The sequence below is a fragment of the Zingiber officinale genome, chromosome 4A (genome assembly GCF_018446385.1).
Source record: "Zingiber officinale cultivar Zhangliang chromosome 4A, Zo_v1.1, whole genome shotgun sequence".
Lineage (NCBI taxonomy): Eukaryota > Viridiplantae > Streptophyta > Magnoliopsida > Zingiberales > Zingiberaceae > Zingiber > Zingiber officinale.
In genome coordinates, this window is record NC_055992.1 from 381,670 (window position 1) to 452,554 (window position 70,885).

The 70,885-nt window shown below is 36.6% G+C and overlaps 6 protein-coding genes across 18 annotated transcripts in view; 3 read left to right on the plus strand and 3 right to left on the minus strand.

Moving 5' to 3' along the window:
• Positions 1-2,312: 2,312 nt before the first annotated feature.
• LOC121969149 lies at positions 2,313-15,858 on the minus strand. Of its 10 annotated transcripts, none has more exons than XR_006108509.1 (17): positions 15,526-15,857; positions 15,033-15,160; positions 14,884-14,955; positions 14,696-14,809; positions 9,218-9,286; positions 9,070-9,126; positions 7,982-8,035; positions 7,830-7,892; positions 7,613-7,675; positions 7,219-7,383; positions 6,935-7,090; positions 4,825-4,905; positions 4,665-4,726; positions 4,454-4,515; positions 4,070-4,155; positions 2,725-2,793; positions 2,313-2,634 (listed from the first exon to the last, which is right to left on the minus strand). XR_006108509.1 is itself a non-coding variant. In XM_042519086.1 (15 exons), exons 1-14 carry the CDS (start codon positions 15,689-15,691, stop codon positions 4,488-4,490), a joined length of 1,278 nt encoding a protein of 425 aa, XP_042375020.1. In that variant the 5' UTR covers positions 15,692-15,857; the 3' UTR covers positions 2,313-2,634; positions 4,454-4,487. The 10 variants fall into 10 exon arrangements, 3 of the variants coding, with proteins under 3 accessions (XP_042375020.1, XP_042375019.1, XP_042375021.1); XR_006108507.1 differs by having other exon boundaries at positions 4,454-4,557; XR_006108510.1 differs by lacking the exon at positions 4,070-4,155.
• A 2,108-nt stretch (positions 15,859-17,966) lies between these two features.
• On the plus strand, positions 17,967-35,451 carry LOC121969150 (biotin carboxylase 2, chloroplastic-like). The gene is made up of 17 exons (XM_042519088.1): positions 17,967-18,164; positions 18,257-18,313; positions 19,222-19,556; positions 19,730-19,871; positions 20,511-20,609; positions 20,742-20,798; positions 24,726-24,797; positions 29,846-29,935; positions 30,741-30,800; positions 32,023-32,208; positions 32,303-32,395; positions 32,464-32,545; positions 33,207-33,313; positions 33,458-33,533; positions 34,627-34,673; positions 34,809-34,871; positions 35,094-35,451. The coding sequence occupies exons 2-17, from the start codon at positions 18,272-18,274 to the stop codon at positions 35,130-35,132; spliced, it is 1,590 nt and encodes a 529-aa protein (XP_042375022.1). The 5' UTR covers positions 17,967-18,164; positions 18,257-18,271; the 3' UTR covers positions 35,133-35,451.
• A 1,048-nt stretch (positions 35,452-36,499) lies between these two features.
• LOC121969151 (60S ribosomal protein L12-1-like) lies at positions 36,500-37,225 on the plus strand. Its single transcript, XM_042519089.1, has one exon. It carries the CDS (start codon positions 36,569-36,571, stop codon positions 37,067-37,069), a length of 501 nt encoding a protein of 166 aa, XP_042375023.1. The 5' UTR covers positions 36,500-36,568; the 3' UTR covers positions 37,070-37,225.
• Positions 37,226-38,751: 1,526 nt separating this feature from the next.
• LOC121969152 (histone acetyltransferase HAC1-like) lies at positions 38,752-54,095 on the minus strand. Of its 4 annotated transcripts, XM_042519091.1 has the most exons (18): positions 53,671-54,095; positions 52,769-53,138; positions 51,374-51,482; positions 50,177-50,486; positions 49,613-50,104; positions 47,679-49,435; positions 45,696-45,992; positions 45,320-45,595; positions 43,304-43,432; positions 42,952-43,152; positions 42,666-42,808; positions 42,260-42,572; positions 41,919-42,058; positions 40,700-40,778; positions 40,158-40,547; positions 39,478-39,695; positions 39,257-39,377; positions 38,752-39,185 (listed from the first exon to the last, which is right to left on the minus strand). In XM_042519091.1, the coding sequence occupies exons 2-17, from the start codon at positions 52,948-52,950 to the stop codon at positions 39,263-39,265; spliced, it is 5,151 nt and encodes a 1,716-aa protein (XP_042375025.1). In that variant the 5' UTR covers positions 52,951-53,138; positions 53,671-54,095; the 3' UTR covers positions 38,752-39,185; positions 39,257-39,262. The 4 variants fall into 4 exon arrangements, with proteins under 4 accessions (XP_042375025.1, XP_042375026.1, XP_042375024.1 ...); XM_042519092.1 differs by having other exon boundaries at positions 38,752-39,377; positions 49,622-50,104; XM_042519090.1 differs by having other exon boundaries at positions 38,752-39,377.
• Positions 54,096-64,640: 10,545 nt separating this feature from the next.
• On the plus strand, positions 64,641-65,351 carry LOC121973034 (FCS-Like Zinc finger 15-like). The gene is made up of 2 exons (XM_042524631.1): positions 64,641-65,071; positions 65,159-65,351. Exons 1-2 carry the CDS (start codon positions 64,764-64,766, stop codon positions 65,232-65,234), a joined length of 384 nt encoding a protein of 127 aa, XP_042380565.1. The 5' UTR covers positions 64,641-64,763; the 3' UTR covers positions 65,235-65,351.
• A 1,744-nt stretch (positions 65,352-67,095) lies between these two features.
• LOC121969154 (sucrose synthase 1-like) overlaps positions 67,096-70,885 on the minus strand; it is a 4,454-nt gene continuing 664 nt past the window's right edge. The window contains exons 2-15 of the mRNA XM_042519094.1: positions 70,777-70,885; positions 70,551-70,680; positions 70,312-70,463; positions 69,929-70,240; positions 69,648-69,864; positions 69,467-69,562; positions 69,216-69,389; positions 69,010-69,126; positions 68,761-68,927; positions 68,461-68,685; positions 68,061-68,379; positions 67,732-67,976; positions 67,513-67,651; positions 67,096-67,425 (exon numbers count right to left, since the gene is read on the minus strand). The exon at positions 70,777-70,885 is cut by the window's right edge and continues 22 nt beyond it. Coding sequence (XP_042375028.1) covers positions 67,360-67,425; positions 67,513-67,651; positions 67,732-67,976; positions 68,061-68,379; positions 68,461-68,685; positions 68,761-68,927; positions 69,010-69,126; positions 69,216-69,389; positions 69,467-69,562; positions 69,648-69,864; positions 69,929-70,240; positions 70,312-70,463; positions 70,551-70,680; positions 70,777-70,874 — 2,457 coding nt within the window. The 5' untranslated portion in view covers positions 70,875-70,885 and the 3' untranslated portion in view covers positions 67,096-67,359. The remainder of the gene's footprint in view (positions 67,426-67,512; positions 67,652-67,731; positions 67,977-68,060; positions 68,380-68,460; positions 68,686-68,760; positions 68,928-69,009; positions 69,127-69,215; positions 69,390-69,466; positions 69,563-69,647; positions 69,865-69,928; positions 70,241-70,311; positions 70,464-70,550; positions 70,681-70,776) is intronic.

Genomic DNA, 70,885 nt, shown 5'->3' on the forward strand with positions numbered 1-70,885 from the left:
GCTCTCTTTTTTTAGAGGTTTCTCGTTGAAGATCTTTATTAATTGCTTCATTTTTATGTAATCTCATTTTTAATTCCTTCTAAGAGTTCATATTACTTATATGTTCAATATAATTTTCATGTTCTTTAAGTTGTTCATTGATATGTTTTCAATCTCTAAACTCATCATTTGCTAAAGAACTTCTATTGTTTTTATATTTAAATGACTTACAACAAAAACAATAAACTTTATCTACATATTTACTGTATACCAACCACTTTCGATCTCTTACCTCTCCATTACTTAACTTTTTAAAATAATGAGCACTTGAAAAATGTCTAGAGTAATGATCAAAAGGAAATGTGAGATTCATTTTCTCTTATATATCCCTTTTCAACTAAAATATCACATGCATTGTTATCAAAATTATCTCAATTCCTTGGATCATATATATATCAAGTGGAGGAATAAATTGTTTATCAATATTAGTAATTTCATTATCTACTACATTAGTAACATTTTCATGCTTTATTAAATTATCTCTATCCTCATTAGCATTATGAATTTTATTAGACTCATTGTTAATATCATAAATTTCATTAGACTCATGAATTTCATTAGATTCATCATTAACATCATGAATTTCATTAGATTCATCATTAACATCATGAATTTCATTAGACTCATCATTAACATCATAAATTTCATTAGACTCCTCGTTAACATCGTGTATTTCTTTAGATTCATCTATATTATCCCTGTTTAAAATTTCTATATTTTCATTAGAACTTTTACTTTTAATAAATAATTTTTAAGAGCACCTCTTTGTGATTCAGTTAATTGTTCTAGTCTTTTTTTTTTTTACATCTAGAAATATATTTTTTAGGCAACATATTATAATTCATAAAATCACAATAATTACAAAACTATAATTTAAATCAACTCAATTTTAGTATAAAAGGAAATAAGGATTAATAGCTGAGTTTCAGTATAAAAGGAAATAAGAATTAATAGCATCTGGATTGAAATTATTAGGAGGCTTAGTAGCACCTCGACCTCGGGCGGGAGGAGTAGCCGTGTAGAGCAAAGGCGAAGGACTAAAGGAGCACTGACATAGCCACGCAACGCCGCAACGTCACGGAGCGACGGAGACGTGAAGTCACAGGTAGAGTAGACAAAATTGAAAAAAATGATTAATTAAATTTGTTGGGATTCTTGGGAAAGAGAGACTCAAAAGAGAGAACAGAGATTCAGAGAAACCAAGAGAGAATCAGAGAAGAGAATGAAGGAGATGAGGTTAAAAATTGACAGAGGAGCGCTGGAGCAACAGTCGGTGGATGAAAATTTGACAGAGATTGAAAGGAATTACAAGCTATAAAAAGTTAAAACTTAACCTAATTGCTCGAGAATCGATATATATATATATATATAATTTTATTTTTTTAAGCAATCCGTTATGCCAATGAGATTTTATCTTTAGGCTTTATGTATTGGATTATAATATTAAGTATAAAAAAATTCAAATCAAAACTTTTTTTTTGAATGTGCACGAAGTGTGCGCCGTAAGGTTTTAGGATAACAAAACTACAAATTTTTATTATAACATTTTTATTAACCTAATCCATTGCTTAAAAAAATTAAAAAAAACAAAAAATTAACGTTAGTCGTGGAGGAGGTACTCGTCCGCAGGCTAACGTTTTTATTATATATATACTTTTACATATATAAAAAGTTTAGGCCCCCAAAACTTTGGACCCTGGGCAATCACCCATGATCGCCCGACCCTTGGGCCAGGCCTACTCGGTGTGAGCTTGTTGGCAATCTAAATTAGATCATTCTTGTCAAACAAAATATATATATATATATATATATATGTATATATATATATATATATATATATATATAAAAGAATTCAAAATTTCATTAGTATATTTTTAGAAATATTTATTTATAAAATGATAATGAGTTATAAAAAAAATAAATATTATTTTTTTATTTATTTCTTAACTCTAAATCAGCACTCCATCTGATTGAGCTGGATGGGTAGTCTCATCCTATCCTATCAGATGATAGATTTTTAACAGACCAATCCACTCCACTACAAGTTAGTCCGTGCGACAACTCTAGTCATGAACTCACAGCCAGGCCGACGACCTTATGGCCGTGAGCAAATTCGCAGCACGGCCGTGAGGTTGCAGTAGCCGCAGCCACACGTCCCCTAAATAAATAGGCCATAAGGGGTTTTGCACCGTGGCTGAGTGTAAGGAAGAAAAAACAAAACAAAGCACCAGATGAGTCTTACAGGAGAATGCAGGGGAAAACGTCCGAAAATGTACCACAGCAAAATTGAATCATATTACAAAAATTATTTTCTTCTAAATATACTCATCTGAATAAACACCTAAATAATAAAGAAATGGACTAAATCCAAAATATGAATAGAACAAGTCTTTACATTGTAAGTTCCAAGAGCAAGAATAAATTTGTAAATATCCAATAACCGAATATTCCATGCACTCTGTTATCTTTGTGACAAAAATCTTTATGTATTATCCTAATTCATTAGCAAAAGAGGCCTTCCAAACTCCAAATACTTTTCGATGGGTATCTAAGTAGAAGCAGGGTACATAGCCAATTACTAGTCCAATCCTCCATCTGCATAAAGATAGAGAAATTTTTAGGCACATAGAGAATAAAAATAAGAAGATAATTCACAGTCTGAATGGAAATCCAGAACAAATTTACTTGGATATTCAATCGTGCAAAAATAGATAGATTTTATTCACAAATTTAGAAGCATCTGATCCAACTAACCTGAAACAACAACAAAAAGAAAAAGCTAAAATTGTGAGCAAATGAACCACACCCAAAAAAATATTCCAAAGTAATAGTTAACTCATCAGAAGGTCCACCATTAAAATGTGCATGCATGTCTAAAATACGTGGAACTCACACATGAAAGGAAAAATGACGAGGTAGCTGTTGAAACTGTGTGGATTCTGGAAGAAAAATTGAACTTTAAAGATCTCTATCTACTATCTCTGCACCACAAAAACATGCCTCGCCTATTGTTTTGTCACATACCAATCAAACAACACGACAAGTAGGAATACAGAAGATCTATCATTCATCAATTCTACGCCATTAACTATATCGGCATTGCCAAAGACCTTAGTATGAAAACTTTGAACAAAGACCTGGAACGATAACAGATTTGTGATCTATTCAAAAGTTTCAAAATTAATTTTCTATAAGTGCTTATGCAAGAGCTTTTCCCATTTTTTCCCCTTCTGATTTCTCTACTAAAAGTAAACATCTTAGTTGCATAGATTAGTATTACATAAAGCATGCAAAGCATGTTTGATGACCAAAGTTCAATCAGGACTAAAGACAATTTTTTTCAATGTTACAATGTAACCTTTACAGCTGACCCACTAATCTCTCATAGAACCAGATAAAACCAAGATCTAAATATGATTATGGAAGATAAGACTCTCGAAGGAGCTATGCAGAACAAGACCTGAGTTTCAGAGAGCAAAATTGTCAGGTTTGGGTACTGTGGCAGAAGGAGCAGACTGCAGAGGAAGGATGGGTCTCATTGATAAGGGCAGACAGCAGGAGGCTTGCAGGTGAGGATGGAGGGACAATGAGGCTCACAAATGAGGGCAAAGTGCTCGTGCATGAAGGCAGAAGGTCGCAGATGAGAGGAGAGAGTGAAGGACGTAGGTTTGGCCCACTAATATAGGCCAAGGGCTCATTGATAAAGGCAGATGGCTTGTGGATGGGTGGGGGAAAATGGCTTCCACTCGTTTTCTCCAAAAATACCCATAATTTTCATTGCCAACAACATTGGAAAATACAAAAAAAAACTTTTGGAAGAATATTTTACGTGAACAAATGGACCTAAATAAATGACTTTTTAACCAAATTGATCATATCAAAGTCAATTCTAATAGCCTAACTTCACTCTCTATTACTTGATATATGCATTGATTATATCCTCTGAAATTTAAAATTGAATTAGAAAGGATACAACCTATGAAATAAACATGATACAAAACAATAAGGCCAAAATCCAAAGAGTATTTACCAAATGTTTCTCTGTTTCTCACACTTCTGTACTCTCGTTTCATACTTCCTTTGTTTCTCAAACATCTCAATCCTCATTTCATACTTCTACAATTTCATAAGCTTTCAGATATTTGTTACATAATTCCAAAGCTCCAAATAAAAAACATGTTGGGAGTGACAGTAGAAAAGTTAAGAGTACTATATAAAACAAATAAAAAAAAATTTACATGGAATTATTTGATGAAAGTGAACTTCAAAAATTCAACCTAGTAAATATATTCGTGATCACTTCTTACATAATGAAAGACTAGTGGGATAAATGTTACTCATAAAAATGAGCCATGGGAAATTTTATTTATAAAGATATGTTACAAACAAGTGATACTAATACCAGGAGATTTACCTTGGCGTATGAGAAGAACAACCCAGAACAAACTTTACTTGTCAGCATGCCTATGCTTAGGCCTGCGATGTGAACTCTTTGTTATTTCTGTTTTCTTCCGAGGGCTGATTATGAAAAAAGAATATATAATATAACAAAATTGTTGGGCATTTAAACTATGTGATAGATGGATGCAATGGACTTGACACGGATGGAAAAGAATCAAACTGACCCCAAAATATATGACAGAAGTCGATATACAAGGAAAATCGGTAATGCCAAAAAGGCAGAAGCCTGCACATCCAAATCATCATTACATTGCTACCAACAAATTCTTTTGATTACAACAAATTCAATAGAAGTGGAAAGCGGGAGTGAAATAAATGATGTACCATAAACCACACCAGCTCTTTGGTAGCAAGAGGTTTTATTATTTCATGGTTCTTGAAGAATTCCTGAATGCCAACTTGGACCTATAACAAAATTGAATAAATCATCTAGGCAATGAAACATAATAAAAAAAAAGTGTGCATAACTGCTCGAAATTAAACCCATTGTCGTAAATTCTAGAAAAGCAAAAAACCTTAAGCAGTATATGAGATCTAATGCTTTTGAAGGCTTTAGCAATATTCAAGCAAGACCAAAAGATGTATACAAAAATGCATTTGGCCATTCAGAAGCAGAATATTTAGGAACACTGATGTGGTTACTTACACTAACTAATATCAAGGACCTTGAAAGGGTGAAACACAAAATGGTGTCCAAATGTCTGTTGTATCTACCTCATATGAATTAGGGAGTTCATACAAACAAAACCTTGCAGGACAATATGATCTTCTTTATTTCTCCCTCAACAACACAAGATTATGTTTTCTTGTGAGATGGAGGCCGTGCATCAACAGGGAGAAACCAGCATCTGATACATGAAACCTGGTGTCGCAATAATTGAATCTAAATGTCATATGAAACATTTTTTCAAAACAACATATCTAAAGCTATTTGTCATTCTTGTATATTGATAAAATCAAAATATCTTTTCCTTGCTTCTGAGGATGCCACTTTGGGCAGCAAGAAATAAGGATTTGCTAGAAAAGAAACAAGAACAATGGTTATGTGATTCCCTCAAAAAAAAAAATCAACAATTTGATGATGATAGCAAACCACAACATCAATATGAACATTAAAATTCTAGTGGAAAGAAAAATAATGCAGGACAAGACAGAAAATAAGAGATTAGAAGAGTAAGTGAATGGGAATGGGAGAAAAGCATTAAGGGGCATAAAGAATAAAAAGGGCAGCTCGGTGCACGAAGCTCCCGCCATGCGGGGTTCCAAGGAAGGATCCATTGTATGCAATCTTACCCTGCTTTTTGCAAGAGGCTGTTTCCAAGATTCGAACAATTTTACCGTTGCGCCAAGGCTCTCCTTCAAGGGGCATAAAGAATGTAGGGAGAAAAATATAATAATTGATTTTCATCAATAATACCATGATACCACTTTACAACCTTTCTCTATATAAGCTTTACATCTAAAAAAAGGATAATTAAACATGGGTTTACATTTAATACAGATCAGAGGATTTCTGAGTAATTGATTCATTTGATCCTCTATTAAATTAGATAAAATAATATTTTAATAAAATCTGGAAGTCAAATGTTGTTTAGTGTGATTAAAAAAGCCCGGCTCTTGTGGAAATTTTAAATGGGTTGCAGAGCAAAAGGTAAGTGTTATCAATGGTGGCATCTGGGGATGATTGCACAAGGTTGCATGGATGGAGAAGCGGATAAAGCAAGGAGAAAAGGGTGAACAGGAACCAAGGCTGACATGCAAAGCTGAAGAAGGAGATAATTGCATGTGATGCTCAGCTTATGAGAGCTGTGATGGGATCTGGCACCAAACTGATGGACATTGAAAATAGAAGGAAAAAAAAGGAAGAAGAGAAGAGGGAATGGGCAAATAGGAGAAGAGAGCAGACAATAGGAGAGAGGTTGTAAGAAGAACACAATTCAATTCATCATCCTAACATGATTAGAAAAAGATGGAGTTAGCGGTGATCATGGGTGCAATTCATAACTCATTTTATCTCCTATTACACTAAATAAACTATAGTAAAATAAAATAAAATAATAAATCAAGAAAAATCCCAGATCTTGGAAATGTCCTTGGATAAAGTGAGAATATTATCCTGATGAGATACCTATTTGCTGACCTTATTCTGTTGTTGTAAGGTATGGCTAATTTAATATGCTGCTTAGTTTGTAAAAGAAAACTCTAACATCTAGGTTAAATTGAGAGCTTAAATTCTGGTTGAGCCACTGTAGACCACACATACAAGCAAATATACCTGCAAAATTGCAATTTCAGTTCATCCTAATCCATTTTCTAGAATGTGAGAGTTGTGAACTATAAGTGAATAAGATTACCTTTTTTTGTAAGAGAACATATGTTTATCGATAAGGAAGCAAACAAGACAGCTTAAATGTGAGTAGAAAGAAGAAAATACCTGCAGGTGATAAGTTGTTGCTGATTTGAGAAACTTTCCATAAGCATGACTTACATGGTCACTATAAGGACTCAAACCAACTCGCACCTTTTCAACATGTGGTTTGGTAATAGTAGCAACTTGGTCTATATATGGTTGAGAAAATCTCTTGGCAGCCTGATACAAGTTATGGGAATTTGCATAGCGTAGTGAATCAGAAAACAAAAAATTAGAACATGTAACAACAAATTGGTATAGAAGCATGTCTACTATGAGTATTCTAGTTGAAATAATTCCATGAGTACCTGGAAATAAGGATCTGAAAATTCTTGTACTTTGACTACATGGCTGGATATGGTACACTTAGATTTGTTATAAATGTCCACTGTTTTACTCGACATAGTTTGCACATAAGGTTCAGCACTTGACACAAAAAACAGCCATTGCTCTCTAATGACTGGAACCCATGTCTTCAGAGATTATAAGAAAGATAATTAGAAATTTAATAAATCCTACCTAAAATATCTACTACCTTAAAAGAGTGTGTGCTATGTAGCAAACTGTGTGATAATCTGAACCAAAATCCAATGCCAATTAAACCAAATTTATATAATTTGCTTATGAATTTCTCAATCAAGCAACACTAAAGTATATGAATTATGATCGAATCCTGAAAATAGTTGTTAGTTGGCTACTTACAGTTTTGGCAGTTTCAAAATGAGGTTCCATCAATTGTTGTGCGTAATTCAATTTCTCTGATACCTTCAGAAAAGTTTCCGCAAAATGATAAGTACAATACAAGATTAGATTAAAATAGTAAGATAATGTTTGCCATATTTTCATAGTGAGAAAGTAAGAAAGGATTTAAACAAATGCAACATAGAAATAAAATACAGTACAGGCAAAAAACTAGCACCTGTTGAAGCAAGACATGTAGTACAGGTTGTCCATGCTCCTTCCAGTAAATTGTTGCAAGTTCCTGAAAGGCAAATATCACAGGCATATTGGTGTTCTTAACAATTAAATGGCATCTCTCTAATACTTCATCTAAAATTTGAAGACATTCACCTTATAGTAACTGAAATGCGTAGCAAACCAAGGAGGAAACCATGCTCCATGAGCCTGAAAGCAAGATTTTTTTTTTTTTAACCTCTGCTCAGTTATTGCATTGTGTTATCACATAAATATAGACTGACTAAAAAGGAGTTACAAATGTAAGAATTGAATATCGAGCCCATGTTTTATGTGAGACATGGCACTATATCACAGAATATCTTACTTGCACGAGGTGGTGCCACAAAAGTCTACAACACAACCAAAGTATGTCTAGTTAACCCAGAATAAACTTCATCTAAATAGACTACTATGCATAGTCAAACCAGTCTTTCATTCAACTGAGTTATCATATGAAGGCAAATTAGAGAGAGAAAAACAAATAATGCAGGATAATATTAAGCTTCAGATGAAGCCCTGTGGATACTTTACAGAATTATGAGGGAATTTTTGCACATATGTATGCTTGCAGATATCAATCAATCTCCAAACTCAACGAGCTTGTTCAAGATCCGCCACTTGGCATCATATTTAGCACCAATTTGACAGATTTTTCAAATACAAAGCTTATTATCCAGCCTCAATTAAACTTTTCATTGAGGAAGTCATCTCTTTTAAGCAAGATTTTGTTTATAATCTAAGTCTTTGCGTCAAATATTTCAAAAGAAAGAAAGACAAGATCCTATGAAAGCTGTAGGTTGAGAAACTTGTTCATTGAACTCTTCGTGTAGCCCGACAAGAATTACAAGTACAACGAAAGGAAATTAGTAAAAGACATGTCCAATCTTAATGGATACAAAGCAACTAATTCTTCCCGAGAATAAAACCTCAAGACTCATCCATAATGACTTCTATTGTCCATTGAAAATAACAATACAAAAGTAACACTTGATCAGTTAAGATGAACTGTTTCTGTTTGAAATTGAGATATTTCTGGGACATAATATACAAGGAGACGGATTCTTGTAGAGTTGGAGAACAAGGTGCTAACCTGGCACACAAAATATCTAATCCATGATCAAACAAAAAGTTAAATATTTAGATGTTGTAAGATAAACAAACGCTGAGAATCAACTCTACAGTTGTTTACTAAGACTTATTACCTGTGTTAGCTCCTTTGACTTAGTTGTTGCTTCCAAGTGTACTCTTATAAGCTCTTCCTAATGAAGATTTCCATGCTTTATATGAATATCATCTTATAAAACTTGTGGAACAATATAATCTTCAACAATAGTTGTCGATAGCACAAACCTCTGCCACCTGAAGAGCATGCTCAGTTTTCTGAATTCTATTGTTTTGCTCATTGTTTGTCTTCTGAAGCTACAAGGGCCAATGGTGAAAAGTTACAGAACTGTGATTGCAAATGATTCAGCACAATGGAAAGTTACACTATTTCTATGCATATTTCATAAAAACTGCATACAAGTTCATGGCCTTAAAAGATACAACTGCTTCACCTTTGACTTTGACACACTAGTGTTGATAAAATGACTCAAAATTAATATTTGAGTTAGTGGGTTGAAAAGGTGGCAATGAGTGGTATTAGTGGTAGTAGTGGTTAAGGATAAAAAGTTTATATTCAATGTATTTACATTAGTTGAGTTAGTGGGGTAGAATAGTTGAGTTAGTGGGGTTATGGAGTTAGTGGGTTTCATGAGTTATGTAAGTGGCTTATAAACAGGTTACGTGTTTAATGAATGTAAGAGTGAAAATTGAAAGTGAAAAATTAATGTATTCCACTTGTCCGTCTTATCCTCTTATCCTCCTCCCATTTTTATCTAACAGTGGTATCAGAGCGCCAAGTTTGATGTGCCCTAGTTTGCTCGCAATGGCAATCAATGGAGTTTCTCAACCCCTCATCCCCATCTTCAAAAGAGAGTGCTACGAATTTTGGATTATCAAAATGAAGACTCTATTTAGATCTCAAGATCTTTGGGATTTAGTAGAGAAAGGCTTTGACAACGAGGATGCCGATGAAGGTCAATTAAGGGAGAACAGAAAGAAAGATTCGAAAACACTGTTCCTTCTTCAACAAGCAGTACATGAGACAATATTCTCAAGAATTGCAACTACCTTATTTTCCAAAGAAGAATGAGAAATATTGCAGAAAGAATTCCAAGGCTCCACCAGAGTGATAACAGTGAAACTCCAGACTCTCAGAAGTGAGTTTGAGACCTTGCTTATGAAGGGTAATGAAACTTTACAAGACTTTTTATCTAGAGTAATTTCAATTATCAGTCAAATGAGATCTTATGGAAAAAAGATCACTGATAGAATTATTATTTTGAAAGTTTTGTGAAATTTGACTCCTAAATATGATTACATAGTAACTACGATCGAGGAGGCAAAATATCTTTCGATTTTATCTTTTCATGAACTAATGGGTTCTTTGCAAGCTCATGAGGCAAGGCGAAATAGACCCGCTGAGAAGAATGAGAAAAGACATTTCAAGCTTCTCAAGTGAAAGGGGAGATAGAAAAAAAAAAGACTTCGCTGGCAGAGGTTGTGGAAGAAGAGGTTTTCGTGGTAGAGGACATGGCAGAGGAAGAAACCATTTTAATGGACAAGAGAAGCAATTCAACGGGGATCAAAAATGGAATAAAAATTCCATTCAGTGTTATGGTTGCAAAAGATTTGGGCATATAAAGGCAAATTGCATAAATGACTCATAAGCAAATTATGCGAAAGAAGAAAACAAGGAAAGTAAGTTATTTATGATTCATTCTCATTCTAACGAAGTTTAAAATGATATTTGGTTTTTGGATAGTGGTTGTTCGAATCAAATGACGGGCAATAAGTTAGTTTGACGAATCACAGAGGATGCTAGTAAGACTTGTGATAATAAGCAAATACAAGTCGAAGGCAAAGACACTATTGCCGTGGAGACTAGCGATGGTAAAGTACAATTGCTTTACAATGTTTATTTTGTTCCTAGTTTGGCACATAGTTTGTTAAGTGTTGGGCAATTGATTATGGGTGGCTATGCTATTTTATTTGATAATGGAGCTTGTGTTATTTTTTGACAAAGATTCTAGACAGTCTATTGTTAGCGTGCAAATGACAAAAAATAAGATATTTCTATTGAAGATCTCTAATGTGGGAAACCAAGCTTTTATTTCTAGTGAAAATAAGGAATCCAAGATGTGGCACTTGAAATATAGGCATCTCAACATCAAAGGCATGCAACTTTTAAGTCAGAAAGTTATGGTCTTTGGATTACCTCAAATTATTTCTCTTTGTTTATGTGAAGGATGTATTTATGGAAAACAAACAAGTCTTTTCCAAGAGGGCAATCATGGAGAGCATCAGAATGTCTTGAGCTAATTCACGCCGATTTATGTGGTCTTATGAGATCGTTTGGTGGGAGTAAATATTTTTTAATGTTTATTGATGATTTTAGTCGAATGAGTTGGGTATATTTTTTAACAGACAAGTCAGAAACTTTTGAAAATTTTAGAAAATAAGTGCTTATGGCAAATCAGAAGGATACCTTAATAACGACTCTTCGTACGGATCGAGGAGGTGAGTTCTTTTCTAAAAAATTTAATAAATTTTGTGAAGAACACAGTATTCAGTTGACAACACCTTATACACCGGAGCAAAATGGTGTCACCGAACGGAAAAATCGAATCGTTATAGAAATGACTAGAAATTTGTTGAATATCAGAGGACTTCCAAATCTTTTTTGGGCTGAAACAGTGACCACATCAGTTTACTTGCTGAATATTTCTCCAAAAGGGTCGTTTTAAATCAAACACCATATGAAGAATGGCAAGGTAGAAAACCATTGGTAAATCACTTAAAAATTTTTAGTTGTATTAAATATGCCTTGATTAACTCTCAATTTCATCATAAACTTGAGAAGAAATCTAAAAAATGCATATTTGTTGGATATTGCAATCAATCAAAAGCATATCGATTGTATAATCCTCTAACTGGCAAATTAATTATAAGTTGAGATATAGATTTTGATGAAGATTCAAGGTAGAATTGGAATACACAAGGTGAAGAGCTCAAGTTCATATCCCAATGGAGAATAGAACTCCAACAATAGAAGGTGTTGAATCATCTCCTTTGAGATCACCAACTTCCTCACCATCAAATTCAAGAAGTAGTATTTCATCCTCTTTACAAGAATCTTCTGATGAAGTACCTCCAACAAAGGTTAGATCTTTGAGAGAAATCTATGAGTCAAGTCAATTTGCTCATTTTGTTACAGATTCTACAACCTTTGAAGAAGCAGTAACAAAGAAGGAATGGAGGAATGCAATCAAAGAAGAGTTAATTACAATCCACAAAAATAAAACATGGGAGATGATGGATCTACCCGAAGGCAAGAATGTGATTGGTCTCAAGTGGGTATTTAAAACAAAATATTATGCTAATGGAACAATTCAAAAATACAAGGCTCGGCTTGTTGCAAAAGGGTATTCACAACAACAAGGTATTGATTTCGAAGAAATTTTTTCTCCGGTTGCTAGATTTGAAACTGTGAGAGTTATCCTAGCATTAGTTACACAATTGCATTAGTCTGTTTATCAATTTAATGTTAAATCTACATTTTTGAATGACGATTTGCAAGAAGAAGTTTATATAGCTCAACCATAAGGTTTTATAATTGAAGGCAAAGAGACGAAGATGTACAAATTGAGAAAGACACTTTATGAGCTAAAATAAGCCCCACGGGCATGGTATAACAAGATTGATGGTTATTTTCGACAATATGGTTTCACAAAAAGTGAATATGAAGTCACTCTTTATGTGAAGAAACAAGGTAGAGATGATGATTATATTATTGTGTGTTTTTATGTCAATGATATAATTTATATGAGTTCTTCTGATTCTCTATTGACCGATTTTAAATCTAATATGATGAAGAGATTTGAGATATCAGATATGAGAATATTGCATTATTTTCTTGGTCTTGAAGTGAAACAAGGAGTTGATGGGATTTGTATCTCACAAAGAAAATATGCGACGGATCTTGTAAAAAGGTTCAGCTTATTCAATTGCAATCCAGCTACTACACCCATGAATATAAATGAGAAATTGCAACAAGAAAATGGTTCAGAATTTGTTTGGAGGTTTAATTTATTTAACTCATACTAGACCAAATATTGCTTTTTGTGTAATTTCAAGGTTTATGCAAAATCCTATGAAGCATCATCTTAGAGCAATTAAAAGGATTTTACGCTATGTTGTTGGAACTGTGGGTCATGGAATTTATTATACTAAAGTTTCAAAATTTGATCTTTGCGGATTCACTAATAATGATTGGGCAAGTTATGATCGAAAGAGCACCTTAGCTAGTGTTTTTAGTATTAGACCAGGAGCAATTTCATGGAGTTTAAAGAAGCAAGCTACTATAGCCTTATCCTCTTTAGAAGCAGAATATGTAGCAGGAACTTCAGCAGCATGTCAAGCAGTTTGGGTTAGAAGATTACTTATAGGTCTTCACCAACAATAAAAAGATGCAACTATTATTTTTTGTGATAACAAGGCGACAATTGCAATGAAAAAAAAATCCAACTTTCCATGCGAGGACTAAACATATTGATATTCGTTTGCATTTCATTCGAGACTTAGTTGCAAATAATGAAATTATGCTGGAGCATTGCAGCACACATGAACAAGTGGCGGATATCTTGGCGAAGTCACTTCTGAGAGATAAATTTATTTATTTTAGATCATGTCTCGGTGTTTGTAATTTTGAATCAAGGGGGGGTGTTGATAAAATGACTCAATTAATATTTGAGTTAGTGGGTTGATGAGGTGGTAGTAGTGGTTAAAGGAAAAAAGTCTATATTCAATGTATTTACATTAGTTGAGTTAGTGGGGTTATGGAGTTAGTGGGTTTCATGAGTTATGTAAGTGGCTTATAAATAGGCTACGTGTTTAATGAATGTATGAGTGAAAATTGAATGTGAAAAATTATTGTATTCCACTTGTCCATTTTGTCCTCTTATCCTCCTCCCATTTTTATCTAACTAGAACAAACCTATCCTTTGTTGCTGGGTTATCGTTTGATCATGAAAATATAGTTATTGAAAGCAACAGAATTGGTCCTATGAAAAAGTTGATTAGAATTTGTGTTGCATTGTATTGAAATTAGAGTACTCCATGCTCATTGGTGTCACATCAACAAGTGCGGCGGTGCATTATAAATATAAATATAAATTGATTAATTTCCCAATACTCAAGCTTTTGGGATAAGTTGTTATTCAATCCTCTTTAACATGGTACAAAAGCAAGAGGTTTGCATTCAAATGCTACCAGTGTCAAAAAGAATGGTCACCTCTGAATCATAATGGGAAGTGAGGGAGTATGTTGAAGATAGGAGACTCCAAACCTATTACTAGACAATTGTCGTAGTCCATTATAAATATAGATATGAATTAGTCTCTTTCCTAAAGACTCAAGCTTTTGAGATAAGGGATTAACCAATCAGCTTTAACATGTTATTATGTTATAATCGGTTTGTCAATATGAAACTAGTTAATTATTTAGTAATAAATTTATAAAATGAGTTGAACTTCACAATAAATTGATTGTATGATGTAACAGTTGTTGAAGGATTTACTAAAAGAAAATTAACAAATGACTGAGTGATGTCACATTAACATAAAGGTTATGGGTCATTTTTCCAGTTTTCTCTGTATTTCTGTTGTTGTCATATTCACATTGTGTTTCATGTCCAACAGACAAAAATAACCAGTGGCAAGAACTCACATTTTCCAACTTCAAACTGAGATCTTTCACTTTCATTTCAGCTTCAATTGCCCAAGCATTCAAAGAATCCGTCTCTGAATTTTGTAACTTGATTTCAGCTGTGAGTTTTTCCACCTGCCACAACAATGCACAATAGAATCATTCAAATTACAAAATACTTTAGAACTGAAGAACCTATGATGCCAGACCTGCTCCTCAAGCTCATCAACTCGAGCTTGGGCCTTTTTAACAATCTCCTTTGTATCTAGATCTCCCTTTTTCTACACATTCATTAGAATAGTTAAGTTGTCTACTTACAGGAATCGGAGTAATTGAGACTCTCATAGAGTTAGCTCACCTGGATTGATTCCATGTTACTTCGCAATGATGCTATGCTCAATGACTTCTCTTTCATAATCTTTTCCAAATGAGTAATCCGCTCATCTTTGCTCGTCAGTTCTTGCTCTTTATCAATATTACTAGATTCTATGGTGGCCATAACCACAGAAATTAATCACACAAAAACAAGGATCATACTTTTCTCAAATACCATTTGACAAAGACATAAATTAGGAATATAATCATTGAAAAGACAATAAGTGAAATTCACGGTAAAGAAGTTCCTCTTAAGATGAAATCGAATCGATAATAATAGCAAAAGTACAACGGCAAAAAGGACACCTTTACGATGCACGAAAGAAGACTAAGGAAATTCCCACGAAACACTAATAAACAATGAGAGGGAAAAAAATCTACCTTCATATGTACATTTCATACAATAGTGACCAAAGAACTGCATCAAAAAAACCTAGCTTTAAAGAAAATTGATTCAAATTGGCGACCGCACTGACCTAAGGCAGAGATCTCGAACCTAAGCTGCTCCAACTCCAGCTTCAGCCGTGAATCCGGGTCCTCGTGTTCGACGACGACCTCCTCTTGGATCTCCGCGTCCGCACAGACCCCCACGAACAAAAGGGAGATGACGATTGAAACGATCAGCAGCTTCGAAGCCCCCATTACCGAGGATTTCCTCCTCGAAACAGCAAATCGATTCCTTCACTAGAGGTTGATCCTTGCCACCACCTGTGGAGGGTGACGAGAACGATGGAGGGAGGGAGGAAGGGAGTAAATCTAGTTGTCGATATTTAATGAGGCAATTAGGTTTATTCCAAGTAGCTCACCCGATTTGTTGGTAAATAACCGGATTGGAGCAGAGTTATCGAGTTTACCAGGGACCAACCAGGCCCCTATCTACCTGTCGAGGTAAGGCATTATGTGAAATCTCTGGGGTAAGCAACTAAGGATACACATTTTAGCCAATGTTTGGTTTTATTTAGATGGACTACTCGAACAAACACTACCCCATAGTTCCTTGGTGATTTTATGCGGGACCCACATCTGATATGAGTAGGAGGAAATGGAATCGATGGCTTGCCAAAGCGTTGCCGTTTGAATAACGATGGGTTACGACAAAAACCAAAGATCCAGGTCCTCTGAAAATAACACGTGTACGGATGATAGTGGATAGCGGTCGATCCTGTGGATCTCTCTGAGGACGGATAAGCGGTTGTTGCCGTACTTCTTACTTTCTTAGTCCGTCCGATTCTTATCGGACGGATAAAATAAAAAATAGAAAGCCAATTAAGTATTATTTAATACATTGTATTTTAAATTTTGATAAATATTTTGAATAAACAATTTGTATTTGAATAATAGTTCGACCTTGATGAGCTTTAGATTGATTCTGAAATAATGGAATAACTACTGAATTTGAAAAGGTTGTTATCTAAAGGAATTTATGCAATTCGGATAGAATCTATTATTAAATATATAAAAATAATATTATTAAATATTTATATAAGAGCCACATTGGGAATTAATTGTGGATACAATTTACAAAGGCACCTCTAATATTAGAATAATCAAAATAATATCTATTTTTAAAAAATAAAATAAAATAGAAATATCATTATATTTCTTATTTTAACAATACTTTTTATTCTAATATTATAGTAGTAGACTAGTAGTTATGATGTAGCTAGTATAATATATAAAAAATTAATTAATTTAAACCCTTCTTTTATTCGAGAGTTTATTCTCTCTCGAGTAGCATTTAACCCCCTTATTTAAAAAAATGACATTTAACATCCTTTTTTTTAAGTCAAATGTTAAAAAAAAATTAATAGACAATTGTGCCTTTCTCTTTTGTGATATAATAATTTTAAGAGAAAAAACATATTAAATTGATGATTATGTCCTTGGTAAAAAAAATTAACACATTAAATTGATCGGATGTGAGAAAATTTATAAAAGAGCTTTGACGAGGTAAAAAAGAAGATTAACATATTAAATTAACTCGATATGAGAACATTTGTAAAAGAACAAAAACGGAAACAAATGCATCTAAATAGAAAAAGTTATATTAAGAACTTTAGTACTATTTTATCCATATTATGTTCGTTGTACCTCACAAAAGAAGACAAACTGTCACAAGTATTTACCTTGATACGAAAAGATAAATCAAAAGTTAATGTATTGAATCTAACATCTAGAAGGTATAACTTTCACAAAAGTATAATCCATAAGCACACATATTACTGTTCAAAATTATGAAACTTACATGTAAAATAACTCAAAGAAACAATAAATCATATATTTTCTCCATTTTCTGGACCAACATCCCTGACAAAATGCATTCGACTTGATGATTGTTAAATGGACAAGAAGTATTCACCACGTGCATATATATGTGCTTGAAGCTACAAAAATTAAAGTGTATAAACTGTGAACAGATATAATATGATGCTCGTAGATCCAAAAAACTAGATAACCAAATTGCTAAGTAAATGTGAATAAGAAACATACTCGAGGATTTTCATTAGTCCCTGCTATTTAATTGCTAGTCAAAGCTGACTTCTTTTCAAAATTATTAAAAATATATATTATAAAAAGATAAGGGTATAATTGTCTTTTTATAAATTTTTTTAATGTTTGGCTTTGATTAAGGGGGTTAAATGTTATTTTTTAAACATAAAGGGCAAAACACTACTTAATTAAAAATACAGGGAGGTTAAAAGTATTTAAGCCTATAAAAAATTAATTAATTTAAATTTCTAAAAAAAACTATATAAAAATATTATTATATAAAAATTATCAATTGAATTAAAATTATTTAAATTTTATCGAAATTATTTTAATAAATGAAATTCACTGTAAAAATTTTATAATTATTAATTAATTGATTCTTAAGCGAGGGCACGGGCTTGTGATGACGTCAACCCCATGACAAGAACCGGTCTATCATCGAGCCGCTCGCTGGAACCCTCACCGTGGGATAAGCAACGCGATCCAGCTGAAGGGGCGGAGCTTTCAAAACTCCGCCACCTCGATCTCATCGACTAGCCACTACCTTCTCATTTATAACTCTCTCGATCTCTATCTCTGCGCCCCTTCTCCGTTCTAGCTGATCCCAGCGCTGCACTCTCTTCCGGTGCGTCTTTCGTTCCTTAGTTTTTTTGGCATGATCATACTACGAATCTGATATGGGCATCCTTTCACATCGCAAATTGTTCGTCTTTTCAGGTTTTAGGTTCACTCATGGACTCCATTGTCTACTGCAAGTCTCCGAGCTTGCCTACTGTAAGTCACACTACGACACTCTTCTCGAATTCCTTTTTATTTAAGGTAAATAGGTCGGTGTAAAATTTTGACAAATTTGGAGGCTAAACGATGAGATACGAATGGAAGAGAGGCTCTCTTATCGGATGAGACATCAGCCATGGTTTCTTAAGGCGTCGTAATACTCGCTTTTGGTTTTATGGCGAAAGTGCGTTGAATTTGTGCGGCTTAGGCCGTTGTGCCCATTTGTCAGGCCGTGATTAGAGTGCTGAGCTTTTATCCTTTCATGAGTAAAACATACGTGTTAATCTAATTTGAAGAGAAGTTTTTTTATTTGAATCATGGTCACGTGTTTTTTAGGAGTATAATTTCTCTTGCATGTATTTTGTATCTGTGTTTTCATTGAATTTAAAAATAGATTTTAAGGGGTCTCTTTTCATGTTTGTAAAGAAAGCGATTGAAGCATCTCCAGCATTCATAAATGCAAAATATGTAATACATGTAATTGTCAGTTTAGCCTTACCTTAGAGAGTGGGGTTTTGTGTAAAACAAGATCCTCAATGAGATGGAAGTTTAAATTGCAGGTAGGAATCATGATGAACTTAATTAACAATGCATACAGAGTGTTTGATGTTGATACCATTATTAGGTATATGTTGCCTATCGTTCATACTTTGATATATTTTTCCTTGTTTTGTGTTTGAGTAGAAACTGAAACCTTGGCTTGCATTTCAATGGGCCCAGGGAAGACATTTATTTTTTGACTTAATCTCTTTTTATTATCTCATTCATTCACATCTGCAGTTTTCCAGAGTCTGTCTACATCTATTGATAGGCATGAACATACAATTTCCCAAATTTTCATGTTTTTGTAAGGTATGGCAGTTTGGCTTACTCTGACGCTTTTTGATTCATGATGCCTCGATCAGACGGGTTTGTTTCCCAGATTTGCTGGGGGAATAAAAAGCTCAAGATGTATCTCCAGGCTGGGATGGGCTTCCAATTTCAGCAGTATATGTTCTCCAAGAAGAAATGCCCGCATGACCAGGAGATCAAACAATCACGGTGGAGCCCTTTGTGCAACCTGTCAGGCTGAGAAGATTCTTGTGGCTAATAGAGGAGAAATTGCTGTCAGAGTTATTCGAACTGCACATGAAATGGGAATACCTTGTGTTGCTGTGCACTCCACAATTGACCAGGAAGCTCTTCATGTGAGGCTAGCAGATGAAGCTGTATGCATTGGTGAAGGTCCAAGTAGTCAGTCGTAAGTGATGCCTTCCTTGTTGGTTTTGGTGTAAAAATCTTAAAAAGAGGCTCAAATAGCCTTCTATAGCTGTAGTAGCAACACAGCCATTCATTGAAAGGTCAGTGCTACTAATTCGGTGTAGTAAAAAATCTTACACTTTTATTTTGTCTGTATCCTTAACTGTTTGATAGGTATTTGGTGGTTGAAAATGTCCTAGCTGCTGCCATCAATCGTGGTTGTACTATGTTACATCCTGGTTATGGTTTCCTGTCCGAGAATGCTAATTTTGTTGACACCTGCAAACAACGCGGTATCAACTTTATTGGCCCCAATGTAAGAACCCTCTATGATGAGCTGATTGTTGAATTTAAGATGTTTGACATTAAATTTTTCTATGATATTTATATTCCAGAAAACCATATTTTTTGTTTGTTGAAGTATTTGTCTTCTAAATACTTTATGTTCAAGTGCATTATCTTAGGATATTTAACATTATAGGATATCATTTTCACATGTGAGTGCTATGAAATCTTTAGAAAGATAATGTTTCTGTAAATTTACAGTGATTATTGAGATTTTTTTGGCTGTTGTTTCTGTGGATGGAGACTTTTAAAGACATTTTTCATCAACATATTCTGTTTCAGTTACATATGATATAACAAACTTCTCCAAGCATCATGTTTCTTTTTCATCAACATATTCTGTTTCAGTTACATAAGACACAACAAACTTCTCCAAGCATCATGTTTCCATTCTTATGCTTTCAGTAGCTATATAGATTATAGAGACACAAGGTTTATTTTAGGACGCAACTTTTAGAACAGTGTTCACCTGTGGGATTGTTTGTCTGATAACCAAGATATTTTGCTTGGTTACTTGTTTGAGATTAATCACAATCCTGATCAATCTCTTAGGTCCATAAGTGTCGCTTTTTTAGACTGAGTGATTTATGATGCTGCAATTTTTTGCCAGCCTGACAGCATTCGAGTAATGGGGGATAAGGCTACAGCTAGGGAAACAATGAAGAACGCGGGTGTTCCCACAGTACCTGGAAGCGAGGGATTGCTGCAGGTATTGGAACAGCATTTTAAGTACATCAGTTTACTTAAGAAATGTAGCTGAGATTTCTAGTAGACTGTAATCTGTAATAGTAATTCCTTCTGATTTGTGCACTAATCCCTAGCATCTTGTTGAGCATTACAGTCAACAAATGAAGCCGTGAAGCTTGCTAATGAAATTGGCTTTCCAGTCATGATCAAGGTACTCCAGAGCAGTTACTTATTACTATTATTTTCTGGAATACACGAAGACATGGCATGTGGACCTGTAATTCTGATTAACACATTCCTGGAACTGTGCTTTTCCAGTAAAAAACTAGAGAAAAGCTTCTGATGGTTCATTGTCTTATTATTTTAGTATCTACACTTTTCTATTGATTACAGATACTACCTCTTCTCTTGTTAGGTGTTACTGTTTTAATTAGTTGGCTTACTTATGATAGATGACTCCCAAGTGCTTTCGTCAAAAGTAGTGTGATGCGGTGATGACCCCACCAATAGGTCAAAGTAGAAGAAAAGTAGCGGATATGGAGGTCAAGTTCAGCAAACCAATGAAGTTGACGGGCGGCCTTGTCTGTTCGGTCGGGCATGACAACCACATTAGCCCCAGTCGTGCACAAGCGGCCGCTCGGGAAAACCCGCGATTAAGGTTGATAGTCAAGTAGCAACTCCACTGGGCCGCTACCCCGAGCGGGAGACATGTTTGGTCGGACAAAGGCAGCCCTCTGACAACAATAAGCCAAACGGAAAGTAGGACAATAGTTCTGTGCATTACGTCCGGACGGAACTACCCGATTGAGCAGTGGTCGGTCGGCCACGTGTGGGCTTACTAACCATCTCATCATATCCTTTTGGGAGTTTGTGCTACTGACAACAGAGCATGTCCAGCAAGCAAATCATACTTTGTCACATCAGAAAGTTACATGGCTGCTTAAGGAATTGTGTCAGGGATACTTTTTGACTTTTCTTTTCCTAGGGCGCCTAGGAAAACATGCCTACGCTTTGAGATGCATGCACAAACACTACAGTGACATTATAAAAGGAGGTTCTCATCTATAGGCAGAGGTAGGTGCAACATCGTTTTCTACACGCCTTAGTTACAGTTCTCCACTTTTCTACATCACCGGAGACTGACTTGAGCGCCGGAAGGTCAACGCCGAGAATCCCTTCCTGGCCGACGCTTTTCTGTTGCAGGACTACGAGGATCATAGTGTTTTCGTGAATTTGAACAAAAGATACATCTAGATCTCAATGTATAGTTTTCTAACAAAAGTCTTGGAAGTATTACTTTGAATAGATGTAGGTCGGACATGCTAGTCGAATCCACCTGTCTTGCTAGGTCAGATAAATGTCACTTGTGTTTTTTTTTTGTTTCCTAAATGCATATTTAGGTTTATATGCTACTTATGAGGAGCAAATATGAAGGTAACTTTTTCCCATAACATGATTTGTTGTATAACATGTATCTAGGTTTTCAAACATAGATCACACCTCTTTGTTTAACAATGTTTGACCTTCCAATGGCATGAGTTCCAGAGCACTTTAATATGGAATATCATTCTACACTTAGTTCTTTTGTGGATCTTTCCCATCAATTGTTCTTAATATGTGAAGGTATATTATTCCTGGGTTCATTCACATTCCAGTTGGAGGTTGTTGGTTTTGGTGAGACTGTGCAAAGGATGCTATTGTCTTTGCAAAACTCCATAATTATTTTAAAAATTCTTTTCTTATAAATCTTTTCCTCTACCTTTTTGCGTTTCCATAATTGTTTCCTTCCTTGGTAGGAATTAAGACCTTAGGCTCTATTTGTTTCATGTAAGTGACATTGCTCGAGAAACCATTTTTGAGAAAAGGATTTCTACATTGTGTCTTATATTTCATGTGAAAATGAGTCGGAACTTGCTTTTTCATTTCACTATTGATGATATGAAAATGCATATTGAACATGTGGATCATGCATAATCCAATACCTGATGAGCTCATCTATTTATTGTAGGTTTTTAATAACTATCCATAAAAGTTTTAACATTCTTTGGACTTTAATATAGTTTAACATAGTAGACTGCTATAAGGGTCATTTTAAATGATTTTCATATTTAAACATTACATACTGTAATAATATACACTTTCTTTTTTAGTCTTCAACAAGCTTGGTCTGCAAAGGTTTATCTGGCACCCATCCTCATCCTTTTTCTTAGCTGACGATATTAGATACAACCATACTTTAAAATCTTGAATTGTGCTGAGGTTTCGGTCTTGGATCAGAATGATACAGTTTTAGTACTGTACCGTGTGGTGTTGATATAATTTTGGTAATTTTTAAATATAAAATATATTAACTAAAAATAAAAATTTAATCTAAATATTTAAAAAATATTATATATATATATATATATATATATGTAGTTAGGAGTTGATTAAACTTATTATTCTAATGAACCTAAATTAAAATTGGCCCCTCTATTCCACACCGCCAGCGTGGCACGTCCGGACACGTCTCTGTGCCATCGCGATACATTCAGGGGACCTTCGGGCGCGTTGACACCGGTGTCTATGGGCGGAATGAAATATTTCGCCTAAAAATTATAACTGAATCTAACCCAGCCTAAAACATCTTTAACACAAACAAAACTGAAAATTACAGGACATGACTTGGATATATAAATGGGTAATACAAATTAAGTCAAGATTTAGCCAAAGCTGGGTCGAATGCTAAAATAGAGGTAGCACATAGACAAGATGACTTATAGCTCTTCTGAAATGTTGTTTTTTTTTTGTCTAGGTGAGACTATGAGCATTAACCATGTTTTGATTATCAAAACTTAATTTTGTGCTACTTCTCCATGCATGGTTTGCAATCTTAGAGGTTTACATAGTCTACAATCCATGTTAGAATTCCTAAATAAACATAAATGCATCACATTTTTTTTTGGCACTTGAAAATGGTTTAGCTAAAACTTGGTTGAGTGCTATTTTTTGAAAACTTGTTTTTTTATAGATTTTTATTTATTTATTTATTTATTAGAAGGAGTTGGGGTCGTATGATTTGGAGGTCACGAGTTCGATTTGCATAAACAACCTCTTACAATAGACTCAATGTGGTATGATCCTTCTCTGAGATCTCGCATTAGCGGAAACTTCAAGCATCGGGCACATAGAGGGAGTTCATATATTGTTTACACAATGATAAAGTTGTTGTCTTATGAATCACAAGTTCGAGTTGCGGAAACAACCTTTAACAATGCAGGATAAGGTATTCGAATTTATTGAATTCGAGCCGAACTCGAACATGTTCGAACTTTTTTTCGAACCGAACTCGAGCCCAAATTATATTGTTCGAGCCGCTCGTGAACTTTAATATTTATTAATATAAGTTAAATATATATTAAATAAATAAATTTTGAGCCTTTCGAATATATTTTCAAGCAATAATTCGAATAATTCGCGAACATGTTCGAATTTTTCGAGCTTCGAATCGAGCTCGAATTCGAATATACCTATTTCGAGCCGAATTCGAACCTTAAATTTTTCTGCATATTCGACTCGATTCGGTTCGTTTACACCCCTAGGATAAGGTTTTGTACAATAGACATTAGTTCGACTTTTCCCCAAACCCTATATTGGTGGGAGCTTTGTGCACCGAGTTGCCTCTTTTATATTGTTTACCAAACAAGTTTCTCTTTTATTTTTCTCAAGTATAATGTCTACTCTGCCAAGCAAACAAAATGAAAAGAATAATGACTTTTTTTTTTTTCATGAAAATAGGTTCTTAAGCTGGTTATACCTGTGCTTCAACATGTCAATATCCAAATAATTTGGGAAACCTTCATCTCTCATGCAAATTTTTTCTTGTTATCTTCCATAGAAGTTTGTCATCACTAGGTTCCCTTGTTTTTCTTATCAACACTAAGTTTGTTAGCTTTTGTATTATGATGCTGCTTGGTATGTAGGGCCTCATAAGAGCTCATAACATATGGTTATAGTGATTCTTGGGCTTGGGTTCATTCTTGATATGTAGATAACTTGACAGGAATATTCAAAGAACTAAACTCTTTCATTTTATTAGCTAAATAGGAATTTTGGAATCTTATGTGGTTTGATGCCTTTTCTTTCTGCTTTCTGGTAGGCAACTGCAGGTGGAGGAGGACGTGGAATGCGTCTAGCTAAAGAACCAGAGGAGTTTGTGAAGCTACTACAGGTACATTATATGGTTACTATGCAAAAATAAACTTTATTTCCTATTCATCTTCTAAGGGCTATAGAAGTTGGTTTGATGGAATAAAGTTGTATGAATAGTTAATTATGATCTTAACTTGAACAGAGGAGAATTGAAGAGTAGGGAGGTGGAGGGAGTGGCAAGGGGAGGGAGAGGAAATAAGGGAACAAAAATTTGTATACTTGAGATGTTGGAAGGGGAGGATGGATGAGGACAGAAATAAAGACCAAATGCCAAAAATATCACTTACCTTCTTTTCCCTTTCAACTTCATTGGCAGCTTTTCTGAAAGAAAATTGTGGCAGTAGCAAAGGCATCATCCAACTCCATGCACTCAATTCCTCCTAGTTACTGTAATTCTCCACGAAGCTTTCTTTTTCCCTTCTCCAACCCTTCACCTTCCTCCACATCCTTTGATTTAAATTCCTTGTCTCCTGGATGCCTATTCTACTTTTAATTTGTACAAAAGGAACTAATAGGTATTTATGTTCCTTTATCAATACTCATGCTTATCACTCTTGTCAAGGCAGAAGAGTTCTGGCAATATTTGTACTACTAAATGGAAATTTTTGACTTTCAGTTAGCTAATCTCTACTGTTGATTTGACATGTTAGATGTGGAGTAACAACCTGTATAAAGGAGCAAACCATGTTCTTATGATGTAAGGTTCTTTTCACATGAAATGATCAAAATTTGTCTTTTGAGCATAACTTGCCTTAATTGACTGACCTGTTTTTGATGGAACGTATATTGTTTTTGATGAAAAACTGACCTGTTGCTCCATGAGCTGGATGGGTCAAATAATATTGATTCCTGACCTGCTATTCGGGCTAGATCTAATTCAGACCCTATAAATTTACTACACTATCTCCATCAATCTATCCATGTCTTTTAGAATTTAGACGGTCTCATTTCACTAAGGATTGGTATAAGTCAGGCTGTGCTTAGATTTATGGTTGAGAAGATACGGTAAAGAACATAAATAGATATGATCAGAGTGTAGAGAGCAAATAGATTCCTTTTCATGCAATATTGTCTGTGATGATTTATATTGCTCATTTGGTAACAACAACAATCACCCAACCTTATCCCACTAGGTGGGGTCGGTTTGTATTTGCTCATTTGGTAATCATGTATGATTGTCTCAGATCATAGTTGATGCAGCAAAATGTGCTTTTCTGGTGATAGAACTCTAGAATGAAGTGAGTAACAAATAACCTATAGGTCTCATGATTCAAGGCATTTGCACAACACCAATTCAGGAAGTGATCAACAAGTAACCTGTAAATGCCACACTTCAATGTGGTTGCGCAACACTAATTGATTAACTTCAAGTATATATCATGTTGAACCCAGTTGCACATGGGAACCAGCCTATTATTTATTCTATTAACTTGTTGATATTTGAGACGGGTTAAGATATGTTTTATTGATGTATAGAGTAACAAATAATGAATTTGCATCCCACTAATTCACTTTGACTCTTATACGTAAGATTAGGTATGTTTACCTTGCACATCTAAGAATTTTGTTTTACACTTCCCCTCATACTAGAGTATATATATTATCATCCCAACAGGATGCTCAGTTGGCTAGAGGGTGACAACTTTACTACAATGGGGCAAGGGGTCGATTCCCGGCAAGCGCATGCCCTCGAGAGGAAAAAAATCCCTCCACCCTCTAGCCACTTGATGGTCGGCTATAAGTTAACCCCGTGACTTACCTCCCTTCACATAACCTGGGACAGGTGCACGTAATCACCTTTTGCTATAGGAGTATATATGTTATCTATGTCAACCTTTTCACTTGAACTAGAAAAGGACTTACCAGGAATGAAAAAAAAACTAAGGCATTAATGAAGATAAAAACATAAGCACAATATGAGTGTAGTGGCATGAAAATCAAGGTTCTAAATCTCTAGCCAGCCATGCTGAAGGTTCGGTCTTAAACATATTGATTCGGTATTGTATAGACATTTTGATGCATGTTTTCGATGATGAATTGGAGGTTGAAGAAGAAAGGAGTTGAAGCAAGACATTGTTTATGCCGAGTGGTATCGAGTTTTGATAATTTAGTGGAATGATACGTTTTGATCATTTCACTCGGTACAGTACGAGATTTCATGATGAAGACTAAAGCTTTTGAATTGATCTCTAAGAAGCTATAAGATAGACTATGGTTGTCAAGAAAGATATTTGAATGCTGAACTTGGTGACAGTTTTTAGGACTTGATATAATCGTATGATATCCCCGCAAACTGAAAACACCACATGATTGATAAATTTGTGAAGATGATTTATAAGTTCTGAAAGATTGTAGAGTGAAACAGATAGATTAGAGCTCTCCATTATGACATTATTTACACTGGAAATGAGAAGCTAATGTTGAGAGATTAAGGCCGATATTGATCTAATAGACGAGAAATACTAATTCATGTTTTGATGTGTACTTGTCTGCACTTGAAATGAGAAGTTAATCTCGGGTAAGAGACTAAGGCCAATTTTGTTCCAATAGATGAAAAAAACTTATTCATGTTTTGATATCTACTTAACAGAAAGAGGATATTATAAAAGAGAAATACTACTGATCTATCTTTTTGCCATTGCAACTAATGAAGAAAAGTATTGTAGAACTAAGAGAGATTAGGATCATAGTTTAAAATCTCGTGTCATACCGGACGGCATGGGTTGGATTTTTCATTCCGTCCATCAACCGACATGACACCGGCACGACCCCTTGAGGCCTCGTGCGAGACCTTGCGGCTCCTTGGAGGCCTCGCGCGAGACTGTTGCGGCCGCACGAGGTCGTTGAGTTTTTTTTTTTTTTTTCAATTTTTTTTATTTTTTTAACTCTTAATTCTTTTTTTTTTATTTTTTAAATGCTTTCTCCTTCCTCCCCATATTTATTCCTTTTATCCTTAAACACATGGGGAAAAAAATTCCTTTTTAATTTTTTTTCTTATTCCCCTCCTCTTTAAATAGACGGGGGAAAAATTTCCTCATTAAAATAAATTAAATTCAATATAATTTAAGCCTATTTGATCCTAATTATTATGTCTAGACTTTAGTTAATCTTAAATTGACTTTTACTCGATCTTAATTTTAAAAATATTAATTTAATCTAACGGTAAGTATTTATAGTAATCAAATATTATAATAATATTTTTAATTAATATATTTTATATTTAAAAAAAATATCAAAACCGTATCGGCATGAGACAATACCAAAGTCATATTGTTTCAGTCATAAACTAAAACTCTAATACGATTCAAAATTTTAAACTATGATTGGATTCCAATCATCCACTCAGAGAGGGAGAAATGTTTATAGGATACTTAATTACTAGCCATTTTACTTCAATAAAGGTAGTTGATGATAGAAATGATATAGTACAACTTATCTTATCTTAAATCGTTCACAAAAGATAGGATGATGGGATAGAAATTAGTAGTTGGGACAAAGAGGAGAAAAAAAAGGAAAATTGTCAATGAGATTGTGAAAAAATAAATGCCTTGGATCTCTCACCGTAGTTTTTGAATGTTTCTCTCATTCTTTGGACTTACCATTGACATATATTCTCCGTTTATTATAAAGCTCTTATTATTGTTTTTCATTTTATCTTTCTAATGGCAACTGCTGTCTTTTTTTTTTCTTTTTTAATTTTACTGCTACTTGTTTGGATTAGTCTAGTAGATCTCAATTTAAAATTTCCAAATGATGGATTTGTGGTTGTTGTTGTTGGAGTGGAGAGTAGGTAGGCGATAGAGGGAAATCTCGGGAGAAAGGTAGAATGGAAAAAGAGGAGCTCTCGAAGCAGGAGATGCTATGTAGTTGGAGTCACCCCTAATGAGGAGATAATGTCGGAATTGTCTGGCCTTACACGTGGAGCAGAAGTGGCAGCTAGAGGAACAAAGAAGGATTTGGATGGAATCTTGGTGGTATTGGAGCACAGACCTTTCCTCCCAATGTCTCTCCTTTGGTGTCTCTACCATGGTTATTGAGATCCTGTTTCCTGGAGATGCTCAGAATATTCCATTGAGTTGGATTTGTGGGAGAAGGGATTCTGTAATTACAACCCAGGGCATCTATGAGGTTTGTACCACTTGTCCTTCCAATAGTTGCGAAGGAAGTGGCATGGGTTGGAAAAAAATTTTTTGATGGAAGGGAGACAGAAGCAATCAACTTGTATAGGGTAGGAATGAGAGAGGTCCAATGTGGCCGTGGGGAACCAGAGTTTGGATTTTGTTGGTCGCGGAGGTTGGGGAAGAACATTTGAATTTTTGATGCTAGAGAGAGAGAGAGAGAGAGAGAGAGAGAGAGAGAGAGAGAAGAGGCAAAAGTGTAAGATGGAGGGAGGGGAGATGCCTCAACATAGGAACTCATGCCCCCTCAAGGAATTGAAGAAAACCCTACCCCTAGGGGTTTCTTTCCTGATATGTACATGAGGGATGCTATATTGTAGTATTGATGTATAGAGTTACTACTCATATTTATAGTTCATTTATAAAACTAATTCCTTCTAAAATTGGGCATAAGACTAGGTATACCTTGGAGTAGGTTACTTTTAAAGTTTTTTATCTTACCTATATCAATGATCAAATCCATGAAATTCCAATATGCACTCTTCTTTGATTATTGCAAGCATAATAAGTTTCATGCAGATTAAGGTTCTGGATGTTGCATAAATCAGGAGCTATCTACAGATGCATCTTAAATTCAATGTTTAAACCTACCACAGTGTGGTGGTTATCATCCTGAGAATATTGTGCGAACTGTAAGAAAAAGCCACAATAGTACCTTTTTGAAATTGTATAGGCATGTAACCTTACAGATTGATCTCATGTATCAATTGTGTTTCCTTTTTGCACCTCATTCACAAATAGTTTCCATTGCTTCTTTAAATGTCATGAGAAGTTGGTTATTCCGTCATCCTTTTATTAAGTTGGTTCTTAGATTCTTAATCCCGGAACATGGAGTATACTGAAGTTTCACTCTTATTTGTATTTTTTTTTTGTTTTGTTTTGTATGTAGCAAGCCAAAAGTGAGGCACAAGTTGCATTTGGAAATGATGGAGTTTATTTGGAGAAATATATCCAGAATCCAAGGCACATTGAGTTTCAGGTAGGATCTCCTAGTTCTTGTAATCATTAATGTATTTTTCCCCTCAAAAAAGAATGATTGGCACACAGAGGTTCTGGAAATTCACACACTGGGTACATGTTGCTGGGGAGAATCCATTGGCAAGTTAGCCAATGTCTCAGCCAGCATCAGGGGTTATTGTTTCCGCTTTGTGCAAAATATTGCATTCTCTTGTTATCTTAAACTAAACTCACTTATCTATATGTTACAGCTGTCAGGTTTCACCAAATTCAAACTATGTTTTATAAGTTCTCTTTGGAGAAAGACAATTCATACATTTCCCCATTTTTTTCTTCGAAGTTCTCATAGACTGTTGGTAACCTCCAATTGGAGTCTTTCTTCCTTCTGCCATAATTTCATGCTTTGTTATTGTAGAGCAATTATTTTAAGAAAAATTCTGTGTTAACGCATTCCTAATCACAGAGTTTACAGATTTATTATGACTAGTGTAATGTTATTGATCTGAGAAAAATGAATAATAATTACTGGAAGCTGATGGATTAACAGTGAACTAATTAGAAATAGCAACATCATATTGTATTATGTTGAAACCTATAGCTGTAAATTTCTCTATGATCACATAGGCTTTGGAATTGTGAATGGAATTGATAATATGTGTGCGCTTTCCAAATTATTTACTTTTTTCTTTCTTAAAATATCCTTGTGTGAGCTACACTTAGATATGTAATTTATTAATTTACATGTTTAACAGCTTAACAGCCTCTTGTAGAATTTCTTGTTCCACTTTGCATTAACTACAGCACCTGTTTTTTTGGTGGCATTTCAGGTTCTTGCCGATAAGTATGGAAATGTCGTACATTTTGGAGAGCGTGATTGTAGTATCCAGGTACCTATGTTTCAGTACTTTATAATGTCAAATTGGTTATGTAACCGTGTCTTACTCATCTGCTCTTGACTTAGCTAGATGCACAAACTGTTTAGCTATTAATGTGAAGATTTGTATTTGTTCATTGACTTGCAATGATTTGAAAAGTTTGATATTGCCAATTTCTTTTCTATTTGTAAGTCTTTTTCTGAACTTTTGCTGCCATCTTTCTGCTGCTTTGGAATATCAAATATTAATTGTACATTTATAAGCGCCACCTATAGAAGTCTGATGCCTAGATGAAGGAGTTTGCATTAGCCCTGACAACCAGTCTAAATCTATAAAAACAACTTTCGGGGATCTTAATCGCATTTGATGTAACGCTAGGTTGCCAATAGCAATACAACCTGTTCAATAATGGCATTAGTTCCATCTAGCCAACCCAATCTGTTGGATTCAGACTAGGCTCAGTATCAATACAACCTGTTCAATAATGACATGAGTTCCATCTAGCCAGTCACCAATCCGTTGAAGTCAGAAAATTTTTCTGGTTCTTTTTATATTGTCATGCATTTATGATTTCCAGTTATGATGGCATGGATACCAGATTATCCTGAAATATGTGATCTAAATTTCTGCGGTGTAGCAAATTTGAAATATCCTGTTAGATTCTTACTTTTATTATCCAGTTATGAATTTATAAACAAGAAGTCATTCTTTTTTGCCAAATGGGCTAAAAGGTTGAAAGATATTGTTTGAACCATTCCTCACAAAGAGAGCCTTTTCATTCTTGGTTAAGCCTATGAGATTTTATTTCCTATTTGTTTCACATAAGAATATCCTTATCTTGTCACTACAAACTTAGTTTCTTAGAGGTTACAGTTTATATTTGAATTAAAAACCTGCACTTTAAAGAACTTAGGTGTAAGAGCTCCTTTTGTCCCTCAGATTTTTTTTTTCACTATATATTACTGAAAAGCAATAATAGAGAAAGATAATGGAGGACTTACATTTCATGGATACTTGTACAAGTATCAGGATCTGAAGTTGAAAACAATGAGAATTATGTGGATCACCAGTTGGATTTTTTGTTTGAATTTTGTAAATCCAAGTTGAAATATGGAGATTTTCATGGTGAAAATAGTAATGTTGATTCTGGAGTGTCTGATACATGAAGTTTCAGTGGAACACTCTAGTAAGTGAAATGTTATTTTAATCCTATCTTGTAACTGTGATCTATCAGAGAAGAAATCAGAAGCTTCTAGAGGAAGCTCCGTCCCCTGCTTTGAACCCAGAACTCCGGAAGGCTATGGGTGATGCAGCGGTGGCAGCTGCTGCATCTATAGGTTATGTAGGTGTTGGCACTATTGAGTTTCTCCTTGATGAACGAGGCTCTTTCTACTTTATGGAGATGAACACCAGGATACAGGTTCTGAGTTCTCTATTCTTTGTTGTAGTTCCTGAAACCTGAGTCACTATTTGCCATAGTGCTTACGTTTTAATTGTGTTTGGGTGAAAACTAGGTAGAGCATCCTGTCACAGAAATGATTTCTTCAACTGACTTGATTGAGGAGCAGATTCGTGTAGCTCTTGGAGAGAGGCTGAGATACAAACAGGTGAATCTTTTGTTTAGTTAATCACTTTTTAGTAGTCAATTATATTATTTATATATTTTAATATGCAGGAAGATATTGTTCTAAGAGGACATTCAATTGAATGCCGCATTAATGCGGAAGATGCCTTCAAAGGTTTTCGTCCCGGGCCTGGTATTTTCCTTTCATATATCTGAGTGCTTAATTCTTAGACATATCAGCAAATGCTTTGAATTTAAAGAGATAGAGAGCAATCGCAACTTTGATTTCCAGCATCTATTTTTTAGAATCTCTTGAGATCCTCTTGTGTCCTTAGGCTAAAAAGAAAACAAATTATAAGGCTATAATACAATCATATTCTATTGGTCACACTTTCAGGCAATTAAAAACTATATGTATAAATAATAGTATAAAAAAGATAATGAATGTGTGGATGTAAGAAAAATTGTAAAATTTAAAATATATAGTTTGGTTGCAACTAGGTATAAATTTAGTTTGACAAATTGAGAAAAATAGATTAGGATTATATGGACAGCAGGATAAAATCCCTATAGCTAACCTCAAATAGATAGGAATAACACAACGGGTTGTTGCATGCATCTCTTTCTCATCTTCCTTGATCACTAACTTCTTTCTGCCGCACTTAGCCAGTTGAGTGGACAGCAGAGTGCAATTTTTCTGAATGAATTAGGAAAATTTTCTTTTGCTTTATGGTGATATTGAATTGTGATTCTTCAGAAACATTTTTATCCGCCCAATGATCTTTAGTAATCTGTTACTCCATTGCACATTCATAAGTTGATTGCTTATCTATACATATTTTCTTGTAATTTAGGTAAGATCACATCATACTTGCCATCTGGAGGTCCATTTACTAGAATGGATAGTCATGTTTACCCAGGCTACGTGGTGCCCCCAACTTATGATTCCCTACTTGGAAAGGTGTGTTATTAGTTGAATGATTGTTTTCTTTTCATTAGTTTTGCATGACATTTGACAGGTTCAATCCTTTTGATGAGAAGTTCTACAGATTGTTGTCATGGCATCTTTCTGAATTTCTTTCATTTCTTTGTTCCTTAAATTCAGCTTATTGTTTGGGCACCAACCAGGGAGAAAGCAATTGAAAGAATGAAAAGGGCCCTGGATGACACTGTTATCACAGGTTAGTCAACCTTAAATTCACCCAATAATTAAAAATATAAACTGATGCTATCATTTCTTTTGTTCTTTGTTACCTATTTTATCATTATTATTATTGTCATTGTTGTAGTGGTGGTGGTTGTATAAATACATAGTTTGTTTTTGTCTTGGATGAGGTCATAATAGTTGGCGCTTCATTTATTTATTCTTCAGTTTTGGGTTTATCAGTAGGGTTGTGAAGGAACCAAGTTGAGTTTAGCTAGATGGTGCTGAAGCCTGTTTGTTTAACTAATGGAGCTTGGTTATTAAAAATTCTACTGAGCTCGAGCTTTTAATAGACTCAATTATTGTCTTTATAATTTAATGAAATCATCTATTCATTAAACAAATCCTATTTTACTTATTTTTAACATATTATAGATAGATTGACACTCTAAAATATGGGATATAAAAATAATAAACACAAATAGTATTATAATATTCATGTGGATTATATTGTTTATATGTTTGAACTAAAAATTAAAGAAATATTATGGTAATTAATCTTAAATAAGCTTGTAAAATAACTTTTTTATAAACTATTCATAAGCTTTGTTATGAACTTAAATGAATTTAGCATACCAGTGTCCAAGCTTGTTTGTTGTATATATTTTTTAAGACATAAATGAGCTCGTATGGGTGTGATTATTGATCTTGTTCACAAATATTATGTTCATTTGTAGCCTTGGAGTTTTGGGTGAGGTGTACCACTCACTTCTATTAAATTGAGTATAATTTTTTGTTGATATATTCTTCCTAAGGTGTCAATTTCAAGATCATTTCAAAATGTTGTATGCTTGTTTTAATTGAAGATTCTTTCATTTGTGTATATGTATTTCTCATCAATTAAAAGCAGGGCAGAAAGTTAATTTAAGAAATGATATGATATTTGTACCCAAACGTTTTGTAAGACTTTTCTTGTTTATGTGAATTCTGGCATATACAGCTCTCCGAAATCATCGTGGTTGTACTTCACTGGTTATTTAGTTGGGCATACATAAAACTGCCATTTATGAAGTTGGATTAATTAATTTGTCATGCTGATGCGTGGCGTTCATATTGTCTTTCTCTTGCAGGAATTCCCACAACTATTGACTATCATAAGCTAATTCTTGAAATTGAGGTATTAGAACTTTGAAAGTTTGCAATTGCCAATGACTTTAATTTCTCGATTTAAAAAATCCTAAGCTTTTTTTTAGTACAGACGTTCATTCAACCTCTGGCTCTTAACTACTTGTGCATGCTTCTGAACCCACAGGACTTCAAAAAAGGAAAAGTGGACACTGCATTCATACCAAAGCATGAGCAGGAACTGGCTGTAGTGAGTACTATTCATTTCACTGTCGACTAATATCTTCCTTAACATCCATCTGCAAGAGTTGCATATTCGTGCATCGTTTCGTAACTTTCTGATATTGATATTTGCTCAACAGAAATCTTCATCGAATAGATCTTTAACTGAATTATTCCTTATCCGTTTCAAACTTTGACGTGCAAAATTATATTTATTTGATGGGATAATTATCCATTTCCTCTAATGCAGCTCCAGGAACGGGTCCTATCTACCGCAGGCAGCAACTAAATGATCAGGCCTGCTGAGTCAAACTGAATCATTTGCCTCTCCTATTTTTTCAGTACAATGTATTTGTTTCCAAGCACTGAGAATAACACAAAGATAGCTTGCGTCGTATGAGATGTAGACTGCGATGGAATCCTTTTTTTCTTCTTTTTGGAATTTTCTTTTGCATTTATTAAGCGCTGAGACGATATCATATTTACAGGAATCGCCCAAAGAACTGATATTTTTGTTTGAGGTGTGATTGATGATTGCAACTTAATTAATCAAACGCCTTGTAATGTGAAGATTCTTAATGGAGTACTGGTGGTAATCATCTCATCTACAATGTTGTGATAAGCATGCCAAAGAAAGAAGGGTGACTTATCATATATTTAAAATTTTATATTGTCATGGATTATATAGAATCATAATAAATCTTGTTAAAGTTTTATTAAGAATTCATTAGCTAATGATTTGTCTGTGTGATGCATCTGGTGGTTCAAATTTTTTTGGTCGAAAATTTTGAAATTGTTGAGGGAATAAATTACAAATCTTGAGAGAAGAGGCTATGAATGAGAATGATACTCATTGGTGTCATAATGTGATATAAATTATGAGTAAAATGATAACCTATCATGTATTGTCATCGACCATTAATAGGTTTTTGGTAGAATTTATTGTCGTAATAGATTTCTTATAATGTAACAATGAATGTCTTTTGATTAAAAAATATATATCAGTGTGAAACTTTACTTCACTTTATATAGTATATAATAAATTTATTATTTTGAGATATATAAAAGACTTATTAACTATAGATTAAACAATTAATCCACCTTATCCTTATCCAGTGATCACTTTTAATGTTATGTTTTTTTTAAAAAAAAATAAAAAAAAAAAAAAAAAAACAAGTAGTAAGTATGGATGATATGTCCATACTATAAGCAAATTAATTAATTATATAAAAATATCAAATAACATAAATTAATTTTATATTTATTAAAAAATTTGTAAGTGGTGACATTAATTACCTTTTAAACAATTAAGCAATATAATATAGAAATAAATATTTTTTTATAAATGAGTTAATTTGTGCCAATCAATATACTGATTGTATATTAATATTTTAATTAAATCGAGTCATATAAATGGTGTTTATTAATGTCTAGCAATTAATAATGCGAAAAATATTTTTTTTCAAAATATTAAATAAAAATAAATAAATTGAGAATTGCCTTGCAGGGCATAAAACCGAACTGTTTATTTTCCTTAATAAATTGGACCGGTCAGACTGTCAGTGTTGCCGTGAATCTGAAGTGTGAACCGGGTTCAAAACTTGAACTGGACCGACTAGGTAAATTCTATAAATACTCGCCCCTCTCCTTCCCGATTCGACTGCTAAACCCTAACATCAATTCCCACTCCATCCACCTCGGGCCGCTACCGCCGCCGCCGCCGAGATGCCGCCCAAGTTGGACCCGACCCAGGTCGTCGAAGTGTTCGTGCGCGTCACCGGTGGTGAGGTCGGGGCAGCCAGCTCTCTCGCGCCGAAGATCGGCCCTTTGGGTCTCTCCCCGAAGAAGATCGGAGAGGACATAGCCAAGGAGACGGCCAAAGACTGGAAGGGCCTTCGAGTCACCGTCAAGCTCACCGTCCAGAATCGCCAGGCCAAAGTCGCCGTCGTCCCCTCCGCCGCGGCCCTCGTCATCAAGGCCCTCAAGGAGCCCGAGCGCGACCGCAAGAAGACCAAGAACATCAAGCATAACGGAAATATCTCACTGGACGATGTTATCGAGATCGCCAGGGTGATGCGCCCCAGGTCCATGGCCAAGGACCTCTCCGGCACCGTCAAGGAGATTCTCGGAACTTGCGTGTCCGTAGGCTGCACCGTCGACGGCAAGGACCCCAAGGACCTTCAGCAGGAGATCTCCGATGGTGAAGTAGAGGTTCCTCTTGAGTAATTCTAGGTTGTTTTTATATTTATGATCATTTTGCTTTAAATCGCTAAAGTAGTTTTGTCGTATTTGATCTGGTTATTGGCGAGAATCTCAGCAGTTATATTTGCAATCGAAACATTTTGTATTCTCGATAAATCTATATTGTCAGGTTTATGTTTATTTGTGGTTCATGGATCCGTCTCTACTTCTTAATGATTTGTGGATTGTGATAGCGAAATAGAGAAGGATGATGCTATGTGTGATCACTGAAGTTTGTTCACTCCCGAAGATGAAAATTGGTTTACATGAATCAGTTGTTATTCATGATTTCCTTCTCAGAAATTCTTCTCTCCTCTTCTCCAGCAAATTATCAGCATCCTTTATCCAACACTTTCCTCTTGATTCTTTGTTGCTGCCATGAATTTCCACCATGCCTATTCATGTTTTTTATGAGTCCATGAATTTCCAATGCTGGAAGACCAAATTCGAGCTCCGGATGGGAGAAGTTCACCTTTAAATCGCGGAATGAACTCAGATCGAAACATACATTCTTGCTGGAGTTCTTAATTCCCATAATTTTAGTGAGCTTCTTAAAGTGTTTAATGGAAAGTCCCAACAACTCGGAAGGGCATACAGAGCGTGACTTGTTCCCACTTCTAGAGTCAAGTAATGACGAATGGTGGATGTCGACAAACTCACCATTCCCTAACTTAATGTTGCCTTTCCAATTACTGTGTTTTTTTGTTTAAATTGTTATTCAACTTTGATTAAGAAATATATAGGTGCAGTGACTGCATCATTTATAGCTGATAAAAGCTTATGACTATGAAATTAATACCAGAGAGTTAAAAACGTCGTAACCAATGATTAAGAGTCTTTAGTCTTTACATAGCAGATGACAATGCCTAACCTAGCTCATGCTTCTCACGATCCTAAAGTTGTTCATATTCCTGGAATATGCATTTAGGCGATACAAATTAATCATCTGTTTATAAAGTAACACAATTTTAAACAATCCATCAAGTTCAATTTGGATCACAACTTGCTAATTAAATGTCGCGAGAGAAAATTGGCCAAACTGAAGTTAAAAGCATAGTGCCAAGAAAGAATCCACCTGCGCACGCTTAAAATCGACTCATGGTATCATACCGACCTGGTAGCTCTAGAAAAGAATATATATATAATCCCAATTAGCCTCCACTATCTTTGGGGTGATCCTTCCATCGGTTATCAGTCAGTCCAGAAATTCAGCATCTTTTGATTACGTCTCTCGTTTGGAGGAAAATTTTTTGTAAATACGTCGTAGATAGAGTTCGAACTGCGGATGTTTGGATGATAACTTGGATATCTTATTGCGATATCATGATCCCGGGATGATCTAGTAGCTCTAGAGCACATGCTTTTGAACGCCAATGACCATTATGGCTGGTTAAATCTGATCCCGGGATGATCTAGTAGCTCTAGAGCACATGCTTTTGAACGCCAATGACCATTATGGCTGGTTAAATCAAATGCTACTTTTACGCCAAATACTGATAGACAATCCTATTTTGGAAATTTTCATATTATAATTAGTTTTGATTGAGGATCCGTTTAGAACGGGTTCAAGTTGGTGAATATGATTTATTTTATAAATTTTATTTTTATTCGATCAGGTACAGATTAATAATTTTGTAGAGGAGAATTATCACCTTCAAGCCAAAGACTGTAAAAGAGGACAAGGAGATTCCCTCTTATTTCATTTTTCAAGTGGCAATACATCTGTACAAAAGGGGCGGGCACAAACAAGTGCAAGATCCGTTCATCCCCATTTCTCTCTAAACCCTCCAATTAGGCACAAAATTTCAAAACTAAATATGATTATTTTAGAGCTAGAAAAGGTGAATTTAACAACACCTATAATACAAGTTACAACCACCATCCGTGGAAGATGACGAGCTAGCTGCTGCATGACAAATCAAAGTACCACCTCCAGCAGCTTAGATCGACCAATAAATTTGGGATGTTGTCAGGATATGTTAGCGCCGTACTGAACATGCAACAGATACAGCAGATGAGGTGGGAGAGCCATTTTGTACAAGCTGATCGTATCATGCCATTGTTTCATTGATCTGATTCAGATTTGCCGAAACCCAGATGACTGCCAATCCATACAGCATTGTTCAATAAATGGAATGAAATATAAAGGAGTTAACAGAATCCTCTTTTTACAGTTTGTTATCCGGAGTTTGCAGCAACCTCAGCTGCACGCTGTCTCATCATCTCCATCACTGCAGCCCTACGCCGGGAATCAGATTGCTGCTGCAATCTTCTGAAGTGTTCCCTCAGATCTCTGGAAAAAGAAAGCGGGTTTTGTTCTGTTATTTTTTATTTTTTGCTTGAAAAAAAACATCAAAAGTCAGGATAATACATATACTGAGTAATGAGAATACCTGCATCGAGGTACAGTGCATGCTGATTCTTTACATGCACGAGCATGCAATTGGAGGAGATACCACATCCTCTTGCATAAAACACAACCACCTGAAGCACGCGTCTTACATTGAAGACCATGACGAAAAAGGCCTTTAACTTTTCGGCAGTTTGGATATTGGCACTGTGGAGATCGACACTGGGAAGCATGGACCAAAAGATCAAGCATTTTCCGAAGCTGCAACATAAAAGACATTCAGTCAGCATGATATTTACTAACGACAAATTATAAGCAAAATTTTAGTAATTGAAAACTTAAGAGCAGTCTTGCATTACTGTAAATATAGAAAACATGTTGAGTATAGATATTCGTTATAAATAATAAGCAGCGTAATGTATGCCTTCAAAGATCAAACTAGGTTAGAATTCCCCTGCCGAGTGGAAACGAATATGCTAGGTTTATGATGCCAAACATAATCTCATAGTCTAATATTTGCTTCCATTTTTAAGCATTGAAAAAGGATCGTGAATTCTATTAGCACTCGCAGAAACAGAAAGTGTATATGCAGCCCATAACTATGAAATTATTGTTATGATCCGCATTGGGCACATTACTGGCAATAAACAAGAATGCAAATGAGTCGAGTTCCCTAATATCAGACATTTTGCTTGAAAGGTTTTGAGTAAACTCCAAAAGTACCTGTGAAACTCGCTTTGCTCGAGCTTCTTTGTTTTGTGCGTCGCGTTCAGCATTTGTTGGATGATTAGTCAACTTATGAGGATGGTCAATGCCACCCTTCTGATAGCAAGCATTGCATACATCAAAATCTGGACAAATTTCACATCGCCAGCCCTGACCAGTTTCAATATCATGATAGCAAACGTGGCATGTGGTCACAAATGCAGGTGCAGTAGGATTATGGAGGTGATATAAGATCATCATTGATGAATGCTTAGCACGGCGCAGAGTATCATACTGATAGTGATTTCCTTGACAAAGACTCAGAAATGCCTGCCTAGTGTCAAAAAATTCACTTTCTAGTATATCATCTTTATCCTTCGTATCCTCAGCAACGTCCCTAATTTCAACCTATGGAGGATGTATGTGCCAATGGTCACAATTTTGATGATAAAAAAATAACACAAATACTAAGACATGTAAATATGCATGTCTCTGACGTTAAGTGAACCCACACAGAAGAAAGATAAGACTGAGAAATGCCTTCTGTTACAAGAACTCACTGGATATAGCATATGCTTTTCCCTACTATTAGTGGGATGCCTTTCTCTTTGATCTACCTTTCCTTCAACTTCATAACACCTGCAAGACTTAGGAACCAATCAGCCTCGAGATCCAACATTTTTGCCTCCTTTAACAAATTGCTTATGGATATTTGTGCAGATTGAAAAAGTTCATTATTAATTTTTCGACTGGGAATAATTCTAACCACAATTTAATTTTCCCTTTCAACTTCATAATATTTTCAATAAACTGCATTGACTCAAGTACGAACCTTTCATTATTTATTATAATTATTTCAAAAACTGCATAGAAAATGTTTACATGTGCTCAACAGATGTGTCAGGTGTCAACCAATGTATTGGTAGCAGGCATATGTACAAAGGGTACATAGAATCCAAGTATCAAAGCTGATGCATGAGCATATACAATAGTATGAAAACCAGTTGAGAGACCAGAATTCTCTTTTTCTTGTCCTCTTTTACCCTTTTTTTGAAAGAAGCATCTTTCAAACCTTTTATGAAACTACTACACGCTTCTTGAAGAAAATGCTTATGAACCTTAAAGGTCAGCTTCCTTTCTGAAATTACAATATTGTGCTTGAGATTTCGGTCATCACGGAACAAAGAATACTCAATTTCACAATTATTAAGACAAGTCCCAATGCAAACTAGTAGAAAAAGGTGCAGGAAACAAACATAATATATCTTAATGAACATTATGAATTTGAACAGAAAGACCTCTTATAATTCTGCTGGTTGAAATACAACAGTTGCAATTTGTAATACCTTGTTTCACAAATATTCTTTTGTAAGGAGAGCAAAGCTTTTGCAAACGAACTACATCAGATGACAAGAATTCTGAGGTAGAAATTACTTGTCTATATTAGAATAAAAAAGCATCTTCCAAACCATCAATAGACACAACGGAAAAAACTACACATGTATGGCAGAGAACAAGGGAGAGAACACACACACATATGCTACTCGTATGTGTATATATTATATACACATAATATAATATTCTTAAGCACACAAGGGAGAGAACACACACACATACACACATGTATGTGTATATATTATATATATTCTAGAATCTAGATCAATTCCATCTCCTTATGAAGCGGGCAATTGTTTTTGCAATTCTTTCTTTGATTTTGATTAAATATATGTTACTCGTCAAAAAGATATAAGGTTCCTTACTTTTTAAAAATGAACTTACTTGTCGCAAAGTTGGAAGTTTTTGCATTGATTGCAAACCCATCGTGTCCCAGATACCATTAGGATGCGACAATGTGTGCAACTATGCTGCAAGTGAACCATTATAAAATCTTCTTTCATGGGGGATATGGTTTCGCCAAGCTGTGCAGAGCAAAAAACCATTGAAAAAACTGGATGTATGGATTTACTAATGGAAATAACTGTCTAAGAAATAAGCAAAGACTAGTGATCAATTATAAAGGAAATCATAGTTAAAAAATATATATTGTAAGTTCTGAATTAAAAATTCTGCAGTAACCACTAACCAAATGGTAGAACACCCTATTGAGAACAAAAGAATACCTTTTGCATCAACAAAGCATCCTTCGAGGTGTTTCCAGAGAGATCAGTATGACCAGCAGCTTTCAAGGCCCTTTTTGTAAGTGTCATCTTGTTTTTTCCTTTCTTCATTTGTTTTCTACCATCTTCGTCTTGACGAAGTTGATTGATGATATCCTCAGCTGCACCAGGACAATAATCTCCATCAAAATATGGCAAACGTGCTGCAGTTACTTTGGCCTTGCACTCCCCGGTGGTTACAAAGAAATGATCATACAAATTCGTCAGATCAACAACAATATTCTCCTTTGCAGCTTTTCGGAGCATAGATAAGTACCTGATAAGGTCAAAATAGAAAATAAATAAACAATGTGGTGCAGCAACATTATCTGAAAAATAAAGAATAAATAGAATAATTTCCAAGTTTTACCACTCCCTCAGTTTGTCAGATTTAGGTGTCTTCTGAATCTCAGGATGGCAGTACAGTATATAATCTTCTCCCTTTAAAGGAGGACAAGCCCAAATGTAACAGCTAGTAAATCCACGTTTCTTGCAATATTCAAGATATCCAATCTGTAGAGAACCATAATAAAAACACGTCATAGATCACAAAATAATTTGAAATGACAAAACAATAGGGTTGCTTTTAGATTTTTTTTTTTTTTTAATTCAAGAAAAGATGAAAGTAAAATGAAAGGGTACTTATGCGAGTGTACCAGAATTTCATGATAAACAAATGTACGTAGAGCTTCTCCAGACACTGTTTTGATTTCAGGCCTGAAGTACTTGACAGAATCTAAATAAGAAAGATATACACGTCGCTGGTTAGGGAAAGGGGAATCAGAACCAAATTCTTGAACGTACATGCCAAATAAGCATACTTCTACGCCTTCTATCTTCTGAAATAACAGTATAGCCTAGAAAAAAAACAAGTTAGCTTAGAATTTGCAAAAAAATCCTGTCCTATGCTTAATCTACTGTTTATACTTATTGGAAACTGATTTGAACTCTTGTTTAGCATGAGAAAAAAAGGAAGAAATTCAGTGTTGAAGTGGTCAGATTTTGTACCTTGGATTTATATGGAAATTCTCTAGGGTAATTTTCCTCCTGAAACATTTCTAGAAATCGCTGTTTTACCTCCAATTTTTTGTCAACAGATGATACAACTCTAACTACTAGCTTCTCTACCCCTGGCACCTGAAATATCAAATAAGAAAAGTAATAATTCAAGCTACAACAGACATCTTCACACCAAAGGAATTAAAAGAATGGCATAGTATTAAAAGAAATCTTGCTGGCATTTAAACAGAAATATTGCCCATGAAACTAAAAACTAAAGTATATTAAGATAATGAAACAGAAATATCTAGGAAGAGAAAGCCTATGCTCGTATCTTGGTCTGCCCCTCATGGAGAGGAAACCCAGCATACAAAATTGTGTTCTTATTAACCGGATAGCGACCAGGATAGACTCTGTGTGACTCTCTGGTCAACATGATGGGTTGTAACAACAACTTGACTAGCATTCCTCAGTGTTAACCGACCTATTTAAGCTTCCATCTTGGGTTATTTAAATATTGACAAGTAGATTATTCTTGAAAAAAAAATGACAAGTAAACAAAATCAGTCTCATAATAATAAAAAAATGGCCATGAGTCTGAAACTTTATTTTATTTTGATTTTGGAGATTTAAAATAATTTTATTTTACTTGAATGTTTACTAGTTCAGAGTTCTAGTATACCTAATCTAATTTTACCCTAGTCTTAGTGAGACTAGGTCATTGTAACACACACAAAAAGGCTTTCAGCCATTGTTCTATACAATCTACCAATCATACAATTTTATTTTGGAGAATATTTCTCCCTTGCGAGATCAGTTATAAGGGCATGAGTATCGCTAACTGAGGTACATGGTCAAGTGGTATCAAAGCTCAACTTTGTTCTAGAACATGATAATTGATTTCCTGCCAACCAAATGACATCCACCTCTCATAATCCTTGTTAATTCCAAAAGCCACCAATCCACCCTCATAATAAACCATTGACCCCCAAACCTAGTGTTAAGTGTATTCATTTGCCTATAACTCAATATGCATGGCACAATTCGATCAAAATGGATCTTGCCATGCTCAAAACAAGTCCACTCAGAGGATCATGTCGGGCCTTGGGTGCACAACCCCCCAGAAGGAATGGGATATAAAAACTTGAGCCATTTCAAGTATGAGTTGAGCCATACTTGGTCAATGAGTCTAGTTAAGTAGGACCGGCTTGTCGGGCCTAGCATGACTCATGTACATGGTGTGTTGACCTAACATGGGCATTAACCAACCTTTTTTATGAATTTTGAATGTATTTTTTTTTTAAACTACCCATAAATAGCTGGAAAATATTATTAAATAATTTAAAGAATTCCCAAAAGTATTTAAGAATCAGCATTTTAAATTTTGATTTACTTTTTTTATTATTCATAATTTTTTAACATTTTTATTTATTTTTATTGTTAATTAAGATGTTGCAACAACCAACACAGAACAAGTTTAGATTCTTGAAAATTTGTGGGTTTAGGATTGATTTAAATAAGTTAGGTCATAAAGCAGGAGGATCATTTTAACCTGAAAATAAAGGAGTCATGTTTAACTATTGCTTCCAATCTAATCACATAGAGGATATCAAACTGATGAAGATATCATATCGCACAATAACATACTAGGAGTTCCAAAAGTTTCATTGTTGCACAAAAGTATAGTTAAATAGGAGTGAAGCATGTCTACCAACTGTGTGAGAGAAAAAAATATTGAAATACATTGATATATCAGATCTAGGAAAATAATATATACTTATTGAACTGAGAACAAGAGAGAAAAGAACTCTGCTGATCAAGTATAACAGCCATACAGAGTCACCGTCTAATAATCAATGGATGCTGTTTGATCAAATGGCTATTCTATTGGGAACATATGCAAACTTCAACTAAAAATATATCAACAACGGTTTTGGATGTACTTCCCAAAATAATTTTTACATAACTAGAAACTCAGTTCTGACTACAATTTTTGTTTGAAATAAAAACAACTATCCCACTCACCTCATCAAAAAATTTTCCCTGCTGCTTGGCTCTTTCTTGTCTCTCATGTTTCAACCGTTTGAAAAGCCTTTGTTCTATATGATCACTGAGGATAGTTCTTGGCAAATCCTTTGCACCAAGAACAGCACTCTGTGGTAAGGGCTTGCGCTCACCTCTCTCTATTTCCTCCACATAGCAATTAGGGCAAGTGTATTCTGCTTCTCCATCATTTCTTCTGCCATTGAATAGAGCACATATTTGATGTTGCCAAGTTTCACATTTATCACATTGCACCCACTACAACAGGATAATGGCTTTTATAAGAATTTATACATGGTAGGATTTAAGACAGGTAAGAGAGAATACGGAAAATTAAAGGCAGAAATAAAACAGTTACCCATTCTTCCGTTTCCTCATCATTTCTCTTCTTTTCAAGCTTTGACTTTGCAAATACAGATCCTTCAGCTTCTATAGTGTCACCACGAGCATCATTATAACATGGGATACAAAAGTATTGCCGTGCATCACCACTTCCAACTGTATAATACTGTGCATTTTTCTTTATTCGGGCACCACATGGGGAACAATAGATTGGAGGGGGTTCAAAATTGAGTTTTTCCACTGCACAAAGTTGGCAAGAATTCTCAGTCATTGACCGTTCCATCGCTTGATTCTTCTCAGCTTTGGCCTTACTCTGAGAAAATAGAAAGCACAAAACTACATCATAATCATCCTTGAAAAACTTGAATTTAGTTGATAAAAAAGATAATGTGTTCCCATATTAATTTAAATATGGTCTCTAACCATATGTAGTAAATAATAGTTATCTACACTAGCTATTATATGACAATAATATGCATAATCATTGTTATTCCTTAAGTACCTAACTTACCTATATGTCACCACTGCATTCAAGTTCATCAACTGCCATGTTTAAATTGAGTCTAACGGAAAAAATCCATGTGACTGCTGAAATATCTTAACCTCACAAGGATAGGATTCCTATATTTTGATTAAAAAGCTTTATGCAACATTTAAAGTATTCATTCAAAAAATGATATACCAATCAAGAGAATCTAAAAGGTAAAACACAAGTCAAGTTGGCTGTCTTTCCTGCACCATTCCAAGTTGCAACAACATTATTGACTCCCTAGAACAATAGCGAAATGCTTGCCAAACCATCATGAAAAAAATGTACACATTCAAATGTCACAAAGTTCCAATTCTTTCTTCATGAGTCTTAAGAAACATATGCCTTCTACCAAAGATAAAGAGCTTGCTTTACTTATGACACAGCATGCCAATGTGGGTATGTTGAAATTAACTGCAGCATTAAGTGGGCCAAACAATTTAATTTTTTTTACTACTGAAAGAAGAACTAATTCTTCAAGCTGTAGCCAGCTTGTTTACTTATATCAACAGTTTCATTGTTTCGACACAATTTTCTTGGACTTGGATGCTAGTATCCGACATGATTATGCACCTAGGTTTCCACCATATTTTCTAATAAATTTTTATAAAAATATATTCCTCCACACAATTGAGTTACAAATTTACTCAATTCCATACTCTTTTATCTACGTTCATTAAATTTTTCAATCCAGATTAAACATTAAACTAATTTTATTTTTTGCTAGTGAACCAGACATTTTAGGATGGAACTAAGGGGTTTAGGAGTCATGGCAGTATTGTTGATCAGAATAGGTGGATGAATGCCAACCAAGATTGTTTATCCGCATGAGAAAACTCTGAGCCAGATGATTGAGCACAAGTAGGAAACTTTGGTTATAATACCACAGTGGTACCAACTGACATTTGAAAATTTTCACTGACATTTGAAATTAATGAACACTTGGATTCAAACACATTTTCTACTGTTTCATATTAGGATTACTTGATGTAAGAAATACCAAAATGATATTATATTGATAAAAGGACTGCTTTTCATGAATTTTGAACCAAATGTTTAGTGGATCAAAGTAATTAAGTAGCAATACAGATGTAGAAAAGTTCATCATGAACGTACCGAATGTTCAACAATGTAGGTTTTAACAAATAACAACTTATCAACTGAAATGATCATTATTATGAACATCATTCACTCCTATTTGTCTCAACTTTTCAGGGGGTAGGTCACATGGATCCTATACATCCATTGAGCTCTGTACAAACCTAAATCATTAGTAATATCTTATTAACTGAACTGACACAAGACAAAATTAAGTGAAGAGAAAGGGAAATTGTTAATCTAAGAAAGTAATTTGTACGAAAATCTGGGTAGAAGATTCAGAAAAATTGACATCTATAAAGATTGGAAATATCATAAATATGATGTAAAGATAGCATAAAGTAGAAGAAAAATACAGTGCCAAAACCTAACCTGGCCAACCCATTGCCTCAGACCAATTATATGCTCCTTAATTTGCTTAGGAGTGAACAATTCAATCAACGAAACACCTTGTATCTTTGGCTTCCCTGATTTTCCAGTTACTTGATCAGTTGGTTGGTTAGCTAAGTCCTGGTTGATTTCTGCAGCAGCATGATTCAACAATTTATCATCTGCAGTACCTTCTTGATGGACACAAGAGCCAACAGTTCTAGAAACATTAGGATTCTTTTCGCAGCCAGTCAAAATTACACTCTCCTTAATAGTACTGTCAAATACGGGCAATTTTTCCTGCCCACTACCAAAAGGCTCATCCATCTTCACATTGAGGTCAGAGTTAGCAAAAATCTTTTGTTTACACTCTGAGTCTTGCACCTCCCAGAAGTCATAATGTTGATTTCCAGGAGTGACAGGGATTAAGGTAGATTCAGTGGTAGGAAAAATAGGTGATATGTGTTCGATCTTGATCCGCTTAGATACTGGCTGATTGTTCTGAGAAACTTCAGAAGGCGCTATCTCTGCTTTCATTCCATCAGCATCTCTTTTTATTTCAGACAACAGACATATCTCAGCCAATGCATGGGAATGTACCTTATAATTTTGAGCTATCCGATCACGTACAGGAATGCAGACAGGACAATCACCTGCTGCACACTTACAAATATGCTTGACAAGTTTTCTAGATGGAAAACAACGAGGAAATTTGCACAGATCACTGCTACAGGTATCCATATGCATAATCAACTCCTGAGCTTTCACACAGTTAGCTTCTTTGCACATTCCCTTTTTCGAGGGGCACCTGCGAGCATGATGTAGAAACAACAACCATCTCTGTTGTTTTAAATAGTTTGGTTGCTTCATATATTCTCTGTTTGCAGTATCTAATTCTCGAGCAGAGCAAAGAGGTTGTTGAGCTTTGTTTTGCCCAGACAATCTTTGATGAAGCTCTTCCTGGATTTGTTGGAATGATAATTTATCTGTGGCCTTGGGTTGCTGAATTGGTTGAGGATGACACTGAAACTGCAGGAGTTCCTCCACTTGTGATCCACTAGATACACAACTAAAGTTGTTAGAAAATCCATTAAGCTGCTGGTGTGAGTGCAACAGCTGCTGAGAATCCTTTGAAATCGAAACACTAAAATCTTTAGAGTTGAGCAAAGGACCTAAAACTTGAACACTTTTATCTTGAACTTCAGCAGAATAATGTTGCTGGTACTGGGTCTGTAAATCTGGAGGGTGGACTTGTTGAGTGGCTGATGGGAAAAATGTGTTCGAACAGGTGACATTCGATATTAATTGCTCACCAAAATGTGAGGCTAATGAGGACTGTCTCAAAGGGTCATTCTTCGGTATCAGTTGATGTTGGTTCTGCATGCTTTGTTGATGCTTTTGCAGTAACTGATGTTGGCTCTGAACAATTTGTGCACAAGTTTGATTAGACTGTTGCACATCCTGTTGCGACTGAAGAAGATTTTCTCCAATAGAATGAGTTGATTGATAATTCATTTTGACAGATTGATCAACAAGCAATTGAGGTTTGTCATCAAGAGGAAGTTGCACCGCATGAAAACCTGCATGATGGTTGAGTAATCCTTGGTTTGTTCTTGACTGATCCATAGCAGAATTTATGTTACTTATAGAAGATAAGCTAGAGGAATCCCGTTCATGAAAGGTCTGAGAATGAGATATATTGTTCGTATTCACTGTATAACTACTGCTCAGGACAGGTAGCCCTTGCCGTGACATTGATGCTGTATAAAACAGAATTATATCCTCGCAATGTGGTAAGACTACTAATGAAAGTAATAGACAAGATGAAGCATGCGACAAAGGGAAAAAAACCATCATATGTTCAATGCAAACAAACTACATGAGAAAAAAACTAGAGGCATGAATTGCACTGGTATTGATGAAAGCACGAACATTACTTGGCATACGTGATTGGTGATGTTGCTGATCCAAATTCTGATATAGAGGCTTTGAGGAACTAGAATAAGGAATTGGGCTTTGGAAACCCTCAGAGGCTGCAGGGGCACTTTGTTGTATGTTGTTCCCAATAAATCCCAATGCATCGTTTGCAAGTCCATTAGATAATCCACAAGGGGAACCATTTTGAAGAATATTTGACCTCATTCCAGCACCTATTTGAGAACCAAGATTATGCAATGTGTGGATATTTTGACTTTCCACATATTTCTTAAGCTGCAGAGATTGTGGAGACATATTAAATTCAGTGCTAGATAATCCTCCATTAGAACATTCAAAATTTGCAGATACAGTCCGCTGACTATTAAATCCTGGTGTTGGTATCATTTGACTAAATTGTCTTGGTGCATTAGTTGAAGGAATGGAAGACATTATACTACCAGAAGCTAGAGCAAAGTTGGATGATTGAAACTGGTAGCCATTAGAAATTGTTCCTGCACATGAACACAATGAGTCCACAGCAAACCTCATAGCTTAATTATAAGACATTGTTGGAGAAAAGTCACCATCTGAGGCATTTGAAGATGTATTATTTCCATTATCAGTTGGACCATGTGCAGTTGATGGTAAGCTGACAGTACTTGAAATAGTTTGAGGTACAACATTGGTATTGCTGGTGGAAAATGTAGGATGATCTGACTTAACTGAAAGTCCACTATTGTTGCTTCCACTGCTTGACATACCAGGCGTAGGAATCATACTGACTGAAGATAACGATGCATTATGATGTGATGATAGAATGTTGTTAAGGACACGCTTCACAATAGGGTATAGGCATTGCTCTGATGCTTCCATCACTAAACTCAAATAGACTTCCTGATCAGTAAAGTTATGCCTTAGATTGTCTAACAAAGAATGAGTATCAAAGCTGAAACAACTATTGTTTTAATGTTGCATTAAAAAATCATTGTTCTATTTAAGAAAAAAGATAGGAGTGTGCCCTTAGACACCCTCATGATTTTATTCTGAATTATTAGGAGAACAACAGAACAATCCGCGGAAGAGCTCCTGCAGTCATTTCTCATTTACCCAACAATTGTAAGAAAAACTGTTAGCAAAAAATTGAAAGGGCGCCCCAATTATCAAAATCTTTAAAAGGGTGCCTCTTTTAAAAAAAAAAATCAAAAGAGCACCCCACCATATTTTTCATACTAAAAATACCCTTATTCCGGAGCCATTGTACCATAGAGTATCTGCTACAATGTGTTAAAATAAACTTGTTCAACTTGTTTAAAAATACCATACATAATGCACAATGCAATTTTATATATGTAAAAAACTTTTTACCAATTTGTTTAAAAATACTATACATAATGCACTTTTATATAAAAATAAACTTTTTACCAACCTGATCAAAATTACCTAAATTTAATCAAAATTGCTTCAACATGGTCAAAATCACCATAAAAATGTTGCAACGACCACTATTTTTGACCAAGTTAAACTAAAAAGAAAAACGATTTACTTTAACACATTGTAGCAGCTACAGCTACTTCATAGCCGGTATAACAACGCTGGAATAAGGGTATTTTCAGTACGAGAAATATGGTGGGGTGTCCTTTTGGTTTTTTCCCAAACTATTGTTAGAACTAACAAAACTTAAGATTTGAAACCTTATAACTCAACAATCAGATAAATGAAATGGTTGGATTATAAAAGAGTCCCTATAGAGGCAAAGAATGTGTGAAGAATAATAAAGGTACCCTTGCGGCAATATCCTTGAAGATACGATCTTCAATACGCATAACAAGCTCAGGTATCCTTGGGGACCACTCAGGACTTGATTGGTTTCTTTTTTGAAGAATATTGAAGCTGTAACAATAAACAATTTGTATCATCAAAATAAATCAAGAGCCATATGTCTTGATAGAATGTATATGAACAAAGCCAAGAATATTGAATTACTTCATTTATCATACAATTAAATTATAAAGTTGAGATATACGCTTCAAAAGATATAAATTAGAATATTTCATTAATACATACGCACGTAATGGTCGAGTTGGATCGGTTCCAACTATGTAAGTTGCATGCATAATAGTCAAACAACAAACTAATTTAATACTTCCTAAGTTCCTAGCAATTTCATCTCACTATCAAAAACCAGTGCAATTACAGATGAATCTGTAACACAGAATAAACTGTCATGGTAATAGAAATACTTCAGAGGAAATTCTTGTCCAATTAATATTAAATAAAGCCACAAGATATTTTAATGCACTGAACCAAAGTTAAACAACTATAAACAAACCAGGCTACTGAGTGAGATGGTTGAAAAGCTAAAATTACTTCACAGTTTAAGTCAACTTTCTTTCAGAAACAAAAATGCTACAGATATGTCTAGCAACACCATGAAGAAGCAAAACAGCATGTTAAGCTTGGAGATAATACACATGTTGACACTAATACCGTGTCTTATTTCAGAGTTTACATTAAATATTTAACACAGTTGTGATAGTATAGATGACATGTTCTTTTATGATTAATGTTTTCGATAAATTTAAGACACTTTTGTTAGGTATATGAAGACCAAGGTTTAGGGAAGACCATAAAATTACCGTACAACCCATGCATAATGCTAATTATCTCATATTGGTTGCTATTGTATGCATCATACACATGCTAGGAGCTTCCATGAAATTTCTCCAGACAATCATATATCACCATCCACAATGTATGAAAGTAACTGTCATAATTGTATTTGGAATCACATGCAAAGTCCTTTTCCTAAAATGAAAGTCTAATCTTGTAAAGATAACTTTTGTGCAGTGAGAAGGCCAACACTGAAAGATAGACAATGGAAAAACCAATTAAAACAGTTAAACAAGACGGATGGAAGATGCATCTAGCTCTAGTGATGTGAATATCTGGAGAATAGGCTGGTCTAGGATATAATCTAAATTAGATGCAATTAAATGGGTTCTTTAGAATGACTGCTTTCTTTTGTCTCCACCAATGAACCACCTATTCTAGGCTACGAACATCATTTGAGTCAATGAGGCTAATAAATGACAATCAGCATAAGTTATGTTTGGTATGAAGAGTGGACAGATAAATCACCAGATTATAGTGAAGTTCCAAAACAACAACTTGCTTACATATTTCTCCGCATAGCAGCGCGACCATTTTGAAGTTCTGAATCCACAGGTCGTGGTCCAAGGTTCTGCATTTGATGCACCATTAAGTTTCCAATCTGCTGTGATGAAGCAGATATTTGTGTGCTAGTTTGGGCAGACATCTGATTAGAGATCTGCCCGTGCAAATGTGCACGTGCATTCATCTTCCCAAAACAATTTTAGTACAATGTTCCTCAAGATTTACCAGCAGCAAGCATAGCTGTCAACAACTGGATAAATCAGAGTACAACCTAAGGTAGGCTCAAGATTTCACTGAGGAAGAATCACACCCAACTCATGGCGAGAAAAGGTTGTTAGCAGCATGCCGTTCAGACCATCAAGCTTCTGCTTACTGCCCAAGGTGATGCCAAATTAGCAAGGTTCGATAGATCACTAAGCAAACCAATGAATAAATACTGAAAAGTGGAATTTTCTTGCAAATGATCAAAAAGTAAATCATTTTGTTACAAAACACATAGCTCGATAATCATAAGATTGAAGCTTAATTGAAGACTATAATTGTAAGCCCTTCATGTAAACAACAATTAGTAATGCAAGGAAATGAATGAAGTAGCGACGAAAGTAAATGACCACTAAATTGGACAGAATAAAACCCACAGGAAGCGGCTGACGCCACGAATGCCTCACGCGCAGGAAAGAGGACAAGCATCATAAATTCCAGTAGAATCTAAATGAGAGCAAGTCCTAAAATTTACATCATTCGTTCCTGTCCACCAAACCGACGAACAAGAGAGACAGATAAAATTCACAATGAAGCCACTTTCCTCAAACCCTAGCACAGCATCAGATCAAAATAATGCTGAATGGAGACCATAAAAGAACAATTATAACCCAGACACCTCCACGAAATAAGAAAACTGTACCCTAGGGAGACCACGGTCGCCGGTTGTCTTATGCTGCCGTCCGCAGCTAGAGCGGCGGGGCGCACTCCGACGGCAGCAGTGAGAGGGAGAAACCCAAATCCCCGGACGGTTGTTTGTCGAAGAACCCACCGGACGCTAATCGACGATCCGAAGAGCAGCTGCCTGCACCTTGCTTATCGATCCCTTTCTTGGAATTCGAGAAAATAATGCAGACGCGCGCGGCGAGCTTTCTTCCTCTCCGTTTCCTCCTGCGCTCGCTTCCTCCCTCTTTCCAGATCAATCGACTTAACTACGCTCGGACGAAAGCTCCTCCTCCGATCAGCAATTTCTTAAACCTCAAATTCATTCACCGTCTTTCCTTTTTGGGACATTTGCCCACCGCCGATTTGAGGTCCGATCGGAGACCACGGCAATCTCCCTAGCCGTCAAACACGTGAGCAAAAATACGTGTACCCAAATGTCTACCCGACGCCCTGCGCTCTGATTTGCCAAACCGTTTAATACCTATTTGTTTTCTTCGAGTTGGGAGGTGGGTAGCCATGTCGGGTAATAATTCGGGTAGAAATGGGTGACCGTCCGTTATGTGCGTTTTAATTGGGCAATATCTTGCATGGTGCTGCTAAATTAAACGCATCACGGTTTGAATTGCAATGATAAAGAATAGAAACGATGGCAGTCCACTGTCCAGGCATCTCATGCCCAATGCCCAGAAAAAGATTTTAGTTATTTCTATTTTAAAAAACAATCTTGAATTAAAACGTATTTTAGTCAAAATTATTTGGTGAACATCTGAATTATCAAAAAAATAATAATAATAAATGAATTAATAAGACAAAATTATTTCAGGCTGCATTCGTTGTCACGGGCGCCGGTCTGAAACGCGACGGCGCACAATGTGCCATTTATATGTTCCTTGAAATTCCGAGCCATGAAGCCTAACGCGGCCTCGTGCGGATGGCTCAGCGATCGCTCCTTCGCCTCGGTGTCGAAGGAGGACCAGGAGGAGTGGGAGAGCCATCTGAACTAAACCCGATGGTCGATGGAACCGGCAACTTCGAGCGGTGGATGCTGTCGAAGCAGACATCGATGCGCGACACGAAGATGGAGCTCAAATGGGAGAAGCGGCGGCGGCGGCAGGCACTGGAGAGGCGGCGGCGCGTCGTGGTAGAAGCGAAGGAGAAGGCGGCGGAGGGCGTGGAGAAGAAAGGATCAATCACTGGAGTCAAGAGTCTGACCGAGGACTAGCTGGGAGGGTTGAGTGAGCCCGGGTTTGGCCTGGGGATGGGGACGGGCTGACAGAGGCGACAGAAGTGAGGGACTCACCTTCACCTATAATTGCAGTGTGACCTCAATTCCGCAGTTCACTCGTCACCGTGGAAATTTTGATCTGGTGTCAAAAATACTGACGTCGGATACTCCTTTCGGCTCCTTTCCACACACACTCGAAAAAGTAAATAGAACGTTAGGGAAAGAGTTTCTAGCGTAGGCCCTCCGACGTCCAAGTTAATACGATGGCCGAGCGAAAAGTAAAGAAAACGAATAGTAAAATGTGAGTGCATGATTAAGCGTAGTAAAGTGTAATGTAGCGTATTCAAGTGTACCTCACCAACAAAGAGAACTCCTTCTTATATTACCTCTCATAACCTCGGCAATAATAAAGTGACAAAAAATATTGACTCTCAGAAAATGTTGAGTAATGAAAAGTGGACAGTCTAGAAGATGTACAGTCATTCTCCGAGGTCTTCCGTTACATGTATATTAATAGTTTTTTGTAACTTCTGCAGTAATGATAGAAGCTTGATAGCCACATTCATAAAAAAGTTCTGTTGTGAGTATGTGTCAGATATCATAATATTCTCTGATAAATTGCAGTTATTTTGATAGTTATAGCTGTTATTCTGATAGTTTAGTATGATTTCTTGCCAATGTTGTCTCCAGAAAGCAGTTCGGCCAAATATTTAGCCAACCGAGACAACCTAACCGGATCTATGTCCAACCAGTTTTAGAACGAGAGTTGCCTTATGCATTTGCCTTGAGCATTCATATATAAAACGAGAACAAAGCCTTGTAAACCCGACCAACCTCATGTGATAGGAGCTCTGTACCTTTGAATGGAGAACTGAATCCCATAAATCTAATTGGTCATACGATGGGTCGGTTATATATGTACCCAAAGGATATTCACATATCTTCACAATGACATAATATTATTCACTTTGGGCCTAAGCTCTCATGACTTTGTTCTTGGGCTCTACCCAAAAGGTCTCATATGAATAGAGAGATTATATAATTTTTTAAACTTATAATCTTTTTCAAATCTTTCCAATGTGGAACTTTGATTGAATCTCAACAATCATGTTAGTGCAGCGGGGCCAGCAAGAGAGAGGTGAATTGCCTATAAAAATAAAATAGACCTTTCTCAATTTTTCAACTATAATTAGTAGCACAAATATACTAAAATAAATTAACAACTAAAAAGAAGAGACAAAAGAATTACTTAGTTACAATCTACATTGTTGTTAATCCAAGATTAATAAAAGCACTAAAAAGCCCCCTTAGTTGAAGGCAAAGAAGTCTCTTACACTCGTTTAACGTTCAGAAAGTTGCTAAGAAATGAATATAAGAGTTGATGATTATTTCCTAGATCTAGGGGTCTTTTTATAAGCCCTGAAATAAGTTATCCGCAGCTTGAAGGCACCTTCAATGAGGTCCAAGGCTCCTTCCATCGGATAGAGTTTTAACCACCGAGGATAAAACTTTATCCTTGGCTAACGGCTAGTGAAGGCACCTTCAAAGGCTGGAAGGCACCTTCATATTGTTCATCGAAGGCGCCTTCCAGTCATAGAAGGTGCCTTCCACAGGGCAACTCAGCACAAAGCTGATCTATTCGCGTTGTTCTTCGCGTAGGTGATTTTCCGGCTAACCGTAGTTGAGCTCACCCGAACCCAACTCCGACCTACTCCTCGAGTAGGCTTCCTTCTAGGCTTCTCATCCCTCGAACACCGCACACATCATTCTCGTCCACCGGTGTACTCTTCCGCAGCATCTCGTCATTTGGATGCACCGAGTTTGTCGACTCCCTTTCTGTGTCATCATTCTCGCTAGCTATGTCTTCCACTCGACTTTTTGTGTTCCTAAGCTCCTGCACACTTAGACACAAGAATCAAATACGATAGGACCTAACTGAACTTGATTAACTACATCAAAACTATCCCAGGGTACTAACAAATCCTCCTCTCAAACGAAGGACCACAATTATGCTAATACCCCGTGATAGTTTTGATGTGATCAACAAAATCAAGTTAGGTCTTATTATGTTTTGATGTCCTTGTGTCTAAGTGTGTAGGAACTTAGGAGCACAGGAAGTCGAGCAAAAGATACAGCTAGCGAAAAGAACGACACGGGAGAGAGTCGACGAGCTTGGTGTGTCAAAGGGATGAGGTGTTGTGGAAGAGTATGATGGCGGATGAGAAGGAAGCTAACGACGGTTTTAAGAGACAAGAAGTCGGGAGTTGAAGGACGCTCGAGAATGCTAGAAAATGGGTTCGAGTGAGCCCTATTCTGGATGGCCGAAATCACCCAAGCGAGCGGAGCTGAAGCGGAAGACCCAGAGAAAAAGTCAACCGGAGGTTGATTGTGCTCCAGGCGCCAGGAGCTATTTCGGGTGCCTGGACCGCCCGAACCCAGGGTGCCCAAAGCACGCACCCTGGTCGAGCTAGAACAACTCAGTCTGAGCGTCCAGACCAGAAAGTTTATCGCTTTACCATCTCTCGCGATTCGTTGCGACAGGGATAAAATTTTATCCCCCTCCAGGTGTCTGTAACCCTTTCAAGCGCCTAAAACCCTTCCAGGCACTCTTATCAGGGCTATAAATACAGCCTTAATCCCCAAAACTAAATAGAACAATTGTAATTGATCCTAATTGACTTTAGCTTTGTAGTTGTGAGCTTTGACTACTGTAAGAGACTTCTCTGCCTGAAAGAGATATTAGTGAGCTTTCAAACGTCTTGGATTAGCAATCCCCTGATTGTAAGCTAAGTAAATTGGTGTGCCTCTTTTTCTTGTTTATTAATCAATTTCTTTTTATACAAGTGCTTTATTTTCAAAGTTTTGAGAAAGGTGTTTGTTTTTATTGTGCAGAACAATTCACCCCTTTCTAGCCAGCAACCAAGGGATCGATAAATTATTCTCATAGTCCGGGCATCTCCGCGAGCATCCGGTCATTGTTGACCTGCTTTGGACCTCCTCGTGAGCATTCGATCATCCTGACATACTTCGGGTCTTCTCGTGAACATCTGCGTCTTGTCACTCTTGCACTGCTCTGGGCCTCCCCGCGAGCATCCGGTCACACTAATCTACTCTAGGACCTTCTTGCAAGCATCAAGTTACCCTGACCTGCTCCGGGGCCTCCCCGCAAGCATCCCATCACTGTGACCCACTCCGGGCCCCCCGCAAGCATCTGATCACTGTGATCCACTCCGAGCCCACCCGCAGCTTCGTTCAAGGCCACCCACATGACATTTGGTATGGATCATGGCTCTAATACCATTTGTTATGACTAAATAATATCCACGTGTCTCCACAATAACATGATATTGTCTACTTTGGGCCTAGACCCTCATGACTTTGTTCTTGGGCTCTCCCCAAAGGACCTTATCAGGTCACCTTAACCTGTTCCGGGCATTCCCACAAGCATCTATGTCCTGTCACTTTTGACCTACTCCGGGCCTCCCTGCGAACATTCGGTCACCTTGACCTACTCCGGGCCTCCCCGCGAGCATCCTGTCACCCTCTCACGAGGAGGCCCAAAGCAGGTCAAGGTAACTGGGTGTTTGCGGGGAGACCTATAGCAGGTTACAGTGATTGAATATTCGCGAGGAGGATCGAAGCAGGTCAAAAGTGACCGGACATGGATGGTTGCGGGAAAGCCCGGAATATGTCAAGGTGACTAGATAAGGTCCTTTGGGGAGAGCCCAAGAACAAAGTCATAAGGGTCTAGGCCCAAAATGGACAATATTATAACATTGTAGATATATATGAATATTCTTTAGGCACAACAAATGATATCAGAGTCATTGTCCAGACTAGATGTCATATGGGGCAGCCTTGAATGAATTTACGGGTGGGCCCAGAGTGGGTCACGGTGACCGAATAGTTGCGGGGAGGCCCGGAGTAGACCGATGATTGCGGGGAGGCCTCGGAGCATGCCAGGGTGACTGGATATATGCGTGGAGGCCCCGAAGTAGGTTAGGGTGACCAGATGCTCGTGGAGAGAACCGGAGTAGGTCAGGGTGATCGGATGCTCGCGGGGAGGCCCAAACCATATCAAGAGTGACTAAATGCGGATGCTCGCGGGAAGAACTGGAGCAGGTCAAGGTGACCAAATGCTCGTGAGAAGGCCCGAAGCAGGTCAACAGTGATTGGACGCTCGCGGGGAGGCTTGGATTATGAGAGTAATTGTGGTCCTTTGTTTGAATGGAGAATTGTTAGGATTCAATCAAAGTCCCTCGTTGGAAAGATTTGGAAAAGATCATGCATTTAAAATAATGTATGATATCTTCATTAGCATGAGACATTTTGGATATAGCCCAAGAGCAAAGTCATGAAGGCTTAGATTCAAAGTGGACAATATCATGCCATTATAGAGATATGTGAATATCCTTTGGGCACAACAAATGGTATTAGAGTTACAGATTTTGGCAAATTTCTTCAACATGTCAGGGACGACCTCTGTGAAGTATGATATGGTGAAGTTTGACGGAATTGGAAACTTCGGATTATGACAGAGAGGGATCAAGGACTTATTGGTGTAACAAGGCATGGTAGAGACGCTAGGAAAAAGGAAATTAGAAAGCATGGAGAGATCATATTGGGAAGTACTTTAGGCGAAAGTAGTGACAACAATCAAACTTTGTCTTATGGATAAGGTGATATACCATGTCATAAACAAAGAGTCATCAGTGGCAGTTTGGCAAAAGCCGAAAAACTAGTACATGTCAAAGTCATTGACAAACAAGCTATATCTTAAGCATAAATTATTCGGGTTAAATATGACAGAAAAAATTGATCTGAGCCAGCACATCAACGTATTCAACCAGATTGTGAGTAATCTGAGGCGGGTTGATGTGAAGATCAAAGATGAAGACAAAGTGTTGATGTTGTTGAATTCTCTACCATCATCTTATAAGTATGAGAATTTGGTTACTACTTTGATGTGAGGTAAGGAAACTCTCAAATTGGAGGAGATCACAGGTGTGTTGCTAGGTTTTCACCAAAGGAAGAAAACAAGTGATGAAGTTTATTAAGAAAAAAGACTTGAGGTAAATAGCAACCAAGAGCGTGGTAGGACCAAATCTTGACATGAATCTGGTGATGACAACAAGACTCATTCTAAGTCGAGAAGGAAGAAGATGATCCTGTGCTACAAGTGTGGAGGCAAAGGTCATATAAAGAGAGATTGTCCAGAGATAAAGAAACATATTGCAGAGAATAAAGGTAGTTCGGTAAAGTTTGCAAACATAGTTGAAGATGAAAATTCAAAGAGCGGTAATGGAGATATGCTATTAGTTATGTCGAGTTCGAAGTAATTGACGAATGCATAGATTTTAGACTTCACATGTTCATATCACATTACTCTAAATAAGAAGTGGTTTGACACATTTAGAGTAGTGGATTCTGGTTCAGTATTGATGGGAAATGATACGTCATGCAGAGTTATTGGCATAGGGAACATCAGAATCAAGATGTTTGATGGTGTGATCAGAACCCTATGTGATGTCAGATATATATACCAGAGCTAAATAAGAACTTGATTTACTAGGCACACTAGATGGTAATGGTTGTAGTTACAAATTAGTGAGTGGAGTGATAAAAGTCAGCAAGGGAGCTTTGACGGTAATATAAGGACAAATCACAAAAGTTAGCATGGAACATTTAGAAGTTGAAAGAGACTACAATTATAAGTAGAGTTACCTCGGTGGAGTCTGAATCAGATATTACTATCTTGTGGCATATGGGGCTATGACATATGAGTAAACGTGGGATGCTAGAGCTTCACAAGATAGATTTATTGAAGGGTGTCAATATATGCAAACTTGAATTCTGTAAATTCTGTGTTATTGGGAAACAGAGCAAAGTGCAATTCAAGACAGCAACAAACAAAACGGAAGAGATTCTGGACTACATACATACAGATCTTTGGGACCAGCCAATGTAGCATCACGTGAAGGACACTTATATTTTATGAGTTTTAATGATGATTACTCATGAAAGGTCTGGGTATACTTTATGCGTCACAAGTTGAAAACTTTTATAAAATTTAAATTATGAAAAACTGAAGTGGAGAACTAGATTGGAAGGAAGATTAAATACCTTAGGTCAGACAATCGGACTGAGTACACAGATTCAAAGGTTTAGGAATTTTGTGAGCAACATGAAATAATGAGGCATTTCTCTGTTTGCATGACACATCAGTAGAACAAGGTAGCGAAAAGGTTGAATAGGACAATCATTAAGAAGATAAGATGTCTCAGGCTAAATGTAGAGCTAGCAAAGAATTTCTAGACGGAAGCAGTAAACATGGCATGTTATCTCATTAATAGATCATCAAGGATAACACTAGAAGGCAAAGTATCAGAGAAAGTATAGATAGAAAATTAAGTAGATTACTCTCATCTTCGAGTTTTTAGATGTCCAGTTTATATGCACATATCTAGTGAGGAAAGATCAAAGCTGGATGTGAATTAAAGTCAAAGCAGTGCATTTTTCTGGGATATCAGAAAGGAGTTAAAGACTTCAAGCTTTAGGATCTTAAGGCAAATAAGATGGTGATCAGCAGAGATGTGGAGTCTGATGAGAAGACTATGCTACAACGTACTCAGGAACAAGAAAAGAAAACACCATAGAGCAATATAGAGAAAGATGTTGTGCAGGTGGAGCTAGAGACTCATGACTCTGATTATTCTAGCTCAGAGCATACGAAGTATCACACTATAGCTGGTGGCAAAACGAGACGAATCGTAAAACCACCCACTAGATACAGATTCGAAGACTTGGTATCTTATGCACTTATCACTAATAGAGGATACCCTACATCTTTTCAGAAGGTGATACATAGCTCTAAGAAGGACAAATAGACAATATCATGTCATTGTGGAGATATGTGAATATACGATCCTTTGGGTACAACAATATACCCGTAGACAAGGTGATACACAGCTCTAAGAAGGATAAGTAGACAATATCATATCATTGTGGAGATATGTGAATATCCGACCCTTTGGGTACAATAATATACCCGTAGACTCTGATGCTGAAGATCTGATAAGTAGTGAGGAGCTAAGTTTCGTAGGTCCAGTCAACACTAAGACCAACTGACTGACCATATGATGGGAGTGTTGTTCCCTGGGTAGCTTCTGGAGTATACAAACTGATCGTCGAGGCTAGTGTTCGACACTATCTCCGTAAACGATATTGCTCCGCTACGGTGCTTAACGGATTGTTGCAATTCATTCCCAAGATACAACGATGACGAACGTCTCGGAATCGTAGCACTCCGACTTCCGAGACCAGCGAACCTTCTAGTAGACTTTTTGGACTCTTGAATGCACAAGATGAGATGAATGCTTGAGGAAGAGAAGAGATGATTGAGTGAATTGAGTGAATTTTCCATCATCTGGAGGGTTCTATTTATACTGAAGGAAGAGGTTGATTGTCCTTTGGGTGAGTGGATGTGTTCCTTGGGCTGGATCGATCTAGATCATCCATTCTGAAGGGTTGTAACCCTTTACCAAGCCCACTTCAATCTCATCCATCGGATCTGAGGAGTTGTGACCCTCAGATCCCGCCTATTGTCATCGGCCATCGGATCTGGATCCATTGATTCGATGTTTCAGATCAAGTCTCATCCCAGGCCGTCAGATCGTTACTCTTTGCGATCCAACGCTCTAGATCGCATCACAAGCGATCCATCATACCTATTTGATCAACGGTAGCCATCCATTCCCTAAGTCAACTGTCCAGTCATCTCCCTTTGCCCACGAGGATGCTGCATAGGTGCTGCCACGTCAGGTACGAGCCTGACATGTCACCCGAGTGCCACGTAGGCACTGCAATGTCACATGGGACATAAATTTAAGCTCCTCAATGCGAAGTGCAAAGTGCGCCTACAAAGCGCTCATTGCGCACGTGGCGGGTGGCGGGCTCACAGGTGCGAGCACCTGCTCGCCCTGGGCTAAGTGGTAACCTGTCCTTTTATTTTTGTGTTAACTCCATTAACACATCTTCATTAATAAGTAGAGAATACACATCGAGAATTTCCGATGTGGGGCTATTCTCCCATGCACTTTATTAATGAATAATAAATGTTATTTTGGGCTGACTTTAAACATTAATTTCTCATTCACCCTTAATCGGTTTTGAGCAAATTAATAGTCTAAATCTATCTACGCGAATCGTAGATTTCAATTTTGAAGTCAATTACGACTTTCAACAATTGATGACTTCCTTCCTCTAAATCGTTTTGGTCCATTTAAGGCCCCAATATCCAACAGGGAGACTGACTCTCGAAGAAAAGGGAGGTTGGCCTCATAAGTCCGACCTGTTGTGGACCGATTGACTTTATACTAAGGTTGTGTTGTAGGCCTGACAATCTGTAAGTTGAGAGTGATATTGTAAAAATGAGGAGCTAAGTCTCGTACATTCAATTGACACATTAAAACCGATCAACCATACTCTTGGAAGTCTGAGCAGTTATTGGGTCGATCGATTCTATACTAAGTTATATTGTAAGGCTAACTAACTGTATACTGAGCACCATAGCTTTGCAAGTCCACTCAGCCTTTTTGTCGACTATCTACAAGTGGAGCACTAGATCCTTTAGGTCTGTCCAACTCTTGAACTGACCGTCTTTATATCGAAGGCCTTAATACTAGGGAGTGAAGGGCTGAACCTTGGTGAGAATGACCCGTTCTTCTGATCCTAATTGTCACCTTATTTTAACTTTGACTGTCACTTTATTTTGCCCTTGACCATCATATTATCTCTGGATCTATTTATAACATATCGTATCAATGACGAAGTATCACATTAACTTTTTATATTATTTTTTTAACCGAGGATTACTATCATTTTGACGTTAATTTTATACTGTTAATTCATCAACAGTCATATGGCTGCAGATATCATATACTCCTATCATTTTTTTTTTCAAATAAAATAATAATGTTAATGGTTAGAACATAGAGGGTGATACGATACGTAAAATAAACTAAGGAGATGAAAATGTCCTAACAAAAAATTTAAGAGCTAAAATGAAATTTCTTGACAAATTAATCATTAACTTGCCGGCATAAAATTCACTTAAATTAATTAGTTATAAAAGGGGCTTTCATATAATTAAATACTTAAAAAAAAGTTCAGTTCCCTTATTGTTAACAAAAAATAATTACGTAGATAAATCAGCATATAGTATTAATTAGGAGATGAGGGGAATTATATATTCATAAAAATTAATCCGTTTTTCTTTTATAGTAAATCTATCCCAATTAATAAATTAGGCATTCCATAAAGACTTCTTCCAATCTAAGGACATGCAGCATATATCCTTGTCTCCCTGAGCCATTTTGGACAATGCGACAAGTGGGTCACGCATTTCAAATCCGTACGAGTACTTAGCTAGAAGCAGAGGCCCTTAGGCCCCAATAAACAACCCTGGATCTGTGTGCAATTGACAGAAATAGTTGCCTTCAATTATGCACCATCCCAACAAATCAGCTCTCCCCTCTCCCACTGTCTCTGCTTTCCGAGTTTTGCAATACATAAATATTTGTACTGCAGGACAGTTTGATTGGGACAGACCAATTAGAACATTCCACCTATTTTGTAATTGCACAAGCACCGTCCGGCACATGCTGGCTCAACCTTTCGCGTCCACAATCCATTATATTCAAGGACAAAAAAGATCGATCACTGCCCATTTCGGCATGTGAAAGAAGAGAAGAATTAATTTGGGGACTTCAGTGGCTTTAAGTAGCTAGCCATGAGCCCCGGATTCTGTGTGTAAATTAACCAACCCCTCTGTAATTCTCATCGAGATGTCATCGATGAACAAGACCATCTTCTACGTCAGCGACGAAGGCGGCGAGGCCAACAAGAGGGCAGCGAGCATCAGAGTGCCCGAGCAGGCGAAACGAGCATCGACGTCGGGGGGCGGCCTCGAAGGCCTGCGCATTGTCATACACGAAGGGGATGAGAAAGGACCAAATAACATCCTGACCAAATCTGTGGCTACTACTGCAACGAGCAGGCCGAGACGACTGCCTCTGCCTGAGTTGGGGTTTTTGCAGACGTGCTGCTTCTGCATGAGGGAGCTCAAACCCTGCAGGGACGTTTACATGTACAGGTGCTTTTAATTTCAGTATTAATTATCCTAAACTACTCGTTCGACATTATTAATTAGGAAATAATTAAAACTGCATGATGAATGCAGGGGAGACCAAGGATTTTGCAGTGATGAATGCCGTTCTCGCCAAATCGACTGGGCGAACGAAGAGAGTTTGAAATGAGTACGAGAGATAGATTAGTGAAAAGTACGTGAAGCAACGAGTTTTTTTTTTTCTCTTTGTTTTCGTTTTCTCCGTCCTTGATATCTGTAGCTTCTTTTATGGAGGAACGAGCAGAATGGTTTAAGGAATTGCAAAACGGCTAGCAAGTTTTTAGAATTTTAGAGAAATAAAGCTTTAATTAAACCTGTGGAAGGAATGGTTATATAAAAACATTTTTAAATAAAAAATAAATTATTTAAATTACTATTTAAATATTTTGTTATTTAAGGATTTAAAATTACTATAACGCACGCAGTCGCACGTGGGGCTATGGCGGTGCTCCGGCCTACTCTACCTTGGGTCGAACACAGCAACGGCCGTACTCACGTGTCGCGCGTAGGCCCATTCTGGAATGCGTGTGGCCGTAGCGGACGACCACGCCATCCGCTCAAATAGTACAGACAACAAACGCTATGGCTTCTCGGTAGTCCCCCAAATGTCTCGTGCGTGCGATTCTTCCGAATTTTTTATTTTTATTGATGCAAAAAGATTTTTTTATTTTAAATAATTTTACATTGTAACGACAAAAGCATTTGAAAAAAAAATAGAGGAAGAGAAGGTACGGACCGAGCTTATTTACTCGAGAAGAAAAATAAATTTATCGTGGAAATATATCTCTGGGAAAGTCGGAAAGAGAGTGAAATGAAAAATAAATACAAAATAAAAGTAAATTAGAGATAAAAAGTAGAGATCGATAAGAGAACGTGACAGATCGAAAGTCTGCTATCATCAAGATGCATGACGTGACAGATCGGAAGTTAGTTTTGTCGATAATTAACTGAAAATTTGAACAGGTTGATTGAAAATCTGTACGTTTATATCTATATATTATATAAAAAATTTTAATATTTAAAAATATATATAATTAGATATGTTAAACATTTTATATATTGCATTTTTGATATGGTTGAATTGTATATGTCAAAATTATTAAGTATTTTAATATTTTTATATACCAAAATGATATATATAATTAATCATTGTATTACTAGATTTCTTAATTCAGTATCTTAATGTTTGACTTTTAAATTAAAAAAATAATTAATCAGACGGAATAACAATGTGTCTGGAATGATCAATTTAACCTTATAGAAATTTTTCATCGATCATTAGAATAAATCGAAAAATACAAGTAGTGGTCAGCTCAGAAGTCCAGTATCTTTTGATTAGCTAGGGTTCAAATCATGGGTACTTGAGAGATTAATTTGGATGTCCTATCACGATACCATGATCCGGGGACTGATTTTCAAATTAAACATTATAGTATTATAGTATTGCTAATTTTAATATACTGAAAATAATAAATTTTATATTAATAATATTAATATTTAAAAAATTGATAAGTATAATATCCTACTAAATTTTTTAATATTCTAAAATTTTCGATACGAACAATATAATATTAAAATTTTTAGCGATTCATGTGTAATTCATCTTTTATATCATCCACTGCTGCCAAAGCAAACAATGTATTACACGAGCTAATTGAATGGGACTATCCGCCGCTGCCGAAGTAAACAATGTATTACACGAGCTAGTTGAATGGACCTATTCGGAATTGAATTAATTGATTTTTTTAAAAAAAATCAACTTGATCGATTGAATTTTATTAATAAAATCGGATAAATAGTGTGGATATAAAATCAATTAATTAGATAATTAATTAATTTTTAAAAATATTTAAACAATATTAATAAAAAAATAATTAATTTAATAAAAAAGTTTAATCAATCTTTTTAAATATAAAGAGGTTACCAGGCAGTCGCTGGAGCTATCAAGAGGTTTATTCAGCAGTAATATAATTTAGGTTTCTGAGAAACACTGGAACGCAACCCAGAGATTCCATTTGCCTCTCTGAAACAAAATCTACAAGTAAAATAGAAACCGAAATTCTGAGTTTCATCACTCAAGTGTGCTGCAAAGGTCAAAGCAAATTGGAAAGATTACAGATAAAAATGCACTCAAAGGGAGGAGCAAAAACAATGTTCCAGAATTGGATAGAGTGATCGCATTGCTAGTAAACAAATCTCAATAAAGAGAGCATGGCCTAGCTTATAATCTTATTACTCAGTAAATGTCTTCAGAATTACTCAGCGGGAGCTGCATTAATCTCTGTCTTCTCAGCGTCGAAAGACAAAGGAACAGAGCTTGCCTGGAATCATGTCGAATCAGATTAGAACGTAACTAGTAGTCAGTAAGGAAGTACACTCAAATCGGATCACAGACTAGCCATGCTTACCAAGGCACGATACTTGAGGGCATAAAACATTTCAAGGTAACGACGGGTCTCACGCCTCTCCAGGTTTGAGACATGCTTCCAGAATCCATAAACACCCGTCAACGTCATCAGCCTCTCGGAGTACAGCTTCCAAGTGTACCTATTGAAGTTTCCATGCAGATTTGAAAAGGAAAGGAATAGTGAAAACTAGAACTATTTATAGAAAGAGGTAAGCCTCACTTCTCATAGATCCTCTGCAGTCCTCCTCTGGAGATTTTCTCCCAGTGCGTGGCATCGTCCTTGCTTTTCTCAAAGAATTCGATCAGGATCTCAGAAGCTTTATCCCCTTGGTAAGGATCAATGTGGAAGCCAGATACTCCATGAACAATGATTTCTGCAGGGCCTCCGTACGCTGTCGCAAAGGTAGGCAGACCGCAGGTCATGGATTCGACCACCGTGAGCCCGAAAGCTTCATACAAGGCAGGCTAAACAAATAATGGAGTTCAATCAGTCGAGAATTGTAGATTCTGAAGCCTCCCAAAGGAGAAGACTGATCGATGTCAATTTACCTGCACAAATGCTCCTTTAGTATCGGCAATGTATCGGTACAGCTCCCCATTGCGAAATCGGTCCATCTGGGCCGAGATCCACCTTATCTGACCATTGAGCTTGTACTGCTCGATAAGATCAAACATCTTCTTCCTTTCAGCTAGCTCCTCGATATCCTTCGATTCCTTGCCATGATCTCCTGCCACCACGACAAGGTTAACCAGTTCGCGCAACCTCGGGCTCTTGCCGTATATCTCTACAAGACCAGTTAAGTTTTTCACGCGATCCAATCTTGCCATGGAGAAGATGATGGGTTTGTTTCTGTCCTTCAGCACGAACCTGCGCAGAATCAAAACAATTTCGTTAGCTCAGAGGATGAGAGGGCACGCCAAACCAATCTAACTTGTAAGAGGATCTCACTTGTGCTCATCGTTCTCGACGTCACTAAAAAGCAGCTCCTCGATCTCAGGGTGGAAGTGGTTAAGTCTTTTCTCAGTCTCAGAGTAAGGGAAGTAGACCGACATATCAGCTCCAGGTGAAACAATGTTAAACTTTGGATCGAACACATTGATTCCATGCACCACACGGTACAGTCCAGGAAGGGTAAATGCAGTGTGAGACTCGTACTGTCCCACGGTGTCCTTACTGTAACGCAGAAATATATATATATGTTCAGATAAGTTTTATAGCAGCTAAATCAGAAGTAGGATGACAAGTTACCTTCCAGCAATCTCTTGGAAGGTGCTAGTGATGATGAAATCAGTATGGTTCATGGCAAACAAATCAGCTGTGAATTGGGAAGAGAAGTGATACTGCTGCTCGAACTTCTTCCAGTAGATATCAGAATTCGGGTACTTTGTCTTCTCCAAAGCATGGGCAATTGTGCACTGCAAGTAGAAAAGTTGAGATTATAATTAATGATAAGGCACTACTCGGGAAAGAATCAAAGTGTACACTCTGTTCCCATACTTGAGTGACACCTAGTTTATGCGCGAGTAAAGATGCTACTAGATTCCCATCGCTGTAGTTTCCAATAATCAAATCTGGTGTTAATTGGAGCTCTATATCAAGTTCTTTTATGACATCCTGTTGCATAAGAAAGACGATATGCCTCAGTGTTAGTTTCAGATATAAGATGTAAGGGGGAAGAGCACTAGAGCAGAGTAGACATTTACATCGGTGTAAGTCTCTAGGTAAGGCCACACATCAAAACGCGAGATCCATCTGCGTAGGATCCCATTTTTGTTTCTGAAAGGCACTCGCAGAATGCTCGTGTGCTCGGTTCCTTCGACCTGTTCAAGTCGCTGACTGCAAGTAGTCCCTACTGCATCAGGGAGCAATCGAGTAACCTGTAATCATAAAAAACCAAAAAGAGTCACACAAGGTAGGTCATTGTGATGCGCATGTTTTTGGAGGTCATGCTTACAATGAGAATACGAGGAGTGATGTTAAGGCCTTGCTGCTTTATTCGGAGGAGCATCTCATTCTCCAAGGCACGGACCTGATCCAAGATGTAAACGACCTGCAGATGGATCGGAAGATAGAAGTAAGAGATCGTGGGGTGCAACTCAATGTCGAAACCTGCTGAAAACATCAAGAATTTGCACCTGGCCACCAGTGTCAGGGTACCCCAAAACATTAGCTTGTGCAAAATATCCATGCGGGGATAGGATGACGACGTTAAACACCATTGGAATTGTTCCAAGGAATTTCTCCAGCGTGCACGGATCAGGGGCCTCGAGAAGATCAAGAAGCATGTGCATGGTTTCGAGTACACGTTTAGCCGTGTCACCCCACCCCTTCTCAAAACCAAGCTCTTGAAATCTGAAAAACAAATCTTCAGTAGCACAACACTTCAAGCCTCTCTCTAAATTACAGATGAAGTTACCTATCATTGAACTCGGAGTATGGAGTGTCTGCAGGGATGCTCAGCAGATGTTCCTCTGCCTTCCGCAGTGCCGATTGCAGGCCGCTAGGGCTTCGTATTCTTTCATTCAGCATCATCACCGTGCCCTTGTAACTGTGCTTCTGCAGAAAAGCAAGCAGTGGGTACATGCTCTCCTTGTCAACAAACATCTTGGAAGACAGATGCCGGTTCAAGAACTCGACTCCGTTGCCGATGGATTTGGACAGTGACGGACGGGGGAAAGAAGCATTGAAGGGTTCAAAATCCAACTCCAGCACAAAGTCACCCTCAGAACTGAACAAGAGGAAACAAAACTGTAAATCCAATCGCTGAACATGATCAATTTAAATCGTAGTTCAACGTACACTCCGTCCACAAGTTTCTCCTTGAACTGCAGGTACTCAGATTCAGTGAGCTCGCCCACACCCAAGTCACTCACGTTCACCTGAACATATTCCCAGACACCAGGCCTAGGCCGAATGGCAATAGCGACCAGCGGCGGTATGACTATGGCTTCCTGCACACCATGCACAGAATCATCAGTTCTGCTAACGACGACGACAAAAAAAAAAACAGTCCTCGACTTTTGGGATCAATTGGTCACCTGTGCAGCTCTTACAACATCTTCGAACCCTCCTCCTTTCAGCTTCTCTCTCTCTTCCTTGGAGAATGCGGCTTCAAACTCCGCAAGCAATTGGTGTCTTTGCAGCATCCCCTTTCCCTGGTTAACATATCTGAACATCGATAAAGAACACATCAATTTCTTGTGCGTACACTTCTTAATTAATTACCAAAATCACTAGTTTTTTGAGGTTAGATTAGTTCCATACCTCGTGAAGACAGCCATCAGTTCATTCGGATTAGCAGAAAGGGAATCAGTGAGTCTCTCCTTGAAGCTAAGAACGCGAGTCAAGGTGCGGCCAGCCATGCCCTCTCTGT

Coding starts and splice junctions, on each gene's coding strand:
- LOC121969149 (XM_042519085.1), bottom strand. CDS start 15,691: ATGGGGGCTTCGAAGCTGCTGATCGTTTCAATCGTCATCTCCCTTTTG. Junction 9,127..9,217: donor ATGCTCTTCAGGTGGCAGAG/GTTTGTGCTATC, acceptor AATCTTCATTAG/GAAGAGCTTATAAGAGTACA. Junction 4,558..4,664: donor CTTCTGTCATATATTTTGGG/GTCAGTTTGATT, acceptor TTTCATAATCAG/CCCTCGGAAGAAAACAGAAA.
- LOC121969150 (XM_042519088.1), top strand. CDS start 18,272: ATGGACTCCATTGTCTACTGCAAGTCTCCGAGCTTGCCTACT. Junction 19,872..20,510: donor TCAACTTTATTGGCCCCAAT/GTAAGAACCCTC, acceptor ATTTTTTGCCAG/CCTGACAGCATTCGAGTAAT. Junction 33,314..33,457: donor ATGATTCCCTACTTGGAAAG/GTGTGTTATTAG, acceptor CCTTAAATTCAG/CTTATTGTTTGGGCACCAAC.
- LOC121969151 (XM_042519089.1), top strand. CDS start 36,569: ATGCCGCCCAAGTTGGACCCGACCCAGGTCGTCGAAGTGTTCGTGCGC.
- LOC121969152 (XM_042519091.1), bottom strand. CDS start 52,950: ATGAATGCACGTGCACATTTGCACGGGCAGATCTCTAATCAGATGTCT. Junction 51,483..52,768: donor GCTGCTATGCGGAGAAATAT/GTAAGCAAGTTG, acceptor TTATTGTTACAG/CTTCAATATTCTTCAAAAAA. Junction 39,378..39,477: donor TGCACTGTACCTCGATGCAG/GTATTCTCATTA, acceptor TTCTTTTTCCAG/AGATCTGAGGGAACACTTCA.
- LOC121973034 (XM_042524631.1), top strand. CDS start 64,764: ATGTCATCGATGAACAAGACCATCTTCTACGTCAGCGACGAAGGCGGC. Junction 65,072..65,158: donor AGGGACGTTTACATGTACAG/GTGCTTTTAATT, acceptor TGATGAATGCAG/GGGAGACCAAGGATTTTGCA.